Raw genomic sequence first — 72,089 nt, forward strand, 5'->3', positions numbered from 1 at the left:
TCAAGCGTTCCATTCTTTATAATGTGCATTGCTTTATTTCATAGCCTGCGTTAGAGACATTAAATAAGCTTCGCTTAGAGTATCGGCACTTTGTTCCCCGACACTGTTGTGAGCGCCGCCCTTTTGGTTCGTATGCAGACCAGACGCAACTGCCGACAGTCATTATTCAAATGTGCGACTTCCTCAGCATTAGATTTTGTGCTAGGAAGCTCATGTAATATTGCTTTGCTCTGTCGCGAACTGTTTAAACATTTCTAGAAGGCAGAAAAGTGCTTCCTGTGATTTCAGATAAAGCTTCAAATAACTGGCAACCATGATCTTAAGTCACAATATGGGAAAGTGTCGTTACTCTGAAGCGTAGCTCATTTAGTGGCCCTAGCCTGCGTGAAAAAGTATACTCCACTTTATTTTGATAGCGAAGCCGAAGCTACAAGCAGAAGCATGTTACTCGCACTGCACGATCGATCTCACCTGCTTGGCAGGGACACCAGAAGAATAAAGCACTCAATTTTTCAATTTCACGAGCTAGGGGAACAGCAATCATCATCATGATTCCCCTAACGGCAAGTGGCTAATTTAGTTTATAGGGTTCTTGCACGACACCATTATGGTGTACTAGAACGGGAGGTGTGCCAGGGCTGCTCGTTTCCGCGGCCTCCGCAGGACGCTGTCGCTTCGTGGCGCTGTAAGGCAAAGTGGGGTAGATTATTTTGATTAATAATATTAATAATAATAATCTTTATTGGCTTTTTTTCAGATAGATGGAATAGAATAGAATAGCTCGCTTCTTTTTAGAATAGATAGATTGCAGCGCGCCACTGTACTTTATCTATTCTATCGTGGCGTTGCTAGGCAAAGCGGCGTAGATAAGTGCGCGCTGTAATATATGTAGCAGCACCGAAGCGGCGAAATCCTACAAAAGGTCCCCTCTCTCCCAATGCAGTGACGGGGCGTTTGGCACAGCTCCCCTTCTAGTACACCACAGCATCATGATGCAACGCTACTACCGGTTTGTAGATCTCACCGAAACTCTCCGGAATCCATGCTCGAGGCATTCCTCGCTGTCATGCTGTGTGTTGTGTGCTTTGGGGCCATGTTCGCTCCGTTGTTTGTCCGTTCACTGGAAGCTTAAAATAGTCAATTTCGCCTTAATTAATTGTTCTAGCCGTAAAAGTGGGCGACAACGGAGCTGCGGCCAGCAGTATTGTTTTTTGTTTTTTTTTCTAATTCCGGCAGTCAAGAACCAGGACAAGTCGACGCTCGAGCAATCACTTCGCCAGCGTTATGAATGGCTCTGACGGACAGGCCGGTGCGACCTCGACCAGGCGGGTAAAAACGGCAGCAGAACACGGCAAATCTTTGGCACTAACTTCTCCGGTCCCGAGAGATAGAACAAGAAAGAAAGCGACAAAAGAGCAGAAGAAGAAAGCAGACGAAGGTTCAGGCGTGCTTGTTTTGCCGCGACACGTTGAAGTTGCTCGAGCGTTTGTCAACTTTATTTCATTTGGCCAATGCGCAATTCCGGCGCTTTCTTGCAAAGTAAGGGAGAAAACAACAAGGTACAGACCTTGCAGGGTATGTTTTGCTACTTCTTAGTGCATATTATGGCGTCACCAGAGATACGGGCTCATTGGGACCGCCAACTGGGGCCGCCGATGTCGGCGACTATGACCCGCCGTTCCAAAGCGGCCAAATGCGTGGGACCTTTCGCTCTAGATTGGTATATTAAATCCATGATCTCGACAGGAAAGTTTCGTAGCCCAACTAAAGGTTTTCGAACTGCACTTCGTGTCAGATGAGGAACCTCTTTACTCTTTACGATTGACTAGGACAAGAAGATATTCTGAAATGTGCTTATACAACGACGGCTCTACGACTCTACAGTCCCCTTACTCCCGCAATAAGTCGCGTTATGCCTCCGACATGGCGCCAAGACACTGATAGCAGACGGTAATGTTCGTTTCGATTTCGAGCCTAACCGGTAGTGACTTTAGGTGCAAGAAGCTTATTGTAAACAAATATGGTTCAAATATGTTATGATTTGTAATAAAGATAGAGATATATTGAAGCTATGACTGAACTAAGGAATTGCTCATGAAAAGTATGTTTTCTTCAGTTTCTTCTTTCTCTCTTTCTTTTCTGGCTCATCGTGCTCCTTGGAGCCGTCTTGTGGGCGCCAGAGCGCCCGGAACTTGGATGATCATTTGAACCACTGTGTTTTGAACCGCCCGCGGGCGGTTTACGTAGGCTAGTCTGATGTGAAGGGCACCCTTCGTGATCGGCCAATTTCTCGGCGTTTCGATCCCTGTACGAAATCCGTTATGTATGAAAGAACTCTTTAAATTTAAATACTTGTCGGTGCCCCAGCGTCTGCTGTGCCAAGCTGCGCGGTAATTTGGGAAGTTTTGGATATCCGAATAAAAGGTAAGTCTCGGCTCGCTTCTTTGACTTTCTGTTTTCGGTACAAAAGTATTAGAAATATGAAATATCAAAGAACGTTCATTGTTCCTGATCTATAAGAGCAGCTAATTTCTATCAACGTGATATAAAGTAGTCTCATATGTTAGCTAAAAAAAAAACGGTTATGCCCTCTTACGCTTTCGTTCAAACCGATCACTTAACGGTATATTGTTACGATGACGGTATATCGCGATATTTATTTTTACTATCTGAATATAGAGGGGGTAAAATTAACGCGATCGTTGACTCGTCGCAATGTGAGACGTATAATTCGGTTTTATTTACAAATTCCCTTCGTTCTATTTTAACCATGCCTCTGTTTGGGTAGTAGAAAACGCAAGAAACACTTGAAAACCTCGCTTTCCACAGTTATAGCTTGATGTCTTAATGTTCCATGTTGCGCTTGTAAAACGTGTGACAGTTTTATAGTGAGCACTGCAGTCAGCCGTGAAATTAATTTAACTGCTAGAAGCAATCGATGCGAAAGCGTGGGACACATAGTAAGCTATAGCTGCCTGTGTCAGCTGCTGATTTATTAGCTAAGTGAGATATGAAATGAGTGGCGATCATGTCTTTGTTTTACTTTTGATATCAGGGGCATTTACCATAAAAAATTAAAATGTAAGTTTAATAGAATTGAATTAGAATATAATATCGAGTCTTTTCTGTAAAACTTTTATGAAACTGTTCAGAATGACAGCCGGCTGATACCGACTAAATTTAAAGATTCCGCTTTGCCTGCAAAGGGACAATCAGATGAACGCAAGTGATTTGCGTCCTGGGCAAGTCTGTGAAGACTGCGACAGCTCAATCAAGTCTGCGAAGAGAGTGACTCCTATTAACACACGCTAAAGCGCACTACTGCAAAAGTGTACTCACTCTTTAAACTCTAAAAAGAAAGACAAAATTCAAACAAACCGCGATGACTGACAACTCGTTTTTATATACTTTGTCTTCTACGTCTGGAACTACCGAATTTACCGAATCACGCCCACCAATCTCCTAGATACTTACAAAATATTTATCTTTTTCTGTCAGGTTCAAAGATGGTGTACTGATACAGTTTTCGTAATTCCTGACGATCTGTTCGGCTTCAATAATGTATCTCGTTAATTGATTTCAGCGCCTACCTAAAGTTGTACAAGATGGCAGGTGAATCTCGCACCCGCAATCGCGGCAATGTATGCCCGGGTGGCCAAAGTTAGATCTGGTGCTATTTTTTTTTCTTTTTTGTTCACGGAGCCTATCATTAAGGCATCGTCCAGTCTGCCCTATGTAAATTTCTCCCATGAAAGGGCAAATGAATACACCACTTCCTCTGTGCACTCCAAGAAGCTGTTTTGATGTTTCTTGGCACAGCTGTACCAAGAAACATCAAAACAGCTTCGTTGCCTGCTATGTCAAGAAAGAAAAATTTAACACAACGTTAAAATCACATACACAGTGGATAGTACGCGTGCAGAGTCTAAAATCCCTCTAAGTTCTCCAGTACATCCAGAGTTGGCATCCAGTCAGGCAGGCACTCTAAAAAGAAATCGACATATTTTAGTTTCCAGACTGATTCTATAAAATAAAACCTTACTGGGCGCACGTCCACATAGGCATGTCTAACCGCCATTCTGCTTCGCCATATTGCATGCAGGCCCAGGAGCGTAACAAGATCCGCAGGAATTTTATTTTTCTCCACGGGAAGGAACCTTATACCATGTGGCGTTAACGGAGATTCTTTTTTAATAGTCCTCTGGAGGACGTCCCAGAACAGTAAAGCGTCCCAGCAGTCTAGGAATACGTGTTCAATGGTTTCCGGCTTTTTACACAAAAACACTCAATACCGAATGGTACAAAAATATTTCTTTGGCCAAGCCACGTTTTCACAGAAGTCAGTTTGTGTGTAACTTAAAGAAAAATGTTTTTATGCACAGTGCGATTGACATCTTTTTCACTCTATACAAAACGTCTTGCCCTGGACCTGCATGAAACAGAGCGCGGTACACAGGCGCAGGAAAGGCACTCTCAATAATAAACAACAAGCACTCAACAAATACTCCTGGGAGAAACGTACGGTTAGAAAACGGTACGCATCAATGACCGCACGAAGGGAACTACCAGTCTTGCGTTGCTCGCGACCACACGAAGGAACAGCATACATAGGTAGGTGCTTTGGCAGTCTGTTGTGAGCTACAGCGAGAAGAAATGCGTTGGTTTTCTCTTTAAGAAAACGGCACAGCGGCTCCACAGTTCTGGCTAACTAAAGGTGCGCCTACTGCGTACATTTATACACGTCAGGTTGCAGCCATCGGGCTGACTACAGCTATGGCCCAGTGCGTGCACCTCACCACACTGAGAGGAACATGAATCGACTTCGCCTTCCACAAGAATAAATCTGTGAAAGACCTGAAATACTTCTCAATGTACTTCACCGACCTCAAAGCAATGATCCTCTCAATCCACCGCATCCCACCACCGCCGACACCTCCGCAACCGTTACGACGTGAAGATTACGCGCCAGACATATATCCCTCTGATGACGAAGACATTGCCGCAGGAGAAGATTACATAATTTGACAGACCTACCCTTAGAGAGGTTCTCATAGCTGGAAATGACGTTCATCGTTTTCCAGCGAGATGGTCCGAATATTTCCGGTCGGTGGCCAGCATATACGCAGGCACGCACACCGAATCACAAGAGAGAACTTTAATGCATGCCAAAAACATCAATCGAAAACATTTCACCAAAGCGACCATAATGCTTTCGCATTCCCACACGTAAGAAGTCTGAAGTGTCTCTACCGATATTTTTTTTAACCGTAGCGAGGATACAGACAAGTTGTTAAAGAAAAACATTTTCACCTTAAAAAGCGAGGACAGAAGTTTCAGCACAGAACAAATACACCGGGTGATTCAAGGAGACGGCAGGCTCTTTAGATCGACCGGAAAATTCGGTTTCCTAACCTATCGCGCTACGGCTTTGTGCGGCGTTGCCCACAAATGGTGGTTTTCTTTTTGTAAAAATTGCAAAGAGCGAACTTACCTGAGGAAAAGTAAAGAAAAAAAAAGGCTTAGCTCCTATGGAAACGCAGCGACGCCACCGGTCTGCAAACAACACGGCGCCGTTTCGCACGGGACACAAGAGATGGCGCAACGAACGCCGCCAACGAAGGAGCATACGGCGCCAAGAGCCAGCGTCTTTAGTAGACAATCTTTTCGACTCAAAAGCGGAGCGCGTTCCGCGGGCGGCGACAGTCGCAGAAACAAAAACAGGCGCGGTAACAACAAGGAACTGCAGTTCCTTGTCTGCTAAATTGGTCGGCTCTCGGCGTCGTCTGCTCGTTCGTTGGCGGCAGTTGGCGTCGCGACCACTTGCGCCATCTCTTGTCTCCCGTGAGAAACGGCGCCGTGTTCTTTGCTGACCGGTGGCGTCGCTACGTTTACATAGGAGCTAAGCTTTTTCTTTCTTTACTTTTTCCTCAGTCAGGTAAGTTCGCTCTTCGCAAATGTTACACAAAAATGCACCATCTGTGGGCAACGCTGCACAAAGTCGTAGCGCGATAGGTTAAGAAACTGAATTTTCCGGTCAATTTAAAGAGCCTGCCGTCTCATTGAATCACCCGGTAGAAACAAAACATGAATCTGTGTCTGGAGATTTGTTTGATATTTGCCCTTATAACATCCTTCCGGCTTATACGCACTAAATCCTGCTTCTGAACAAGCTTAAACCGTTTTGTGTAGCCTCGGACCCTGGGTATTGAAACCTTTAATCAAACAACAAGCGGAGAGTTCGCAAACATCGCGGTTCAAACAAAATAACGCTCTCTCGTGTCGTATTATTCCTGCAATGGTCGTGTAAATGAGCAGAACATAATTTACAAGCCGTCGAAAATTCCAAGAAACAAAAACTAACAGGGGCGATCTGGCAGCACAAATTTCCTGACCCGCAGAATGATTAGAAAAATGGGGCTGTACGATTCTATAGAGCGCACGACGCAAGATCGCCGACGACAGAGTGCGCGGCACGAGAGCGGCACCGTACGAGAGGGCGCGTTACGGGAGCGGATGTACACGGCGTGAAACATTTCGAGGAAGGTATCCGGAACTATACAATAAAGAAGGCAGCACCCAAGAGGTCGTGTTTTGCCGGCTCAAGGCAATCAGGAAAGCAATTTTGCGCGTTTTTGTTTTAGAACATATTTACAGAAACGAGGATTATGATAGTATTTTGTATGTTCAAAATAAAATCTCTCTTTATGTTTTTACCACGCAAAATGTATTTGGGGGTATTTGGTACTATTTCGAGCAACAACAGTTATAAATTCCGCAAAAGGTATGGCCACCACCATATGTTGATGGAAATTACAAAAAATACCTTTGCAATTAGTAACCCAATCGACTAACACTCTCACAAGACGGGCAAGCGGAGGTAAAACAAAATGCTGGACAGAATTATCCAGTGCAAAATGGTCCTGGACAGAATGGCGCACCGCGATGTATCTTAGCTAAATGGTTGGACTCATTCATCTTCCCAAAGCGTGGTTTTCGTCCTGCATGTGGTAACTATTGCCAGCTAAAAAAAAAAAAAAACATTCATTGTGATTATGCAACTTGTCCATCGGCCCCGATAGTACTTTCGTTGCGCGCGCTAAACTCTTCCGCACGCTCCAAGTTACTATCTCACGTTGTTAGATAGTGCGTAACACAATAAACTAGGCTTCAAAATTAAGTAAAATTCAAAGGCAAGCTGAACCATCTTCATTGAGCATCGCTCGCTATATCGTCGAGTGCAAGCTGTCATTCGTGAAACCGTTTTCGCGAACGAATGAAACCGTCTCTCAAAAGACCTCTGGGAAAATAAAACCGCCCTTTCGTGAGCACGGTCGTGATTGATTGCCGCATACGAAGCCTGCACCCTGTCGACGAGAAGGATCAACTGCCGCCACGAGACCATCGTTCCGTGTCTCATCAAAATCAAGATTATCTCTCGAAGATGTTACGCCGAGCCGAGAGTAATGAACTCGGCTCTGTGCGGCATCCGCGTGGGCGCGTTTGTTCCGAACGCACGCGTGTGCGCCGCCGTGCCGTCTCCCTCTCGAAACACCGTGACAGTAATCCTCCGCTCGTCGGATCGGGATCCCCGGAAACCGGGCAGGGAGCGTAACGGTCGTCCTGACGCTGTAGGCTCGGAGCACGCTGGAGAGGCGAGATCCCAGATGCCGGTGGAAAGCTCATATTTCTTCAGTAGGTTTAGACGCAAAATTGAAGGGTACCCTTTTAGTGATGACCGTCTAGGCTTTTTTGTTCTAATAAGCGGATGTTTGCGTATATATAGTGGTGCCCCGTTGATGTGAACAACCCTGCTTTCCCAGAGAAGCGTTCATAAGCCCAGTTGTCCAAAATAACGCGACAAACATGCATGTATTTAGTCAAAATCAAAATAGGGACACCGACTTGACATAATGTAAAAATTGGCTGCATAAACAACTATTGTTGGTTGTCTATCAATAGCTATAGCATTTGTCAGGAGACTCACGACACAGCTCAGTGAGGATACGGCGACGCAAATTTGAAGTAAACACTTTATTTTATTAATGGATTACGACGCAGTAGTTAAGGTCAGCGCGGCTGTAGAGCGCCACTTCAAAATTGAGTGATTGCTTCGACTCTGTGTAATCGTTTAATCTTCGATCTCTGTGTAATCGTTTCATGTTTAAACTGTTCCCCCATCACTGCAGCTTCGTGTGTATGTACTGTCCCTGTGTTATCATTTAATGTTCAAGCTGTTTTACCACCATAATTGACCGTGTACCAAGTAGCTCAAGTCAAACCGATCATTGCTTCGTAGCTTGGAAGCAAATCTGAATCTGTGTGTACTGCCGCACCGTGTACCCGCGGAGCGGTTTATCTGTTTGCGCCGTAGCCATGAGTGATTGCTTCGTAGCTTGGGCGCAAATATGAATGCGTGCATACTGCCACTCCTTGTATGCGCGGCGCGGGTTTATCTGCTTGCTAGGACGACGTCCTAGAGGACGACGTGAAATATAATGTCAAGGACGACCTCTAGGATGGCCTCAAGAAATACCTCAAGAACGACGTCTCCGACGATGTCTAGAACGACGTCGAGAAGGACGTCCTAAAGGACGACGTCAGAAACGACGTCTAGAATGAACATTAAGGCAATCTCAAGGAAGGCATAAAGGACGACCTCTGGGACCACCTCAAGAACAAAGTCTAGGTCGACGTCTAGGACGACCTCCTACAAAATGACGTTAAAGACAACGTCTAGAACGACCTCTAGGACGGCATCAAGGACGACCTCTAGAACGACCTCAAGAATGACGCCAAAAGCGGCGTCTCAGAGGACGTCATCCTAGAGAACGACGTCAAAAGCGACGCCTGGGATGACCTCGAGGACGACCCCTAGGATGACCTTTGGGACGACGTCTGCATACGCGCGTCGCCTGCGTATGTGGACGCCGTGCTTATGCGGACGCCGTGCTTATGCGGACGTCTTGCATATGCGGAGGCGCCGCGCCGCCGCGCGATACCTCCGCATACGCGCGCGCGCGTACGAAAGGCGCTTTCGAGGCCGGTCACCGTATCGCAAAAACCAAATGGATAAAAGTTTCGCCTCCCATGCAAGATGCATTTTCAGTAAGTACAGCGGTTCTGTTCATTGGAAAGTTCAGTGTACGCTTCGGGGAGAGAGCAGCTGTTTTTGTGGCACCATTGTGTGTCCCTTAAGATGAACCACGATTCTAGCAGTTTTCGGTGAGCCTGTCTGTCTTCCATCACCAAGGTCGCTGAAGCCGCGAAGTCTAAATAATGACTCATTGTCTAAGCATGTTCCACCAATTTATTTTTGGCGAGTCACGTGCGATACGTAGGTGAGTCACGCTGGTGTTGTTTTGGTAGATCCTCTCTCCTGCGTGCGGTTTTACTAATGTATGAAGCACTACAGTCACACACGGGATCTTGCAGACTACGCCTATCTGGACGTCTGTCGGGGTGGGATATTTCAGCTTGGACAGAGTATTCGCGATTGTTCGGTAGGGCTCGAACAGTGTACGAATACCAAGAGAGCGTAAAACGCGGCTTAGCGGTTCAGAGGCAGACTTTACGTACGAGATAGACCCTTCAGAGTTGCAAGTATCTTACAAGTTACTGTATACTCGTAACCCATTACATTTGATTGTAACTTTTAACGCTTCAATTACTTTTTTGTTCGGTAACGTTCGCTGCTTCAATTATTGTTTTCTTCTCTAATCAATTACACATAATGAAATATGTTTCCAAAAAAGGTAACATTATTGAGTCGATTAGTTAAATATAAAATAGCGAAAAGAAAGACGCATCACATTGTCTTTATTAAACGCACATCATCTGTATTGAACGCGTTGAATCATAAAAACTTCAGCCATAATTGTCCACTTGATGGCTTCATGCTTATATCATTTGCCTTATAAAATGTTTTGCTTTATATAGAAACGTTTTTTGTAGACTAATGAAAAGCGAGATACACCTATGTACATAACATTAAGGAGGGAAGTTATTAGTTTACTGTGTTATATATAGTAAGTGCTGTACGCGAACTGCCATCCTGGAGCTGGGGCCTTGTCAAGCTACATTTGTTACAGATTTTCGATCCAGCAAACATCGTTCTCTGAGAGATGAGACGAAATTGCTTGCTTGCTTGATTGATTAATTGATTGATTGACAGATTGATTGATTGATCGATGTAAACGAGAGAGCGCTTGTTTTTTTTGTTTTGTTTTTTTTTTGTTTTTTTTACTTTGTGTCCCTCTTTCTAAGAAGGGATACCTGGCCTTAACGACCTATGAAGGGAGCGTTCGTTTTTCACCACGCGCAATAGCAGTTGCAGAAAAAGTTTAAATGAGCAGCGCTCACCCCCTCAGCCAGCAGCAAGAACAAGCGCCGACGTGATCTGGAGCCGGTTTTTTGCCGCCAATGTTGATCATAGCCACGCGCTGGGGTTGGCTAAGCACAGGACTCGCGCTGATTTCCAGACATTGTTAGGGTTTGGCTATTTTCGTCATTGCCGCAATTGTACAGGAGCCGCAACCCGAACGCTTGTCGAGTTATCAATTATCACGAGCCCAAAGCCAGTGCTCACGCAGTGCTTGAGTCCAATCTATGAGTCGCATTCAAATATCGTCCCTGGGGGATACTGGACCCCCATCTACGTCAGCAAGTTCTGCGAAGGAGAGATTCAAAGAATACGCTCGCTTTTGTCCTTGAGAGCACACCGCAACAAAGGAGTTTTTTGGTCAGCGGCGTTGCGTGAAAGTATATTTGAGTCCCATTAGTGCAAGCAAGCTCGTGTATATGAAAAACATTCCAAGTGAATATCCTTGCACGGCTCCTTTCAAGCTGCGGTGCAATGATATTCATTTCAAATGTTATTCACTTTACACGAGTTTATAGTCACCAGTGGGACCCAAGTATACACGCACGCAACGCCATTGACCAAGGAGCCTCTCTGTTGTGTAATGTTAAGGATAAGGCGAGCGTTTTCTTTCAATCTCTCCTTCGCAAAACTTGATGACGTAGCGTTGAAGCAGACTCTTGAGTCTTAGTGGATACAACAGAGGAAGGTCGACTATGCCGTGCTGTTGTGCGGTGCGCTGTTCAATTCGCCCCGATCGCGAAAAGATAACAACTTAGCATCCCTAAGTATTCAGCGTTTTGTGGCTATCCTGGCGCGCAGGGATACGTTCGATTAAAAATATTTATTTGCTCCCAAGGATTCCACGAAGTCGCCCCGCGACTCTTGAGCGGTGGGTGTAAAACATCGGCAGGCTGAACTGGAAGCCTTCAGAGACGAGCGTGGTCTGCTCGGACCATTTTGAAACAGAATGGTTTGACAGGACGGTGAAAATTTTGCACCTAAGGGAAGGTGCAATTACGACTATCTTGAATCTGCCTAGAGACCTCGTCAAGGTAATGTAATAGCCCTGGTTCAAAACATATAATCTGTATTTCCCAAGAAGTTAATTTCTGGTAGTTTCAGAACAAAAAAAGAAAGACGTTTACGACTTCATGTAATCCGAACTTAGAGCGCAGCTCTTGAGGGGGAGGAGGGGAGGGAACAAAGGGGGGGCGCCTTTCCTTCCCCTCCGTACCCTCCCCTCCTTCTCTCCTCCTCGCTTCCCACATAGCGCGATATTTTCGCTAAATCTCCCGCTAAATTTAGCGGGATATTTAGCGAAGCTTTTCCCGCTGAATTTAGCCGGAAATTTATAGAAAATCTTCTGCTATATTTAGCAGGAAATTTATCCAACATTTCCCACCTAAATTTAGGAGATTGAGTTTTCCTGCTAGGTTTGTCGGGAAATTTAGCGAAAATTTCCCCGTAAACTTGGCGTGTTAATTTTCGCCACTAAATATAGCGGGAAATTGTTCCCCTAAATTTAGCGGGAAAATTTCCCCGCTAAATATAGTTCAAAAGTTTCCCCGCTAACCTTAGCGAGTAAACGTCCCATAATGCAACACGCGTGGTAATGCCGACGCCGCTCAACCCGGAAACGGGCGCCTAAAAGGTGTGCTCTAAAATATTCGTTTATTTGTTAAAATTTACTATTTAGTATATCATGTTATTGTTATCGGCAATCTGGTGTATGCCAGAGTCGAAAACTGGAAGGATTCTTTCAACACCATCACATGCGTATTTCACAGTAGTTTATAAGTCCCACAGTGGTGGGATCTTGCAGCCACCATACTACTATGGTGTGGATAGAGCACGGTGGAAGAAACACATTTAGGTGATGGCTCTCTGTCCAACGAAGCGGCCATATTATGAGTGAGAATACGTTTATTTCAGAAAGGGGACACCGGATACCTTGACGAAAGTCACCTAATCCGGTGGGGGATGTAGAGGGTAGGGGTTGGGATGTTGGGAAAAAGGGAAGTGGTTATATATATTGGGCTAGGCCGGCCTTCTTGACGAAGTCAAGAAGGGTGTCGACGATTAGCTTCCTGTCTGGAGGACCTCTGTTGGGTGTAACCCAGTCTTCGTAGTTTTGTGGTGTGAGTTCGGCGGCAACTCTTGAGATCGCTTCCTGTCGTTTTCTTGCTGTCGCTTGACAGTCCCAGATAAGGTGTCTGCAGGTAGCCGGTACATGGCATTCTGTGCAGTTAGGGTCAGGGCCCGGGTCGTTTTCTGATGTTGGTTTGTAAAAACGCTTTCGTAGAACTGGTGTAATGGCCGTGTTGGTAGCGAGACGCCGGAGGCACACCCGCTCCCACCGTGAGTATTTTGATGGGAGCGGGTGTTCCTCTGTTGGCAGTAGAGCAGTCAACCTCGCTTTCCGCTCTTGTCTTGTGAGTGTCTTTATTTCATCGGGATCCGGGTCCTCGGTGGGTATTGTGGCGGAGGAGTCCAGGAGGCCTTGTGCGGAGCAGGTTGCCTGTAGCGTGCTCCGCGCGGCCTCATGGGCTTCTTCGTTTCCCGGGATATCTTGGTGTCCCGGAATCCATGAAATTTTGAGGGTGATTCCTTTAGTTCGGAGATAGCGCGCTGCGGCTTTGATGTCATTCACAGTCTTGTTACGGCTGCTGGCTTTCCTGCATTCTCTAACAGCCTCTTGGGAGTCAGTGTAGATGAAGATTTCTGTGGGGTGCTCATCCTCTTAGGCATTTTCTAGTGTCCAAAAGATTGCTTGGAGTTCAGCGGTTTTGGCACTGGGGGTATAAGAGAGGATTTTAGCGCTTGTTTCGCCGGAGCGAAAGGAGTACCAAGCAATGGCTGTCCTGCCGTCCTCGTTTCGCGACGCGTCTGTGTAAATGACTTTATTGGTCTTGCATTGAAGGAGATGTTCTATCTCTTTTATGTGTCTTTTAGCAACATTGTTTCTTCTATTACAGTGCTCTTTGCTCTGATTTTGGGGTATAGGCTTGATCTCTGTTATGCACTCGTCTTCCCATGGAGGAGGAGAAGTGGTTATAGCTGGAATTTCAAAGTCCGTTACTCCGAGGTGCTTAAGGATGATTCTTCCCGGTTCGGTTCTTTTGAGGCGGTCTCTCTGACTATTTTGTGCTTCTTTTGCTAGTTCTTTGATTGTGTTTATTTGAGCCGCGTTGTGTAGGTCGGGAATGCGGGTTATCTTGGGCAAGCCCGTGATAACTCTCATAGCTGCCTTGTTAAGGGTTTCAACTTGATCTTGCCGGGTCTTGGTAAGACGAAGGTAGTTATAACCGTAAATGGCTTTGGAGACGAGCAGTGATCGTACCAATAGTTTTAAAGGTTTTTCTTCTGCCCCCCAAGCTTTGGTTGTTGTTCTCTTGATAAGGTTAAGGCCGCGTCTCCATTGTATCTTAATCTGGTTCAGCCAGCTCCGTGCTCCCCCATCCTCGTCGATTGTGAGACCGAGGATCTTTACACTTGGTTGTCTTTGAATTTTGGTGCCATCAACGTACAAATTAATGGTGTCTCCGATGTTTTTCTTTCTAGCTCTCTTTGAAGCGACGACTGCGTAGGTGGTCTTTTCGGCTGAGATTATCATATTTGTTTAATGCATAAAGTTCATGGTAACATCCAGGGCTTCTTGAAGTCGCCTTTCTTGAATGTTGGGTGTGCCTTTGTTGATCCATAAGGTGACGTCGTCAGCGTATATAGTGTAACGTACATCTAGAATTGCCTCCAGGTGAAATGCTAGGTCAGCCATGGCCATGTTAAATAGTACTGGGGAGATGACCGCTCCTTGGGGAACTCCTACCGTGTTTCTTGTGAGGGGGCTTGTGGTGCCTCCAATGTGAACTTGAAATTTGCGTCGATGAAGGGAGGATTTGATGAAGTTTAGTATTCGTCCTCGTAGGCCTCGATTTTTTGCTCCTTGAATGACTGTTTCATGTGGGATGGAGTCGAAAGCTTTTTTGATGTCGATCGCCACTATTGTACGAGGCTGTACTGTAGGTTGAAATTTGGTTATGTCATTGTGAATCATGGCTAGACTGTCTTGTGTGGACAGGTGTGGACGGAATCCAGTTTGCATGGGGTGTAGCCTATTGTGTGACTCTGGGATCCAGGTTATTCTGGCCAGGACCATATATTCCATTACTTTACATAAGTTGGAGGTTAGCGAGATGGGTCGGAGGTTCTGGATGTCATTGTTGGGTTTGCCCGATTTCGGAATGGGAATTACGGTGGATATCTTCCAGTCATCGGGAAGTTGACCGGATTCCCATATCTCGTTGTATTTGTCTAGGAGCTCACGCATTTCTTCATCCGGAAGGTTTCGGAGTGCTGTGATGGTAATGTGGTCTGGGCCTGGAGCTGTGTTGCTTTTTGCTTTTGCTAGAGCGTCCAAGAGCTCACCCATCGTGAAGGGGGAGTCTTCTGGCATTAATGCGTTTATGGGTTCCGGCGCATAGCAAGTATCCGGTGGTTCCTTGGCTGGTTGAGGGAAGAAACTCTCTCCCGCTGCTTTTGCTAGCTCTTCTTCTGTTATGTTTAGCCGTATTGCGAGGTTGGAACCGGTGTTTTTGCTTTTGGTTTTGCAGTTCATTCCTCGACATGTGTTCCATACCTTCTTTAGTCTAGTCTTTTCACCGAAGGAGCTGCAGTGTGCCCACCATCTGTTTCGTCTAAGTTCGAGAGTGTATCTTTTGGCCCTTGCCGTGGCTAAGTTAAGTTTGGTCCGAAGTGCTCGATTTTGTTTATTTTTTCGGTATCTCTGGAGCGCTTGGAGGCGACTAGCCCAGAGATTGAGGAGATGAAGGTCGGTTATAGGAGAATCTTCTTTAATCTGGTATATTGTCTTTGCGACCTTAAGGGCCCGCTGGATACGGGTGGCAAGGTGTCCTTCCTTGCTTGCGGCTATGGCAGTGCGGAAGACATCCCATTTAATGAATTTCGCCTGATGTTTGGCTGGAGTGGTTGTTTTAAGTCGAATTACTATGGGCAGATGGTCGCTGCCCATCGGATCTGGCAACGTATGCCACGAGGCTTTGAAGTTCTTCGTGGCCCAGGTGAGGTCTGGGGTTGTGTCGTTGTGCCTGGTGCTTGTTGCGATCCTTGTAGGGGTGTCGGGCTCGTTAAGAAGGACCATCCTCAGTTGCTTGCATTTGCTGGTTATATTCCGTCCTCGTTAGTTAGCTTTTTTGTACCCCCACTGTGGGTGTTGGGCGTTCATATCCCCAGCGATGAGTGTGGGTGTGGTGCCTTGCACTGTGGCATAGAACCAGGCTGCGTCGTTTCCTTCTTTCTGTCTCGGTCTAATGTAGACGTTGTAGATGTCGAATTGTTGATTGCCTATGCGTAACTTAACTCCCACAACTTCTCTGGCTCCGTTACATATTTGCGAGGTATCTATTTGTGATTGTGTTGTACTGTTCAAGACGAGGGTGGTTGCTTGGCCATAGGTTGTACCAGTGAATTGTTGGCCTTGGTAGTTGCGGGATCGTCGGACGATGGTGGGATGAATATATGTAGTGTACCCTCGAATATTGACGTTTTCGACGTTTGCTTCCTGTAGGAGGATGACGTGTGGCTTGTTTTCCCTCATTTTCACTAATCTTTCTTTAAGTTCCGCTGCCTTGTTATTAAATACCCTGCAGTTCTATTGTAGAACCCAAGGAAATATCGCCTAACGTTTTGGTTTGTTTTCTTTGTTGTGTTTGGGCAAGTTAATCATTTAGTCGTTTTAGGATATCTCGTAGGGTTTGCGAGATGTTCTCGAGGGATTTTTCGGCTCTGTCAATGCGTTGTTCCATTGCCGTTAGACGTTGCTCGCAGCTGGTGTGATTATGTTGTTGTTGCCAGTTTGAGTTTCCGCAATTTGTGGTTGGAGAAATTTGCAGGTTTTGCACGGTTGATGTGGTGACATCTGAAACTTTTCCGAATACCATGGGTGGAACGTATGGATTGACATTGCAAGGTGTTGCCCATGCTCCTTGCGGGGGTGGGTTAGTCCATGATTGTGAAGAGTTCGATCCGGCGGGTGCTAGGTCCATTTCTGTCTTATTGAGAAGGGTTCTTTTTCCCTGGAGTGTCAGAGCCGGGAATCTTTTTGGAGGAATTTTCCGCTTGGGGCAGTCGTTACTTGTGGCGATGTGGGGACCACCGCAGTTTATGCATTTAGGCTGTAGTTCACATCCGGACTCGCTATCATGAGTGTGTCCGCATCGGTCACAGCGCTTGATGCCGCTAGGGCAGACGTCCAATTTGTGGCCTATTTCATGGCATGAGTAAGAGACGAGAGGTCTTGGTCGATAGTCGGTTACTCTGAAAATTTCGCAGAGGAAACGAACGTGCTTTGGAATAGATTTCTCATCGATAGTGATCAAGATGGTCCTGCCCGACCGCCCAATGGGACGAGCTGCGACGATCGTGTGTGTTCTGCAGTCAAGAGTTTCCATGAGGGTTTCTGGAGTTTCTTGCACGTCGTGTCCGGAAAGGTAGATAACTCCGCGGATTTGATCATTTGAAACCGCCATGTAGGGTTTCATCTCGAAGCTTTGTTCGCCCTTGACGGTTCGGTAGATGTTGAGTAGTTTATTCGTAAGGAGGGGGTTCTTTGTTGTGATCGCAATAGTGTTAGATTTCTGGTTGCGGTTGACGGAGAAGTCATCTTTGTTTTGAACTCCTGCCTTTTCCATCGCCCCAACAATGCCTCTGCCGGTGAAGTTGTCTACGCGCTCTTTGCACGTTGGTTTCAGAACGACCGTGTGCCTGGGTGTTCTCTGTGCTGCTTTCGTGACTTTCTGCTGATGGTAAGTAAAGTTGGCACGTTGTCTTTCTTGTCTTTCTTGTGAACCTTGAAATTGAAATCTATCATCATCCATATTCTCGACTTCTCTCAATGAATTCTCATTCGAGTTGGTTGATGTGGAAGGCCTGTTATGCCTTGCCGTCATGGTGGACCGAGTCAGCGATTCTTTCTCAACCGTTTCGCCTTGTTGGGGTGCTGTCTGGGAATTTCGCTGAGCTCGGAAAGTCTCGAATTCGTTCTTGTGCGTGAAGTACTCTTGAAAAGCGACACCATTCGTGATCATTTCTTCGTAGGCTCCACTGTTGGAGCGGAGCGACTCAATAAGTTCTTTATTCCTTATGTAGAACTCGATAGATACTCGATTCTGCATAAATTCTTCGATCGCTTGGCGTTCTTGGGTACATGCCACTAAAAACTGGCTGTCCTGTGGTGAGAGTGTTGAAAAATCCAACTGACCTTGTTGAGTAGGGTGTCCTGTGGTGTTGCTTGGAGCCGGGTAGGGGCTCGCGTTCGTCTGCTCCATGGAAAGGGCCTTCGTGCCAGAGCGTCTTTTGCCAGCTGGCGTCGTCAAAACGGCCTCCGAAAAGACATGGTTTGGCGTCCGGGTCCGCGGGCAGTGCGGGTTGGCTTTCCGGTGTCTTCTACAGGGTGTCAAGTCCTGGAAGGGCCCCTCGGGGCAAGGAGTGCCTGTAAAACTGACCTGTAAGGCCGAATTGTTAGGCTTATCAGAGCGCTGAGAAAACACGTCCTTCATGGACGATCTTCGTCGTCGTCTCCGGCCATATTACGTTCGGCTCACCGAGCGTGCTTCACTCGCACGGCGATAGATGGCGCCCATGTTTGCGGCCCCTCCCAAATCGACCGGTCTGGTTGTTTCTCCCGACGGCGGTTCCGCATTACCTCGCTCACCGCTTCTTTTTGTACCTCACCGCCGCCACCAAGTCGCCACAGTCTGTAGGTCTGTCTTCTCTTCCTTCGTCAGCTTCTTCTTCGGGTTGAAGCTCACCTTCGTGCACGATGGCGCACCTGTGATCGACACGGCACCAAACCAAAACACGAGGCCAGCCACCCCTTAGCGAAAAACCGGGGCTCTTAGAGTATACTTTATTTGCACTTCCAGAAGTATGCTTGTTGCTCTAAATTGGCCGGTTTTTAGTATACTTCTGACGCACTTCAAAGTAGCATTTCGCCATACTTTTAGTATACTTCTAAGCATACCTGTAAGAGGCATTTTAGTATACTTCTTACGCACTTCAAAAGTAACATTTCGCTATACTTTTAGGATACTTCTAAGCATGCCTGTAAGAGGCATTTTAGTACACTTCTTACGCACTTCAGAAGTAACATTTCGCCATCCTTTTAGGATACTTCTTCTAGTACACTTCTGAGCAGAATTTTAGAATGCTTTTATGCAGGCCTTTAGTACTATAAATTGTACCCCGGATTAAATTTGGAAGCAGGCTTTCAAATATAATCGGGGGTACACTTAATAGAACTTTTAAAGCATTTCACCAATTTATTCCTGACCAATTCCAGATAAGAAAAGTAGAAAATTATATTGATTTAGCAATTGCAGTGGTTTGCAGTTATCGAAACTGAAATGCATTATGTTACAGGCTTTAATGTAGACGAGTTCAAAGTGATGACAAATTAAAGTAAGAACTTTTTATTAAACAAATATTTTTTTCAATATAATGAACACATGTTGCCTAAAACAAACACTTACGATGGAACAAAAAACGTAATACTTTTAGTGGCTTACAAATATCACAGATGCACTTAAAGCTTTATAAACAAGCTCTTATTAGAAGAAAAAAATAATTACAAACTATCATGATGAAGAAAAACGAGCAAAAATAGTATTGCACCTGTTAATATAAAACCTACAATATTTATCATCTACCATGACTGAAGTAACATCACCTACATGACTGAAGTAAAATGAATGAAAAAAGTTAATGCACTTGTTAAATAAAATCTAAATTAATCGCTAATCAGATTTAAGAGAAAAAAAAAGCCAATGCGCAGAATAAATGAAAATGAAAGCTAATTTTTTTTTTTTTTCATTCTGCAGTTTTCTTTTGTGTGTTGGAGGCTTTGTTTTGAGTGTAGGAAGCATTGCTGCACTTCCTTTACAGGTATTCTTTCACGGACTTCCGAGTTTCTCCAGGGAATTGGCAGTAACAAAAGCTGAAAAGAGAAGACAATAGACAATTAAGGAACTTAAGACTCCATATTTACTTAATAGTACTTAAAATTATACTTCAGGTCCACATAATTTTAGAAAATTTCACAAAAAGAAACCAACAACAAAAAGTTAATCATCTAAATATATTGAGCACGGGGACCAATGACTATGTTTATTGGCAACTGTGAAATATTGCTGCTGTGAAATAATGTAAAACAAGGCATTTCGTCAATTTGCAATGCATTAAAGGGATCATGAAACAAGTTTACTGTGGAAACAGTCTGGAGCTCGTTACTTTTATTTCTTTTACCTTATCACAAGTACGAGAAAACACACCGTGATCCCTCAAAATGTCGCGAGTGCACTGCGCAATCAGAAAGGAAAAAAGGGTCCATTTTTCATCATGCAGCTTATGGTGGCCACAGGAACTACTGGCTTGGCGCCAATAGTGGTTGAGTTTGCGGGTTGAGCAGGTATCTGCCCAATTTGAAGCTAAGGTTTTTATAAAAGTTGTCATTCACTCATTTGGCCCCCAATTCATGTCACACGCACGTGACCTGGAAAGGACTCTAAAGGTTGAGGGGCCCCCCAAGCTTAAGTCTATTTTTTTTAAAATAAAACTAGTGCACCTTGGAAAAAATTGTTTTCTGATCTTTACTGCACATGCGATGGTGAGATACTGCCACACTTACTTGGCCGAAGTCTGAGGACTATTTCATAACCCCTTTAAAAGCCTGCAAACATAACATTCTTTGTGACAGGGACTCTCAAACTTTCTGACATCAGCGAACAAAAATTTACTAATGTTATTGTTAGCCGAGGAGCCCCTTCCACTCTAGGCATTGTTGCAATTGAGTGTATGACAATGGTATAGGAACGATTGAGGAAGTTCAGGTGCTGAAAGAACCCTCAGTATACTGTACTAGGAACCCTGTTCGAGAACCAGTGCCTCAGGATATTTGGCTAGAAAGTCAGAGATAGCGTAGCTAGACAATAATTTTAAACACACAGATGACCACATTTTTTAAATTTTGATTCTGACATCTATTTTATATTATAATTCAGGGTTTACTGATATAAAACCAACTGAGGCCATACTGTACCAAACAATTACTTTAAAAACAACTGAACAAGCTGAAAGTTTTTGAAAGATTCAGCAGCCTAAAGCTGGGGTAAACAGTCAGCTATCTTCAGAAAATTGTACACAAAAGTAAACAATACTGAAGTTTCGTTAAGTTTAATCGCTGATATAAATCGACGATCAAAATTAAGCAGAAGGAACATCAGAGTGAATTATAATCTAGGCAAAAATTAAAGTATGCTAGAACTGGGGCACATTATTGCAAACCAGAGGTGTAGCGCAAGACGTAATGACACAAAAAGACAAATACCTCCCCCAACATAAGCCAAAAAGAAACAACCATCCATGAGTACCGAGACACAAGTCCAATGGTGACCAGACAAAAGCTCACCGGACAGAAGCTCACCCGTTTTTTTCTTAGACCCACACAATAGCTCACCCCCTTTTTTTTGGCTACCCGGTGAGTCACGAGCTGGGCCAAAGTGCGGACGCAATGGACATTGCACTATTTTTAGAAGTGGTACCCCATCTCATGCAACGGTGTCGACAGGTAAGCCATAACAGGCACAGAAGCAACGATTTGGGACAAAAATTTAGGTCACCAAAGTGAGTGGAGCTGAAGCTGATAAGATCAATCTGGGTTAACTCAAGGTATGCCACAACCGTCTGGAAAATATTTGCAAGGGGCTCCAGGTACACCAAGATCTACCAAGACTGCTGGAAACGGCCTGTACGGGACTGCATTTCCTTCTAACCAATCGAAAAACTTGTTTCCAGTCTAATCAACAAACCATGTGCCTATCAGATTTAATTCATTGTTGTGTTTTAGTGTCGCACGCATGCACCTAAGTTGTCTGCACTCGTGTTAAGACCAACATGAAATTTTCACGTGGTGAGCTTTTGACCGGTGAGCTTCTGTCTGGTGAGCTTTTGTCCAAGATTTAAGTCCAATATATGTCAAGAGTAAACTTAGTATTTGTTCCTGTTAAGTTTGATTGCAATAGTGCCTTGCCATTTCCTCTTTATGGCAATTTACTCACCTATCAAGTCCTTAACTCCCTTCTTAGGAAGCTTTCCCTTCATTGCCGACCCCGTAAGGCAGCAGTTTGTCAGGGCCTCAGTTTCAAATACCATGACCGCGAGTTCCTGAACGTAAATGGATGGCTGCTTCGTGTCGACATGCTTCAACTGCGCTTCAGGAAGCGCAATGTCTCCAAAGGTTATCTGAAACATAAAAATAGAACCAAATACGGTCATTACATCCATATGAATGCCTTTTAGATGAGCGCATGTGCACGAATGGCCGTGACATGCTGGTGGTAAGGAAGTGTTTGATGAAGAGAGCTAGCTAATAGTAAAGAGGGTAATAAGGCTAGTTTGAACATTTACTATATAAAGTCCACTGGTCAGGCTAGTCACCATCACATTGGCGCAAAGCATTTTTGTTTAATAGGGCGATTGATGCCTCACTCACACGCTTTTTTCCTTTTTCCCAAATTTCATATGCTTCATGCAGTTCTCTGCTTGTTCTGTCATTGTATTTGCGAGAATCTTAACATAATGCAATACCGGGGAACAGAGGCATCTGCTGCAGTGAATGGCGAGGTGGCCAGACAGGCTGGCTGGCGTGGCAGCCACATGCTCACGGGCAGGGTCATTCCCACATCTGGCCCATATACACTGCCCCTCACAATATTGGTATCTGATACACAACGCCCAAAACACACCCAGCAATTTTATCCTTGTGTTTTATGCTGCAAGGCTAAGACGGCGGGGCTTGGGCCTGTTGATTCTGTGGCAGAGCCAAGCCATCCTATTGTGTGCCGAAGACATCACAGTAGTGCGGTACCGCTGACCGACTTCCTTGAATTGTGTGACACTGAGTGTACATACCTGCCAACCTGTGGAATTTCAAATTCATAAAAGTCGCGCGGCTGCGGCCGGGGGGGGGGGGGGGGGGGGGGGGGGGGGGGGTTACGCGAAGCGATGTGCAGCTTAATGTCAGCCTGGCCAGCGTGCGAAACGCTTACATCACACGTGTACGTGCTACACAATCCAAACTTCTCTTGCTTTTTGGGCGGCATGAAGCACGGAAATTTCGACGTGTAGGACTTCAGGAACACCTGAAAGTACCTCTTTTGAGGTTTCGAGTTCGGCATTGCGCCGCGAAGCCACAGTGACAAGAAGAATGCTACAGTTACACGCGCAACAAACACAGACGCCATACTTTTTGCCTCGAAACTGGCCGAAACAACGAGGCCCCAGCAACGTCTGAACACGCCGAACCAACTTGCACCTCTGCACCGCCGAACACACGAACAAAGGCTTTGAGCTTTGGATTGGTTTTCGATTCGTGGCCACCGGATAGACGGATAGTAAAAACCACGACGCTGCTGTGGACGGTACCTATCGCCCTCTTGTGGCAATACAAGATACCACCAACAACGGAGTTACAAAAACAACAACAAAAAAATAAAAAAAAAATTTTTTGTAAGATTTGAAGCAAGATTCGTAAAATCGTAAAATTAGTCCCAATTTGTACATTTTACGAAAAATTCGGAAGAGTTGGCAGGTATGAGTGTAAGTATGGTACCACATCTGGTCTCACATTTCGTTTATTTCATTTCATTTATTGTTCTCTCAGGGCCCGAAGGCATTACAGAGAGGAGTGGGTTTTTTTAACGGAAACATATGAGTATAACGATACATAAGGCAAGACATAAAACAAAGTTATTGAACATCAAAAAGCTTAGTAATGGCAATTTTAAAATCAGTAGCATCAGTTATCGAGACTATGGGTGCAGGAAGGCGATTCCAATCTATTGAGGTCTGAGGGAGAAAAGAGGAATTGAAAGATGAGGTGTTACACTCGGGGACGCCCACTTTTAGATGGTGATTAGTTCGTAGCGAAATGTAAGATGGTTCTAAGAATAATGTTTGACGAAGTGTTGGATTAGAGTGAAAAATCTTCTGAAAAAGACAAAGCCGGGATATTTTCCTGCGAAGCCTCTCACGAGCAGGCTTGTTTATGCCTCAACTTTATTTAACAAGCTTTTGGCGACCTGAATTATACACATCTGCAGGTAGCTTGCTTCTGGATAAACAAACCCACTCGTGAGAGGTCCAATGTAAGACCAGCTGTGATACCATACCCTCAGTTTCACACAATTAAGGAAAGTCGGTCAGCGCCACCGCATTCCCGTGGTGTCCTTGGCATCCAATAAGATGGCTCGGCTCTGCCACAGAATCAACATCATAGAGCAGCCGTCTGAGCCTTGCAGCATAAAACACAATAATAAATTTGTGGATGCATGAATGAACGTGCCCATGAGCACGTGGCTGCCACGTGAGCTAGCCTGTCTGGCCACCTCGCCATTCACTGCAGCAAATGCCCCTGTTCCTTGGTGTTGCACGATGTTAAGATTCTTGGCAGATACAATGCCAAAACAAGCAGAGAACTGCATGAGGAATATGATATTTAGGAAAAAGGAAAAGAGTGTGTAAGTGGGGCATCAATTGCACTATTAAACAAAAATGCTTCGCGCGAAGTGATGATCACTAGGCTGGCCGAAGAGGCCTACATAGTAAATTGTCTTTCCAAATAAACAACAGTTGCGAGTGTGCCAAGGCTAATAGTAATCAATATTATTGATTATTATTAGCTATATTCCTAACAGCCATGCAAGTGTCCCTTTAAGAGAACATGCACATGGACTGTAGTAAGTGCCTCCAACTATAATTACGCTTCACTCTGTGATTGCAGCCTCCGGAAGTTCTGAATTGGCAATCTTGCAGCATGCAGCAGTCGACTGGGGAAGTGTTATCGAAGCTGAAGAAAACATCCGCTGTCGAGCACATTCCAGGCTTGATCTGCGTCGTTTATTAAAGCAGTTTTCTGATTGTTTTTTTTTATTTTGAAAATGCTAGTCCTTAAAGGCAACGCCCAGAAATTTTTAAGAAACTTCTACACATTATGCGATCGAGAATGAAATGTGTCCCACAGTGGATACAGTAAAACCCCAATTATGCGTCCCCGGTTTACGCACAACTGGACGAGTCAGCAGAAACTCACTGATTTCTTTTGAAGTTCCAATGTGATAATAAAGATTGATTGGCACCTCTATTACACAATTTCTAGGTTACATTCATAGTTGCATGAGGGTTCTAGCTTCTTCAGATTCCAGCAGATTATCAGCTTAAAGGCTTAAAGGCTGTTTGGAAGTTCTGCATGTCTTTGACCCGTAACTGTTGTTTTTTGGATTATCCAATGTTGTCGCGCAGTCTCCTGAAAGTCACATAATCGAGGCACCACTATATCCTCCAGCTTTGAAAACGCCTCAACCGATTGAATGCTCCGCGCCCTCCAGTGGCTGAATGAGAACTTCCGCTGGCCGCATTCGTGGAGTGTGGCAGCATCACTCGGAAAATCATCGAAGATAGTGGTGAACCTAATACACTATTTCCATCCAGTTCCCAGAATTTAGAAGGCGTGCGTAGAGGCAATGAGGGATATATCTGTTGCAAAAATTGTTCCCTGGGTTCTAACTGAATTATATTTAGGTTATGAAAATGATCAGCAGAAAGCAGTCCTGACATTGTTGGGATGGCCTAAGCCTGCATAAACAGACACCCCATATACAGCATCTAATTAAAAAAAAGAACCTTTTAAAAAAGAGGACGGGTCTGCTGAAACCTTGCAAACCACGAACAAAGCAAATCGCTGAGATTTAAGGACACGACAGAAACAGAGACAACACAAAACAATTCAGAAATGAAACCAACAATACGGTTAGCACTGTTTGAAGAACCATTACGTTTCTATGCCTCAACATTGCTAAGCTTCTTCCATAGATTCCAATGCTTACCTCTTCGCACATTCTGGTGGAATGTGGAAACTTAGGCCTCACATTAAAAGGTCAGTAAGTATAGCTATGGTTCTAATAGTTGAACCTCTCTAAAAGGCACATTTATTTGCTAGAACATATGGTTCGTTCACACTTTTAAGAAGCAGTCTTGCTGCCGACCGAACTTTGTCACCAAAAAAAGACCGAACTGTTCAGGCTTAGCAGAATGGACAATTGGGCGAGTTTACGGTAGAGATCATTATAACTTACAGTGCGACTAGGACAAAGAGAGACAGAGGAGAAAACACAGGCCAAGCGCTTAACGAGCAACTGATTCGATTGAAAAGGAAATACATATTATGATGCTGCTGCTCGTCCAGGCATGCCCCTCCGTGGTCCTGGCGCTTTTTCTTTCACTTAACACGATACCAGCCGAATTATCCGAGAGACAAAAAGCCGATCTCGCTCTTCATCAAAGTCACTGTGGGCTGGCTCACACACAAGGATCCGTTTTGTGTTATGTAGTACGTCTGCATCATTTCTCGGGGTAGTTTCTGGTTGTGTCGGAACATCACTGTCGTGTTGTTCAAAAGGGGTTGGCATCCGCAATCCCGGCAATGCATTGTGAGATGTGTGTGAGCGGTTCCTTTCATAGAACTGTGGTGTTTTCGTAGTCTTATGTTGAGGCAACTCCCAGTTTGTCCTATGTAGGCACGCCCGCAGGAAAACGGGATCTTGTAGACCACACCTTTTATGCAGGCGACAAACTGCATTCCGTGTTTGATGCTGCAGCGGCTGTGAGATGTAGGATCGTCATTTCTCGCACGTTTGTTGACTGTGGAGCACACAGATCTAAGCTTGTGGCGGGCGGAAAAAACAACATTCACATTGTATCTCGTGGCAGCTTTCTTGAGTCCGTGGGAAAGACGGTGGATGTACGGTATGACTGAAGTTTTCCTTTTCTCTTTCTGCTCGAGGTCACATTGCTCGATCTCTGGATCTGTTTTAAGGTATTTCATGATTTTTTCGCAAGCTGAAGTAATGACCGAATTAGGATACCCCGAATCTTTGAACCGTTGAATTTGGGACATGAAGCTGGAACTCAATTAGTGGATGCATGTGCTTGTTAAATCTGTCCTCAGACAGGAAAATGCGATGCCTTGTGTGACGAGTTTGGAGTGGGCTGAAGTCCACATTCATCGGATGGCAGGACAAGGTGTACCTACAGAAGTCCGGAGTATGCATAGGGTCGAGGGTAGCCTCTGTGCTCAGTAACGTCTTCCTAGGCAAGATCCATCGGGATCTGGAACCTTGCTTGGAGAAAAACACCAAAAAAGTGTTTAGGTACGTAGACGATTATTTGGTCTTCGTTGAGAGGGCTAATTTCCATCAGAAGCTTGACGATGTGCTGAAGATCTGCACGAAAAAAAGGCAAGGACTTCGATTCACCTATGAAGCCCCAAAAAAGAACCTTATTGAGTTCCTGGATCTCCGCATCAAAGAGGGGGATGATCATGTTTGCTGGTGTTACAGTCCCAGAACAGCAAAGGCTCTTCTAAACTTTCAGTCAGCCCACTCTAAACTCGTCAAACAAGGCATCGCATTTCCCTGTCTGAGGACAGCTTTAACAAGCACATGCATCCACAAATTGAGTTCCCACTTCATTTCCAAAATTCAACGGCTCAAGGATTTGGGGTATCTTAATTCGGTCATTACTTCAACTTGCGAAAAAATCGTGAAATACCTTAAAACAGATCCAGAGATCGAGCAATGTGACCTCGAGCAGAAAGAGAAAAGGAAAACTTCAGTCATACCATACATCCACCGCCTTTCCCACGGACTCAAGAAAGCTGCCTCGAGATACAATGTGAATGTTGATTTTTCCGCCTGTCACAATCTCGGCTCTGTGTGCTCCGCAGTCAACAAACGTGAGAGAAATGACGATCCGACATCTCAGCCGCAGCAGCATCAAACACGGAATGCAGTTTGTCGCCTGCATAAAAGGTGTGGTCTATAAGATCCCGTTTTCCTGCGGGCGTGCCTACATAGGACAAACTGGGCGTTGCCTCAAGATAAGACTACAAGAACACCACAGTTCTACAAAAGGAACCGCTCACACACATCTCGCGATGCATTGCCGGGATTGCGGATGCCAACCCTTTTTTAACAACACGACAGTGATGTTCCGACACAACCAAAAACTACCCCGAGAAATGATGGAGACATACTACATAACACAAAACGGATCTCTGTGTGTGAGCCAGCCCACGGTGACTTTGATGAAGAGCGAGATCGGCTTTTCGGATCTCCGATAACTCGGCTGGTATCGTGTTGAGTAAAAGAAGAAGCGCCAGGGCCACGGAGGGGCATGCCTGCCTGAGCAGCAGCAGCATCATATGTATTTTCTTTTCAATAGAATCAGTTGCCAGTTCAGCGCTTGTCCTGTGTTTTCTCCTCTGTCTGTCTTTGTCCTAGTCGCACTGTAAGTTATAATGTTGAGGCTTACTACTCCCTGCCGTTCCCATATGATGTATCTGGGAAATCAGTTTCCTTAGTACAACCCTGCCGTGCCAGTGTGCGTCGGCGGAGGAAGTTAGGAGGTCAACTTTTGACAAACACCATGCATTACTTTGAGTAGGTTACCTATGCTCATTGCTCAGTGACAACCAAGAAATATGTGAGCACCGAACGAAAGCTGTCCACAGCACGGGGTCTGATTTTCGTCTTGGCGAGAGTGAAGGAGCTAAAAGACTGTTTGCAAATATGTTGCCTGTCAGTGCGAGAAAAAGAAGAGTTTGGGAAGTCAACGCACTGGATTTTCTGTGACCAAAAGGGGGACCGAGCAGAGCACAGATTTAAGATTAATAATTAGTGAAGCATCATCAATCAGGTGCGACTCGTGTTCTCACCGAATGGGCAGTCAAGGCTGACATGACACTCGTGTTAAATCCGCGCTTCACACTGACTCCTTTTAGGTAACATGGAAAATCGGTGCTAAAACCTCAAGCTCGTCTAAATTGTGTTGGTTTCGCCTGCCATGAAGTGTCAATCACCGACGAAAACAGAACAAAAAAGACATTGATGTATCGTCTGCTAAACGAGATTTAAAATGATTTGAGAACGTCTGCTATATCACAAAGGATGCAATAGACCTTTTTTAAAAGCTGCATCTACCTACCCTGGCACCAAAAGGCAGTGTGCTGTCGCAAACCAACTGTAGCTGAGGACAGAAAAGTCCGAGCAAGACAAGGAAGGCAAGCGGCAAGGCCATTGCAAGCTGAGGAGGCATGTGACAGAGCCTTGCACGAGACATCCTCGCGCCGCCGAAATTCATTTTCTTGCTGCACATAAGCTGACATTCCCTGGTGTGACATATGGCAATAGAATTCCTGCCTTTTGTTCTAATTAAAAAGTTTTCTCCAGCAAAACAGAAAAAAAAAGATCAAAAAGGTCTTTGATCGATCCGCTTGCCACAGGATATTCCACAGAGTTCTGACACCCAGCGTCAAAAGTCTGCGATTGTGGTTCGAGCATCAAAATAATCTGATCAAATTTTGACGCCCAGCGTCAAAATTTCGTGTGAATGAGCCATTACGGTTAGGAAAAAGACAAGATAAAAGATTCACACCTTTAACTGCGATGTGAAGAAAAAAAATTGTTACATACCATATTCTACACAATATCCTCTTGAACCACAGGGCCTGCCACTCCACGAGTCTCCATAGCCGCAACAAGGGGTGGCACACCTGCCGGTAGGAAGCATCAAATTATAAGAAAATTACTGGTTCAACAGTCAACACTGAAATCACAGGCGCTTTGAAGTTACACACATGTGACACCTGGTTTAACATTAAGGAAAATTAAAAGTGCACACGATTAAAGCAAACACTGCACCAAACTTGCTCCTAGACTTCAAACTTTTAATATGAATGGTGGGAAAGCATGAAGCTGTGAAATCCAAGCCTGAAATCCCATGCTGGACATGTGTATACTCACCATAAAGAAACTATTTGTGAAATTATCCGAGCCCTTTAACTTGCACTAGAAATATTGCTCTCCCTTCAGACTGCTTCGCCACCCCAATACCCCTCAAATCTCATTCCCTGATCTTAGTCAGCTCAGTTCAGTGGCTGTCACTTTTATTTTCAAAATTTCTCTCCTAGTGCACATTCAGTATTTTTGTGCATATTTCACTCCTTTCGACACGGGCACTCACTGTCAACACGCCGCTTCACAAACCGCTCCCAAATCGAGTAAGAATGCTGCTGCCACTCTATATCATACTATGAGTGGCGCCATTTCACCTATGTACAGCTGCAACTTTAAAGAGAAATGCACAAGTTATTCCTGTAAGGAGAACAGCAAATTGAGGCATGAAAATTGACACTGTGTGTAAACATAGAGACAGTCAAACTCCAAACCCAAGCAGGGTCAGCTCTCGCATCACGATTCAGTGCTTTACCATCACAGATATTGCCTACCCTGATTTTGAAAAAGTCTCTCCTGTATCAGCATTCAGTTTAACGAAAAAAACTTACAGAATCACAAAGAATGGTAGCAGCAGTAGTACTCATTTTGGGATATGAAGAAGCTTGTTGACCATTTAACGCAGGGAATTAAAGCAAAGTGTAGATAAGAAAAATGTTTTACTATGGGCGCCGCCATCTTGCTTACTGGGGGGTACTTAGGTACACTGTGGGCCGCGCCATAATCTGACTACGTCTTCTTCTCAAGGCATCGTAATTAGGTTATGGCGCAGCTCACGCGCTCTCCAGCTAGGAAGATGGCGGCGCCCAGGGGACGTACCTGCAAATGTGTATATGTAATCGATCACTAAAGTTATTTTTGGTGCAAATGAACTTCTAAGCAAAAAATCTTTTAGGTTGCAAATTTGCGACATCGAGCAGTTAGGCCTGGACAAATAGGTTATACTGTTTCACCTTACATCCGGATGCAGAGGACGCTACGTTACAACCTCGACCTCCTGTGCTCTGGCCTCGGCCGCCCTAGCCTCAGCGTCCCCCAGTCAGGTCGGTCCTGGTCTCAACCTGCTCCATGCTGGCTTCAGCCTCGGTGGCCCTGCCCTGGCTTCGGCCTCGTTGGCCCAGGCTTTGACCTTATTAGCCCTGGCTTCGGCCCCGGTCTGAGGCTCACTGGCCCTGGTCTCGACATTGTTGGCCCAGGTCTCGCCCTCCTTTATCCGGGCCTCCTTGGACCTAGCAGAGGCCTCTTCAGCAGAGGCCAGGGCAGGTACAGCGAAGACAGGTCCTCGAGCTTGTGATGCAACGTCCTCAGGATCCCCAGAAGATGCACGGAGCTATAAACAGAAAATATAAGCAGTAATGATAGATTATCAGAGTTGTACAACAAAGTATAACATTGGAAGTCCTAAGCAACTGCTTCCCAGAAGTGACCTCTGACTGACCCGCAAAGCTGCATTCCCGTTGCCACCAACTTTTTCTAATGCTGAGGAAAATAACATCATATGTCATCTGCCCTCACAGTGCAAAGGTTACTGAAACAGTATATCTAGTCTCCAATTACTTCAGCATTCTGAACAGCTTGCAGTTTGCATGAATGAATAATTGATAAGTACGCTTGAAAAAGCAATAATGACATTGATTAAAATATATCTAACCAAGCACCAAAATGGCAACATTATATAAATCTGATGCGCTCTCCATAAAGCTAATACTTTCTAACAAAAATGTTGTTATACATACCCTGTGACCTTTCAGCTCCTGGCGAAGCTTTTTGAGAAGCTTGTCCTCCACAGTGTCTTTTTTTTTTCTTGTGGGCTGCTTGTTCTGCAACGAGTGATTTCAAGAAAAAAAGATCAGCAAGTTTTTGCAAAATTTCGAAAGACGTTGCGAACGTCGCTGTTGAAGCCGCAGGATCACAGCGTGGTTCATGTTCCGAAGTTCCGCGATTATAAGCTGCGCCATTGTAAACTCATTTCCTTGACGTCACACTTCGAGCAGAAGAAGCTCTTGTCGAAAAAATAATCAGCGACGGACTCACCCGGTCTGTGTCCGCCGGAGCATCATCTCGTAGAGTGCGAATCGTCATCATCGGGGAACACCATCTGCAGTTCTTCAGCCCATTTCGACCAAGTTTCCAGTCGCTGGATGCCACTCAAGCCGTCCCGCTCACCTTCGATGAAGCAACAGCGAGCGTTATTTCATCGCTCCACCCGGACTGCGTTGCGCCGCCACCGTGTTGATATGCGCCTCCCAGTACCGCGCACTTCATGGCGCTCGCTGCCGACGACGAGTCAGAGAAGGCGGGAATGGACGCCGTCAAGTCTGGCATCGCGGTCACCGATGCGAAGCCCGGTTGCGACGCCAGGGTCCGTACGAGCTCACGGTCCGCGGCCATGGCTGTGCTTTCTCGTCGAGTCAACGGGAACACTGAACGGCCTCTCGTCGGTGGCGGAAACAATGGACGCGCACCACCGCCCGCGAAGAAGACTCACGTTCGTCGGCGTGAACGTGGCTGTCGCAGCCACCACTGTTCTGGGGAGGCTCAGCGGTAATCCCACTTCGGAATGCTAAAGTTTTCGAAGTAACATCATCGAACGTTCATAAAAAAAACTGGTTTATTTAAAGACAACAAAACTGACGGCTGAACAATCCGGCACCATCTGGATGATTGTATGGGTATGGATACTACTGCGGCACCTTGCAACGCACTTTGTAACGGGCGGTAGCTTGCGCCACCTAGCTTAAGTCTAAAAAGCGACGTATTTGCAAACGTGGTCGGTCACGCTCGCGACTGATAGAAATACCAAGAACTCAAACGCGTCACGACAGCAACAGACCCCATATCATTCGAATTTTAACACTGCAATGAAACCACGCGGAGCTCTCAGACGCAGACACGATGAAGCTTGTTTTTTCTGCGTCGACGAAACTCAGGAGCATCGATTTCGCGACCCGGTGCACCACTACACAAACTGCACTGCTTTATAATCCGACTGAGAACTATCGACGACAGAAGATTGCTCGTCGATGTTGGTGGGGCAAATAACACGTAGCACTGATGATTAAACGATGGAATCACAGACGTAGTCGGTCATGCTCGCATATTTGTTGATTGTCACCAAGCAATCACTTTCTTTGTACGCGGTGTTCGGATTCATCCGCCAAGCGCCTGACTTTTGCGGGTTGCGATGTGATATCAGCCTCCCGAAGCTGGTGGATCAAACGGTAATAGCGTATCTCACTCGCTGTTGCAGGCTGCTCACCGCGTCCGTGTAACCAGAACGAACTGGAAACGACAACAACTACGCTGAGACTGCAGCGGCTACCTTTCATATTCCTGAAGATATCAACTAAACGTACCTTTCACAGTTTTTCTTGCGCTCTTGTGAGGGGTAACCACTGCGTCAACGCAACTATTGTTGTCGTTTCCAGGCGGCTCATTTCTTGATCGCCACGCCGGGAAGCTACGCGTCCACAGCGTGTGCGCAACTTATAATGGTCACTACACTCATTCTGGGACGGTGCAATCGCAGACGTAGTCGGTCACGCCTGCCACCGGAACGCTGAGAACTTGATCAGGGGGCTCACGTACAGCACTGAAACGCCACAGCGCTCGAAACAACGCGAGCTGCTGACGCCATTTCATGACACAGACACAGCGACGAAGCACAATGTTGTCCTCATTTCATGGTGAGCGCAGCTAAGCATACTCGGTGCATGCTCTGATTATCCTTTCAGCGCACTTCCATAGTAAACTTTTCGTTCACTAAAAGAAACCTTAGAGAGGCAACTGATAAGTCACTGCACGAATACTTACAAGATCCTTCCAGCTTACTTCCATAACGTTCTTCTAGTGCACTAAAAGATACCCAGGACAGGCTACTAGTAAGACGCTTCGCATGAACTTAGAAGCTACTTAGGTCTTAGCTAGTTTACTAAAAGTATACTATTACAGTACTTACTTCAAGCATACTAAGAAAGGACACTAATAGTACAAGCCTACTTCTGGCTAGCATCCTTTAAGGACAATTTTAGTATACTTCTTGAGAATGAGTATCTTAAAAGACCGTAAAGTATACTTAAAGTAACCTAGTTTTCGCTAAGGGACTGGCCGCACACCACCACCACACCACCACACCGCGAAAAAGGCGAGCACGCTACGCCACCGACACCGTGGCCGCCGAAGAGGGGCCTTATACCTTAGCTTCCTTCGCGGCGGCGCGGAACTAACTACTCCTGGTTCGAGGCTATAGTTCCGAACACGATTTGTTCGCTCGCTACCCGCGGGAGGAGCGGCCAGAGGCATCACCCAAATCTGTTTCTTCCACCGTGGGCTAGAGATATAACTCTACGAAAAAGATGGCCTCCCGTGACCCCATTTACGGAGCGGGCAAACACGATCCAGCAAATAGTCATAAAGATCAGTTGCATATATATTCGTACGCGAGTTCCCGTGACGTCCGTGCTTCGAATGCCGTATAGCAATGAGTTCAGAGAGAAAACTTGGCACGCGGCATTCTAACCACAGATATTGCGGCGACTCGTGTTTGCAGACTGACGTTTGTACGATCATAGCCTCCTCTATACTCGCAAAGCCTGGCAGTTCGATGACAGAGCCATAGTTGCCCAGTTGCAGATTTGGAGCGCGAGGATCTGGTAGCACAGATCAATTCTCGGGGAGTATGATATTCAGCGTAGAGCGTTTTCCGCGGCGAGGACCCTAAACACGGTTTTCAAATTCGAGGAGAAAAGCAGCGGTAGCCCGAGGAACGCGAGAAGCACGTCTGGACATTCCATCGCTCGGAACAAGTATGTTTCGGCGTCTCGCCGCAGCGGAGGGCTCGTTACATGACACACTTCCTTTGTTGTAATTTCGAGTGGCCATTAGTTGTCTCCAATACGAGCAATGAACCGCCATACGATACGCATTCACTCCAGCATAACTTAGGGTAGGAAGGTTTAGCGATCAGTTCCTATAATATCAACCCTAACAAAACGAGGAAGTGTAATTTAACAAATAAGTGATACTACAACGCTTTTGCGCAGTAAAAAAAAAATATATCTAGGTGTGCACAGCAATTTCGTTCAATTCTGTCTGCATCGTTGAATACGGTATCCACATAAAATAACTAATGGCGTTAAAGTTAGTGAACTATTTATCTGGGCACCATTGATTGACCAATTGGAGACAAAAAGAGGGTTGGAGAAACCGTCCGTGGTATTTTTGCATAAACTATGCTGACGAAGCATGAAGATTGCAGTAATTAATTATTACCACTTTTCTTGTAGTCACGATTATGGGAAAGTAGCATAAACAATCTACCGATCAAATTACCAAAAGGCAATCACAACTGGAAAGTAAAGGAACCACGGCGCGAGGAGCGTTAGTGTATGGAAGTTGCACAGTCCTACACGAATCAGAAACAGCTTCCAGCGTACTTGAAGCTTGCTCGGTATTGACGACCAATTTGTTTGTAAAATACGTACACGTGAAAAAATTAACGGAAATAGTTTTTATATGACTATGTTCAGAACTTCATCTTACTGCAAAGAGTGAAAAAAAAAAAAACACTGAATTATGCAAGGCGGTTACATCAGGATAGGTTAACGCGCTGAAGAAATAAAACAATAAAGATTTATTTCAATTGCATACTTTTACCGGCGACCGCTGATCTCAATGGACAGTAGCTTCTTATTTTACAAGGTCGAATTGGCGTGGTTCCTTTGGTGCTGAGTTTACTATATTTAGAAACATTATCATTCCGCTTAGAAACTTAATATAATTGTAGAATTACCCGAGACTGCGGTGACGACAGAAAAACGACAGGAAGAAGGAAAAAAGATTCAAGACTTGATACTTCTTTCCTTCTTCCGGTATTTTTTTGACGTTATTGCAGTCTCATGTAATTATACAATTATGAACTTACACCAGCTCACTTGTGCCTTTACATTTTGTTCGTTATACCTTACAGGGTTCTTTTAAATAAGTGCAAATATTGGTTCCTGCTAGATCAAATGTAAAAAAATAAGCGGCTTTGTCGCATTTCTGACGCCTGGCGAAACATTTTTCCAAACTTCCCAATGTAATACATTTTCAGTTTTAGTACAGGTAACCCAAAACGACAGAGATTTATTCTAAAATTGACCACACGTAGGCGATACACCTGTTTTTAGTAAAAATTTGTTTATATTAAGTTGCGCAAAAGGAGGTTTAGCATCCGCCAGATTTAATAACGACATTACTTCAGTGAACATTGAGTGAAAAATATTGCATGTGAATATTAGTATGCAGATTAGGAACTCTAATTAGCATCTTCTGAACAAACAAAAAAACGACTTTTTTATAGCGGAAAAACATTGCTGCAACTTTTGCTGAGATAAACTATATTTGAAATGTAATTTAACGGCATTCACATGTATACTCTTTTGAAATGGTAGCTAATTCAGAAAAGAATTAGTACCTTGCAAGAATATTTATTACGAATACGCATCATTTTTATATTATAACAGAACTGCTCGATGCATACTTTTTTTTTTTTTTTTTTACTAACGACTGGATTTTCTTGATCTTGATTTGGAAACGTCTTTCTGCAATGGTAAATTTGTCTTGATCCTACCCCGACGTCAAACTTGATTCTGGTAAACTCGTACCTACGCCACACCTTGCAACTTGGTTTATAAAATGTGGGCACAAAACTCGAGCACCTTTGCACTTCAGGTGTCAAGTGTTTCTAAACGTTAGAACTTCCCATGACTGATAAGAGCTTTTTGGTACCTGCAATGCAAATTTAGAGGATACATATAACAAAATAATATGCTTAGAGAAATCTGGCTCCTAGATTGGTAGGATTGTTGCTTTCAGAATTAGAACCGCATGTAAGAACCGCGAAATTAGTAATAAAAAAAAATTCAACAATACAATACAATCTTTAAATGAATGAATGAAGTGCGTTTTATTCGCAGTTTTACCTTTTCAAGGCGAAGATAAAATATATGTGCTATCGATTTTTTTAATTAAAAGACGCAGTTACAAAACGAAAACGCTTGGACGAGTCAGGAAGTCTATATATTGAGACGAATGCCATTGATGACGAAACGAAGAAACAAACAGAAACCAAACGTTTAATGTGGCGAACTCGTGCCAAGAAAACAAAGCAAGAGGATGAAGGAGGGTAACAGTACAGCGTCCCGGGCGTCGAGTGTCTACGTGAACGCAGAGTCGAGCGCTGGCGAGAGACTGATTGCGTACGGAGCGGCGACGCTTCTTTTGCGCCTTCCATAAGAGCCTAAAACAATTTACCTCGTTCGGTCCGGAAGTATACATTCTAAACATGAACCGGCTACACGGCTCTCCAACATTATAGAATCCTCTACTTAAACAAAGAAATAAAAATTACAAGATCCTTTGGTAGATACTTAGGGAATGCGTTAACATGACCCTTGGAAACGCCGCATCCGTCGCCCTTTGGGAATCGCTAACACTGATTCCTTCCCCTTTCTCTTTTGGCTTTCTAGTTTGTTTCCTCTATTTTTCTGCCTTTTTTGTCCTCGTTACGGGATCAGTATTAAAGTTTTCTAACAGGGGACCTATACGGCGTTTCCGAGGGATCATGCTAACGGATTCCCTAAGACTTGACCAATCGATCTTCCTGTCATCGCTTACCCCTTTTCCGTACTCTGCCTGTCAGAGCACGTCGACGCCCTTAGGTACGGTCATCCATACCACTCGTCGAAATAACCACATTCATAGTACTCGTGGAAGGAACCCCATCCATATCAATCATGAAGGGAACCGCATCCATCGTTTTCACTAAACACACACATCACAGCCCACGAACTGCTACTACGGAGACCCAGAGCGAAGAACAACCGGCGACTGCAGAGCAGCAACTGAGCACGTCCCAAATCTACCCCTACTGAAAACAAAAAAACAAAAAAAAAAAAACACATTTTGCGTTTGTATGAAAGTAAACGGGTTCATACCGGTAACACTTTAGCCATACCGGTCACCCGTTTGTCAAACGGGTCGGCAGTATGGCTCAAAGCGGACAGCCGCATCAGCCTTAACGGTCACCTATTTGGGAAAACCAGTCACGCTATTGGACAAACGCGTCACTCGTATAGGCAAATAGGTCACTCGTTTGGGCAAACTTGTCGCACGTTTGTTCAAACGTGTGACCATGTTGAAGAAACGGGTGACCGGTGATTGGCAAACTGCACCGATTTAATTGAACGGCTCTCTGGATCCCGTTTGCTACTGAAAATATAGAGCGGCGGCATGGGTACGCTTGTTTCAGCAGTGGCAGCCAATCTATCTGAAAGGCCGGGAGTGCCGGTTCATCTATTACAAATCTTTCCCGTAATGCAAGCAGTTTTATTTATATTTCAATTGCGCTGTTGTTTGCTTATACTGCAAATGCAATAAACTAAAATAATTTTATTTTTTGTAAACGCGCGCGCGTGACGATTGCAAGACGATATTTTTGACAGCACATTTAAAAGCTTGATGTTCTTTGTCATCTCTATTTACCTATTCCGGTCATATCTCTCTTGCAGAAGACGCGACCGCGTAATACCCCTGCCAGACGGGCTAGTTTAGTGTCACTACAAGTGAGTGCACTTTGCCCTTAGTGTCATTTCTGTAGTGTGCCACACGCCTCCTTCCTGAGGAACACAATTGGCTTGCAGTGAGTTTGACGAACTCACTTCGCTCGATCGAGTGCGCGTCACCAATAGGTGTTTTTTAACAGTAAAACACAACAACACAGAAACCAAAAGCGTGGCGTAAGTTTTGTTTTATAAAGAAAAAGAAATTCGTGAAAGAGACGACATGTAGAAAAGTGGCATTACAAAAAAATAGTGGGGTGGACTTGGAGTTTAGGCTGATCTGAATCAAGATTAGCGCAGCGGTGAACTGATAAAAAACGACGACAAAGTCAGTCATTCATTAGCAGAGAATGAAAGAGCCTACTTTTGTTTCAGCGTGTAACTATTCGAGACAACACGATAATTATGATCTGATTAGGCAGTGTCAGGGCCTCCTCGTAGACTTCTGTGGAACGAAGCGGAATGCCAAAGTTGGATAGGCTTCGTTCTTTACCTTGGCTTGCGATGATCGGTCAGAATAATCCAATTGGCGTAAAAATCGTTCATTAATGTAACGTTGTTTTAGAGCACAGCTCCTAGGCACCCGTTTCTGAGTTTAGCGGCGTCGGCGTAACCTCGCGTTGCATTAAGGGCTGTTTGCCAAAATGACGTCACACATGACGTCACGTCTGTCGTCACGTGTGACGTCACGAGGGCAAAAGTTTTCCCGCTAAATTCTGCGGTAAATTTTTTGCTAAGTTTGGCGGAAAAGTTTTCCGCTAAATTTAGAGGAAAAATTTTCCCGCGCGACGTCACGTGACGTCACAATTAAAATTTCAGATGACGTGTCATGTTACGTCACACGTCAACTCAGCGGGAAAATTTTCCGGCGAAATTTAACGGGAAATTTAGCGAAATTATTACGCTAAGTGGGATGGGAACAGGAGAGGAGGATGGAAGGGTACGGAGGGGGAGCAGCTGGCATACCCTCCCCTTCGTACCCTTCCTCCCTCGTCCTCAAGAGCTGCGCTCCAATTCGGCATTACAAAGAATTGTAAACGGCTAACTTTTTTAACGTGTCTGTATTAAGGGGTGTCAGTGGCCGAGAGGGCTAGCGCCCAGCAGATCGGAGTACGTGAAGAGAAAGCTCGCGCTGGAGAACCCAGTGATCCTGAGCTCAATGCCCAGCCTGCCCGAAGAACACACTTCCAAGGCAGTGAGTTCGGGGAGCACTGTACGCTCGCTCCGGTGGACCGAGTGTGTAATCTCGATAGCAGTGTTCAAAGAGTAAAAATAATTGAAGAAATTAACGCTGTGTAAAATTAGTATTATTTCGATAAAAGCAATATTAGATGCGTACTTGTTTTCTGTTGGCAGGAAAGTAGTGCATTGTAGAAAAACAAGCGGTTAGTCTAGTTTCCAGCCTTGGTCCCTGCGCGACGGCCAGCGACGGCCAGGAGGCACCTGCAAGACGCCACCAGGAATCTGAAGGTGGCAGGAACCTTGCTTGAAATGGAAGTCGCCCAAATGGGGCAAGGTGTCTTCGAACCACCGTTCGTTCCTCTGGAAGGTCCACCGTTCTCGACTGATCACGGGTAGGTTGTCGGTCATGAGAGCGGCTATGGTGAAGGCTCTGGCCTGCAGCTGCTGATCGATGTCACTTGAAATTCTTGCCTGTGCGTCGGCATCCAGGTCCAGCTGCCTCTCATCTGAAAGGCGTCGGGCTCTCACGGAGAAAAGTGCTCCAACCACGCGTTTCCACTGTCGAACATCGCGGATATCGCCCTCCAGCTCGTCCTCCACACACCCCATGATGTTTCGTTGTGGCGAGCGGCGAGTGGCCGAGTGGGCTCGCGCACACTAGCTCGGAGCACGCGGAGTGAAAGCTCGAGCTGCAGAGCCCAGGAATCCTGGGTTCAATCCCTACTTCTGCTCGTTTCGATCTATACTTCGTTTCACCTTATGTTGTACCGCAGACAAAGCTAGAAGCGCGAGCTCATAGCGTTGGGAGCAGTTTCCAACGCACGAGAGCTTGTGCCGCCTTGATGTGCCCTAGAGCAAGGAGCTCGCGCGTGTAGCCTTTTCTGCGGTACATCATAAGGTGAAACAGAGTATAGATGAGCATCGTACCGGCGTGCGGACGTGTATCACTGGCGTGTAATGGCTGATCGTAATAATCAAATTGGATTTAAATTCGGATTAAAGCTCTTGACTTAGCGCAACAATGTGTGGTAACGTCTTTCTAATAAGACGACAAAGTTATTTATGAAAAAATGCGTATGCACTGTAATATTTTGCGTGCCCATTACTTACCCATCGTTATTGCCATCATTTTGGAGTGACACTAAGTTTTCCCGTGTAGCACCAGCACACTTGGAGTGTGTTTCGACGGGTTGAAGTGCACTCGCTTGTAGTGACACTAAACTAGCCCGTCTGACAGGGGTATTAAAGAGTATACTTGTAGACTCCGTTTCACTTCGGGTCAAGACGCAGCGAGTGTGGCGCGTGAACACGTGACTGCGAAAACATCGAGCATTGCGAGAGCACGAGCGCCGTTGCAGCAGTCAAACTACGAGCTCGCGCTGAGTACTTTCTTCGCTCGGGCCAACGAATTAGAGGGGCTTAAGACCGGTTCAGACACTTGCGTTTGAGTGCGGTTGACTGCGTTGTGCCGACATCCAAAAGCGAGTCACCGACGCATCTGTGCTACGTATGAAGCTTGGATTCCGATTCAAGAAATCATATTGGCACGCGATATCAGCAGCAGGGATGTCTTGGTTTCTCGCAGCCGCAACGCAGTCAAACGCAGTCAAACGCAACTGTCTCAACCGGGCTTTAGAGTGATAAACCGGGGTTCCGGTCTGCAGTCGAAAGTGACCCACTACGGGCCGCAGCCACTGTACGCAAAAGTAACTACTAGTCACGTGATCAAAACAAGTATGTGACGTGACAGAAAAGGTGGAAGCGGCTGCCCGCAACTGGGCCGGACATCGGCCGCAACTTGTCGGATGCGTTGTTCGTTGTCGTTGCTCTGAGCGAGTTGATTTCAGATGCGGGTGCCATTACGTGAAGCTGGTCGAGAGCGCGGAAGTATAACGTGGAAATACGAAGGAACGGTATGCATCTCGCTGGTGATTGACGGCGATATTGCTCATATTGCTAGGGAAGAGACGATCGGCCCTGCGTTGCTCGCACCTCGGATTGATTCGGATATTGCAAGGACAAATTTCAACGAGACGTTTTTGTACTCTCGTTGACCATCGAAACCTTCGAGGTCTGTAGTGAAGCATGTGAAATGTATTTGAATGCACAGTTTAGCTACGGAAATTGCGTGAGTCGTGCTTGACAGTGTGTAATCGTGGTTCCGCTTTGTTCAAATGACTGAAGGCTCACTTTGGTTGTGCGGCGCACTGGTAGTACCCGTGTCAAGCTAGATGATGCTGTGCGGTTTCCTAAATTGTTCCGGCGGAGGCGTGCACTTTCATGGAGCACAGGTGTGCGGCGCACCGAAGAGCTGTTTTCAAGCTGGTAGTTCTTGTGCCGTACTAGGTGATGCTGTACTGCCTCCTAAATTGTCCGGGCGTAAACGTTTACTTTCACGGGGCGCAGGTGTTGCAGTTGGTATTGAATCCACTGGTCTGCCGCACGTTTCGTCGACATATACGTTTTATCAACACTCGTTACGTTAATCGCAGGCTGTATGAACATTTCATCGCGCGTGTATCACTGGGTCACGTATTACCTACCCAGCCCACCCGATCACGCTGCGACCGCCTGTAGCGGCTTATTTCCAGAAAAATGATCCCACGTACATTTCAGTTCAGCTCATCCACGGGAGCCGTCAAAACCTCGAACGAGTTGACGTATTCGGACAAAATGCCGCTAAAGCGTTGCGAGTTTTTTACTGGTCAGGATAGACACTCTTGTGTCAGTTTTGTTATATTGTCACGGATGCTTAGTCTAGTCATTGTATCAATTCTTACTAGTCCGGAAAATTCCAGGCCATGCTCGGCTATCATCGTATGTTCTGGTGGAGGTGCTTGATATTTTACCTTTAGCCTTTCACTTTGTGTCCACCCTGGCAGCCCCTCAGCCGAGTTGCCCGATAAGAAGACAAGGGTGGCGGGCTGTCCCACGCCTTAAATCCCGGCGAGCAGTGAACCAAGTCCTATCTTGAGCCCGGAAGAAAACCCTCAAGACGAACGGTTACCACAAGAACGAACCTCGGAAATACACCATGAAGAACCTGAAATCCGAGCCAGTCGCTGCTACCAGCAAGAACAACTGTAGTTCGCTCTCCTGCCAAAAAAACCGAAGCGGACTAAGGCAACGATGACAAATTCCTGGCAGCAAACCGGGTCCGCCTCCACCAGTGTTTGCATCACGACCTACTGGTTTGCATGCCCGTCGCACCTCGCACCCCGACGCCCTTTCATAGCAAGGTGTATAAACTCGTCAAGGACTGGATTGAACAATATGACCGTGCCGCCCGCCACAATGGGTGGACAGACGACCAGCACCTGCAGAACCTAGGCTTGTCGTGAAAGAAACTGCCAGGCACGTGTTCGAAAACTACGAATCCTTTTCAGCGACGTGGGAAATTTGCAGGATCGAGCTGAAGTGCACGTTCGTGCGGCAGCATCGACGAGAGAGAACCAAATGCCTAATTCGGTCTAGGACACGACCTCAACGAGAGCATCCTTGCCTTCGTGGAGGACATTTTGCACCTGATCAAGCGCCCGCGCCAACCCTCATGCTACAAAATACATCAAACTGAGAATCCTCATGTCCCTCATTTAAGGGACAACAACTTCGGCAGCCTTGTCTGCAACCCTCCGACAACAGGCGAAGGTTTCATCACCGAAACTTTCAACATTGAACGTGCACTATATGCCCAAGCCCGTCACTATTAACAACTTTCCAGCGTCTCGACACTAGAGTCGTCCAGCTGCAACTTCGAGGCCAGCCTCCCAGGCGTCTGCGACATCATACAGGATGTTGTCCAGTAGGAGGTCAGGTAGATACTTCCTGTCACCAGTCGCCCGGTTTTTATTGGGATTGCCGAGATCGTTCGGGAAGAAGTTAAGAGGCATTTCAACTGGAGACATCAGAGAGCGAAGCGGCATCTGACGAACTGAATGTGACTTACTCCGCAATGGCACAACGACCGCCACCAGCTGCCCATTAGTATGCCAATTCAACGGGACAGCCCAAGGCCGGAGTAATCCTGACTTTGGAAGAACCAGTGTAGCTCCGAATTGAACAAAATACACCGAGGAAGACGGAAGTGTTGCGAACGGCCGACCGATGACCACTCTGCTACCACTACGTGAGGCCGACCATGTCTACCGGGGGTGTCCGTACCATCGAATGGGTCTGCGAGGGTTAATGACGAACGACCCTTGACCACGTATCGAGGAGTGACGGTCGGACATTAAGGATTATCTTCGGCAACCTCTTTCCCTGTTGCCGACGCTACCCCGAAGCTCCCGATTCCTATCACCTTGACAGGAGGGAAACCTGACACAGGCTTCTACACTAAGCACGACAAAGCAGGTGAGCGACAATGCAATGACAGTTGTGTGGATTAGAAGCCAGCCCTGCATATTCAGTGCATCAGATGTCAGTGGCGGCACACGACGCAGGATTACAAGACGGGATCAGTGAGTAAAAATCGCCACTCGACCAAACTGAACACCGACATGCCAGGATCGTCATCCAACAACAAGGAGCACCGGTACTATGACTGACCGCCTGACACGAGACTGTCGGAGAAAGAACGCTTTAAGTAGCCGTTTGATAAGAATCAATAATTATGTAATCAAGTGGAAATAAACATATATGATATACTAACCAAGAAGGCCTTATATTCAGATTCCAGCCTTTACGCCTCCAGAGCCTACACACCAAGAATTCTGTTCACTGCATGCGGGTGGAGCTTCTGAAGACACTCGCATCTCAGACCACCCAATATTAATCAATGGGACAAACCAGGCTGGCAGACTTGCTGCCTGGGGCTGCACTTTGTCCACCTCACCTGAACACTTTGTGCATCCGAAGACAGACTCCAGTGATGTGAAAATGTTATTTAGTCATTTATTCCCTTCGAGGACCACTGTAGGCAGTGCAGAGATAATATTTAAAACTGTACACGCATGATGATACCGTCATAGCATACTGACATTAATGAGCAGAAACTGAAAACTAGTGAAAATAAATGTTACGCTCGTAAGAAATAATTATTGCTGTCCCTTGCTAATTACAAAGACGAACACACCTCTGAGCATCTGGTTTAATAGCATGTGTTGATGCATTGTCGTATAGCCAGGACTTTTGATATACATATAACACAATAGACCTTTTGCAAAACCCCATCGGGCAGAATTGGCTGTCCCTATTTTTTTTTCACCGTAAAGCGCGTGAATGGGCTTCAATTCACGTCAAACGCTATTGCAGCATTCGATTCCAAAAGGACCTGAGCTGAGCTTACAGTGAATGCAGACATAACATCCTGAAGGCCTTGGGTAATTAGCATAGTAGCTACTGGAATTAATTTCATCACAATTTGCCATACGGCGGAGTCTACAGTCCCAGTGAGCAAAATTCATGTTGGAGAGAGGTATGTGACAACACATCATCAGAGCGCCCTCTTTCTGCAGAGATTTGCCGCATACCTTCACTCCGTCTCTCTCATTGGCTCCAGAGGGCTGTAATGGTTGCCCTTTACAAAGTTTCGGTGAAACGAAGTATAGGCGGCCCACACTTTTGAAAAAAAAGTCTATTGAAGAGACTGCAAGAATTGGTAGTCAACATTTTGCAACAAGACTGGTCTTCGGGCAGGAAATGAACATAAATACGAGTCGTCTTCTCCAGGTAATTAGAACTAGTCAATAATTAGCCGACAAATACAATGCACACTTGATGAAACAAAAACATTGCTGCTATAAATGTTACGAAAGAACGAAATGTGCAAATAATCTTCTATTTCCGAGTGGCATTACATTTAACGAATTGAATTTGATTTTTGTGGTGCTGTCTCTAGACATTTAAAGAGTGGGGCTGCACTCGTTTTTAAGATTCTAGATGTTAGAATGATGGATTAGACGACCATCTAAGAGGAGTCTGATTATAAACATTGAGGTTACTGTGGGCGATTGATACCGACCGGCAAGGTTAAGGAGTCTACTAATACTAATTTCTAAGGGACACCGGATGCAACATTTTGCGCCCTGATCACTTGAAAATAGGAAGACTTGCTAACTCTGTTTTGAGTTTCAAGAGCATGAAAGAATTGTTTTGTGAACGTTAGTAGTGACCTTTCCTTTCGTATGGCTGGTTCGAATGCTTCCTAATAGTTCGCGTGCTCGTCACTTAAACAAACGCCACCTTTTCACTTAAAACAGAAAGGTACCGCGATCTAATGCAAGCTAGTGCATTGAAAGCACGTTATACCAAAATCTTGAGAACTGCCAATTTGTAGAATCGTCGATTAGCAAACAAGGTTAAAGATAGCAGGAGCTTGCTCGCTAAAAGCTGCTGCGATTATGCGGTTACCTAGAACTGAAACAACATCCCCTTGGCCCTGCGTCCGACGCATGCATTTCTCATCGATTCTCAGACATTGCAACGTTCAAACAAATGTAAGAAAATTCAAAACTTTCACGCTAAAAGCACTACAAGTTATATCAATCCTCGAACATATCTGGGAATCCGAGCGCCGGTACGGCGGTACGGCTAATGCTATCCCACAGGTGTATCCAGATGATCCAGAACGATCTTGCGCAAAAAATGTATGTCATTCTTTCATATATTTACATTATACCTGCGTCAGGGAGCACTAAGTAGCCCGAAATTGTCGAAAAGCAGCGGCCCATCATGATCGTAACAGCTACAGCGCACCAAACAGGCTCACATCGGCAAGCTCTGGGCGCTGCCATCTTACCCGTGATGTCACGGCTCTTGTGAGGTCGCGTAACGAGTAGTCACTTTTGCGTAAAACATGCGCCAACCGGGGGGGGGGGGGGGTGCCACTTTCGAACTTCCGGTTTATCACTCTAAGCCCCTCTGCCTCGTTGTCTCGGCCGCAAGCTGAGCTTCTGGCTGGCGCCATTTCCAGCGTTGGAGCCCGCGTAAACGCGCGCGATTCGCCTGCTTTCCGAAGCTGCAGACACGTCATACTGGGCTGTGAATTTAAAAAGACTGGAATGGCGTGAGCTCGTTATTGTGAACATCATTTGCTTGTCACCCGTTCCGCGAGGCAGACGTTGTATACCAAGCGGAACTAGTTCACATATTATCCACATGTCTCTTGCATTGGTGGGCTCAACGTTTAAATTTTTTTTGACAATGGTTTACGCACATATTTTATACTTCACGAAATTTAATCGAAAAAAACAGTTTTTCCCCATTCTCAAATATATGATATTAGATAAATAGATAAATGAGCTCATTTGTTGCGTGAATGAATTATTTATAAAAAAAAATATTAAACACCTCATTGGACAAGGGAAATGCGCAAAGAAAAGGTCGAGAGTCTGTGAAAATTTAATATTAAGATGTACTGAGTTGCAAGCACAACAGAATTAACGCACAATGTGCTATGCTTAATATGTAAGTACAGGGGTGCGCTCAGAGCTACTCTGCGCCTCTTAGATCACGGCGGCTCCAAGCACGAGTGTCACGGGTTTGGGCCCTGAATGCCTGAGGAGAGGGTGCGCCGGGTGTCCTGGTGTCTCGACCGCGCCCCGTTCCTCCTCTGTGGTCACCTCTATCACGTGACCACAGAGAAAGGAGAGCACCAGGCGCGAGACTGTTGCGCCTGCTAACGCTACACGCTGATAAGCATGACCTCCGAGATACGAAAACGCGTTCGACGGCAGCCGCTTTTTTTTTTTTTTTTTTTGTCTGCTTGTGATCGTTGCTGTTCAAACTTCGTTCGTTTTCCCCGTTTCGATCTGCCCCTTACCCTGCGGTCTTATTAGAACGTCTCTCGACAAGGTATTTGAAGTGTACCAAAGCTATGAGTGTTCGAAAAGTCCTACACATTAATCGACGAAAAGCGATTTTTCAGTCAGGAATTCTTGCGGTTTGGTTCAATTCGGCGAATGACAGCTTGTGCGCCACATCGTGCTGAAACTTCACAGAGCCGTCCCTTCTCGTTTTTGTTTGTTTGTTTGTTTTGCTTTGTTTGTGTGGTCGTCCTGCAGTGCTTGTGTCGACATATATCTCAGATTACATCTTTCAAATCCGGAATTATTACGGTAAGTGCACTTCAACCTTATAGTTGGCAGCGATTGACCGCTCTTATACGCGTGCTTTTCCAGATTATATATAGAATCAGACAGCGTTTATTTTCTCTGCAGCCCGCAGAATAATTTCCCAGAAATTCTACCTGCACTCGCCTCCCATTAGACGTCTGAAATCACGTGACAACTCCGGTAGAATACTGACTTTCTTGTTCTCCCGGCATTTTGTGGAAACACATTTCATTGATATGTTTTCGTGGATGGACGTTTCATTAAAACGTTTCGTCAAAACTAACATATCACCGACACTCGTTGCGAAAATCGCAGGATTAACGGACATCTCGTCGAACATGTATCACTAGCCGGCGGACCCGTTCAAGCGGTTTCGCGGCTACAGTCTGCGACGGCTCATTACAAAAATGTTATCTTACCTGGCCCACCCGCACACGCCATTTACAGTGACAGTCTGGGGTGATCTATTACAAACAAGCTAAGCATAGCTGTCTATAAAATAATATGTCGATTAATCAGCGTGTCAATCAAGCGATCTGTCGATATAACGTCGTTCTATGAATTGGTTGCCACTGCCAATGAGAGGCGTCTGCCGGTAAAATTTTTGAGAAATTAGCTTTCCAGCTGCCGGGAGAATAAACTCTAGAGCCTAGAATAACCTCGGTTCCTCTTTGCTTTGCAATCTTCTCAGTTGTATGAAAGCTTAGTAGTGCCTATGCATATTTCACAGACCGCTGGAACGTTTGTACTGGTCGACGAAGTAGTTTGTATGTAATAAACTTCTAGGAGAGTCGAAAACTCTATTTTGCGTTATAATTTTGATGCAATTATTTTGCATCATAATTTTGCGTGTTTTCCTGCCTATTTTCAAGCACCTGTACAGGCACAATTTTTTCTACGGGTTTCTCTATGTGATAAATAGGTTTATCAATTTTGGGGCGTCTTAAATAAGTTTGAAATACCCAACCTTCCAGACGATACCCATTTAGGGCTAGGGAATAATTTGCCCGACTATCCGAAGGGCCGCGATCAATTGTGTATTCACGCGGCTGGTCAAAGGTTGATACGGGTGACGCACCCGTTTGAAACGGTGTCCGTTTCGACACCGTTTCAAACGGGTACCCATATCCCATAATCACGTTTGATCAGAACGGGTCTACAAGTTTGCCACCCGTTTGATTCAAACGGTTCGACCAGTTTTCCACCCATTTATATTTAAAATGTTTTTTTTTTTTTTTTTTTTTTTTTTTTACAGCGAAGTTGTATACTTCTATTCGGCAAGGAAATTTTCGTGTCATTGGCGTTGTAAGCAAAAACCTCCTGGAGAACAATTGAAGGCAAAAAAGCATATTCCCTTTGAAATTAGGCATACAGCATCCAGCTCAATATCCGTTTCAATAAAGAAAACCACAAAACAAGCTTCAAAACTACATGATGGATGATAATGCGTGTGTGGACAATAGGAACACCCTCCCACGCGTTCCGGTAAAGATTAGGTTTGCAGCTGCTTCGAAAGGGGTTGACGTCATTAGAAGCCCTCGTGTGAAGTGCAAACCGCATAATGGATGATAACGGCGCGTACGAACAATGCGAAGCACATTCCTTCTCCTCGCGTGGGTTTTCGTGTCGGCGTTCTCACGGGAAAAAAGACTTCAGAGGATTGAAGCGAAAAGTAGAAACACCATGCATACAACATACAGCACAACATTTGTTTCAATAAAAAATAAGCACAAAACAAGCAACCTAACCATATAATTAAAGACAAGGAGCTCCTGAAAACAATGCGAAGCATGTAGCGCTCACCACATACGTTCCCGGTGAAGGTTACTGTTGCCCAAGCGTCCGCGGCGACGGCAGCTTGCGACGAGGCGAGTGGCGTCACTAGCCTTTCATATATAAAAGAGGAACCCGCCTATAGCCCGTTTCACCTTACGTCCGGACGCAGCGGATGCTACGAGCTATCTTAGCCAATCCCGTTCTCTGGACGTGGCCCGTGATACGCTTTCCGCGCGTCGCTGTTCCCCTCTATAAGGTCACGTGACACAAACACGGCCTCCGATTGGCTCCGATGGCTCGTAACATCAACTGCGCTTACACGTAAGATGGAACGGAGTATAGCAACTGATTTCATTGTTTCTGCAGCACCGCGATGAATAGGCCACGCATAATTAGGACTCTCGAGGGCCAGCGTGAATGCCAGGAAGGGCAAAGGGAAAAGAAACGGCAGTACGACCAGCGGCGGTGTGCTGCGACCGGCGGCGGTATTTCGTATAGTGCGGTAGGCAATCGTTGCAGGTGATACCAGAGCTTTGCTGACCAACCAACTTTACAGCGTAGATTGGAACCCCAACTCTTTTTTTCAGTAAGGACGGCGCCGCGGTGCAACACCTCCTAGATAACAAGGTCGCAATACTGAATGAGATGGCGTCATCAGAGAAGGTCAACGCTGGGTACGGATTGGACAGAACGATTGCGTTAACGTTTGGCTCAAACCAGACTCAAAGCCCAGCGCTTTACTTGTTTCCAGTCTGTGTCCACCATTGGTCTTCTCTTATGACGCCATCTCATTCAGCTCTACTAACTTTGTTATCTAAGAGAGGTGTTGCGCGGCACCTCCTTCTCTCTGGCTCTGCGCCAGCTGTGCCTGTTACTTTGACGAAAACGAAAGCGCTCGTTATAAGGAAACTGCAGCTGTGTCTGTTAGTTCGTCAGCGCCGGGAAGAGAGGGAGATTGTTCACGCGTGCTCACGTATGCACTTCAAACAAATGGGACCGTCGCATTTGCCCCCTCTCCCCTCATTCTCCCTCTCTCGACGACGCTGAAAAGGGAAAAACACCGCCCAGTTTTGGTCAAAACGCCCGTTCTAATGCTGGCGTGTTAAAAACGACAGGGAATGGCAAGATTGGAACTCCGGTCACCTGCGTGGAAGTCAAGCGCGCTACCTACTTGGTTAGCTCCGCACGCGGCATTACTCCCCCCTTTAAAAGTGCATCGCACCTATGCAACGCAAAACAAAAAACAACAAAAACGGTAAGCTAAAAAGTCCTCTGAAACGCACTAAAGTTCACATTAAAAACAAATACCTCCGACTTGCATAACAATACCAACAATTTATAAGATGTTTCGTCTCCTATGCGGGAGACATTATCAATGCGGCCTAGGAACATCCGAGTAGCTAGAAGCAATCCGACGCTTGCTTCTTCCACTGCTGGATTGCTTCCATTGTTGGATGCTGGTGGCTAGTCGGGTGTTCCTAGGCCGCACTGATGATGTCTCCCGCAAAGGAGACGAGACGTCTTATAAATTATTGCTATTGATATGCAAGTCCGAGGTATTTATTTTTAATCATAAATCCCGGCTTTTGGAACATTTTAGTAAAGTTCACAGTCCTACCGACCGTAGAACGGTTTGAGTCAACCGATGTGATCTACCTCGGGTCGTGGTCGGCGACGTGATAATGCTTGCACTTCGTCGGGCATCACATGGTACTTGAGTTCCTTGAGGCAACGAAAGTGTCTCTAAATCCCCACCCTGTCTCCGGGTTGGAAATGAACGTGCCGACGACGAAGGTTGTAGCGGCCAGCGTCGACACGTTCCTGGTTTTGAATATGGAGTCCGGTGAGGCTGGCCGCCTTCTTCGCCCCGTTCAGAAATCACCTGCGCGTCGTCACTCCCATCATCAGCTGGCTCTTGCGGCCGCAGCACGTCAAGCAAGGTCGTTACCTTCTGCCAGCGTATCAGCTCGAAAGGTGTAACTCTAGTGGTATCTTGAACAGCCGTGTTGTAGGCAAATGTAATGTAGAGTAACAACTCGTTCCACGTTGTGTGCTCCACGTCGACGTACGTGGAGATAATGTCGGCGATGGTCTTGTTTAGCCGTTCCGTCAGCCCCTTCGTCTGCGGGTGGTAAAACGGGGTGCAACGATGGCTGGCCTGACTTTGACGAAGCATTTCTTTCCTCAATTGCTCCATAAACGGCGACACGCGATCTGTAATTAGGACCTCGGGGGCTACGCCTTTTGACTTCAGCCGGAGTTCCTGACGGAAGGACTTTGGTTTCGGCGTATCGTGCAAGATATTCCATGGTGACGATTATGAACCTGTTCTCTCGCTTCAATGTTGCAAACGGTCCATGCAAGTTCATTCCGATCTGTTAAAAGCGGTAAGTTGGTCTCGGAATCGGCTTAAAAAGTTCAGACGGCTTTGTGGGCGGTTTCTTGCATTATTGCTCACGAAGGGGTGTACAGATGGACGGCCTTCGGAAACTTGCGCCGGTAGTATATTTTTATGAATTCTTGCAAATATCCTGCTGATTCCGAGGTGGCACGCCGTCGAATCGTCATGGAATCCTTGGGAGACATCTTGGCACAGGCTACATGGGACGACACCCAGCCACGTTGTGTTGTTATCGCCGAAGTTCTCCTTGTACAGCATGGCTTTTCGAATGGCAAAGATGGGCAGGATTTGTAAGATAGCGCGGGGAACCGTACTTTCTTGTCTCTCTACGTGCTTTGTGAGTGCTCGCAGTTCAGGATCATCTCGTTAAAGTGCTACCATGTCGCTCACATCCAGAGCGCCGAAGCAGGGCTCATCGTCATCGTCTTCGGCAGGACCGGCCTCGACAGTGATCTTTTACAGACAATCGGCGTCACTGTGCTTCCGGCCGGACTTGTACACTATGGCCATCGAAAACTCGTGCAGCTGTAGACTCCACCGAGCGAGGCGTCCGCAGAAGTCCTGCAGATTTGCGCGCCAGCAGAGCGAATGGTGGTCTCAAACCACGCGGAAAGGTCTCTCATACAAGCACGGACGAAACTTTGTTATTGCCCAGACGACAGAACGCACTCCATTTCAAACGTCTGAGTAGGTCCTCTTCCCCTTACACAACGTCGGACTTCCGTAGGCGAACACTCGCTCAGCGCCCTCCTGCCTCTCGACCAGACATGCGCCAAACCGGTGTTACTTGAACCCGTGTGGATCTCTGTTTCAGCGAAATGGTCGAAATGGCCAAGAATTGTGGGTGGCTGGAGTCTTCGCTTAAGCTCATCGAGTGACCATTGGTGTTCTTCTGTCCACTTATACTTTATGGCTTCCTTTTGTGAGGTGCATCAGCGGTGCGGACCATTTTGTGAAGTGTCGAACAAACCGCCTGTAGTAGGTACAGAGTCCCAGAAATCTTCTTGCAGCCTTCTTGTCAGATGGCGGCGTAAATTCGGCTACGGCGCGTGTTTCCTCGGTGTCAGGGCGAATACATTACTTGCTCACGACGTGACCTAGGGACTTTAGTTTACCATGTGAACCTACACTTTCCAGGCTTGGGTGACAGTCCGACAGTCTTGATGATCTTAACCACTACTCGAAGTCATCTCAGGTGTTCGTCGAAATGCCGTAAAAATACTACAACATCGTTGAGGTAGATGAGGCAGCTCTGCCATTTCAGACCCTCCAGCAGGGTACCCATGACGCGTTGGAAGGTGGCTGACATTGTTCAAAGTTCTAACGGCGTACTTTTAACTCGTACAGTAAGTCGGGCGTGACGAAGGCAGTTTTCTCGCGGTCCCGTTCGTCGACTTCAATCTGCCAGTAGCCACTCTTCAGGTCCATTGACAAACAATATCGGCAGTGGTGCAGCCGGCCTAACGTATTGTTGATGAGGGGGAACAGATAGACGTCCTCCTTAGTCACAGCGATCAATCAACGATAGTCTATGCAGTACCTCAGAGTTCCATCACGCTTTTTAGAAGGACGACTGGGGACGCCCACGGTCTATTTGAAGGTTGAATGATGTAGTCGTCGAGCACTGCCTGGACTTGATCTTGAATCACTTACCTTTCCTTCAAGGAGACTCGGTACGGCGGCTGGGGGACGGGGTGCGCGTCATCGTCAGAAACAATCTGGTGCTTCGATGCCGTCGTTTTTTGAAACTTTGACGTTGTGGCGAAACATTCGTCAGTGTCGCTCGAAAGGTTAAGCGGCCGTCCTCGTTTAGCTGCTGGAAGCTTCGGTTCGATATCGTGTTCCGAAGGTGGCATTTTATTGTGCTGCACTGAAGTCGGCTTTTCGGAAAGTGCATCGATTACGGTTGAGTTTTGGAGTTCGTCGATCTGGCCAACGGCGATACTTTTCGTAAGGTGTTGCGGCTCTTTTCGGAAATTTTAACAAGGACTATGGCACGCCCATCTTGAGGTTCTCGAACAGAGCTTCTCCGCAGAAAGGTTCATCGGTCCCGAAAGCTACGAAAAAAATCAAGTTAAAGCAGGCGAGCTGGTTAAGGATTGGTATAGTAACCATGGCGCAAGGGTACAAAAAGGGATACGACACGACACGTTCCGTTTTTCTGTCCGTCCCCTTTTTGGTCCCCTCGTTCCAGCGTTACCATGTCGAAAAATCTTGACCGCGGCGATATATCCACGTGGTTTGTGAGGACTCGGCTATGGAGGACGTCACTTTGGTTTCCTCCGCGGGTGAGACAGGTTTTCGTAGCGCTAGCTGGTTTGCTCGGAGATGGATTATGGCCCCGTACCTGCATAGAGAATCCATTCCGAGGGTAATGACCCTCCCAGAGTCTTGCAGAATAACGATCTTCATGGGTCAAGTCTTGCTACGGATCTCAACTCGTGCGATGCACTTTCTAGTCAGCGTTAATAGGTGGCCTCCGGCGGTTCGTATTCGGGGGCCATCCCACGGCGTCGTCACTTTTTGATGACGGCGTGAGAGCCTTCTCTCAATCTGCTCCGGTGTACACGAGTGCCGACGCACCGCGCCCGTTGATGGTCACGTTGAGGCTGTTGGGGGCCATCGCAAAGCGTCTCTCCGAAGCATGGCGACGGGCGGGTGGGATACCTCCGGCGTTTTTGGCGGCTGTTTATGTCGACGGTCTACAGCAACTCCACCTTCAGCTGTTGCCGCGCTTAGTTCTCCCGCCGGGATAAGGGGGACAGGCTCTCACGACGGGTTCGGTGAATCGGCGAGGATGTACGTCATGGGGAGGGCGACCGGGAATCATGGCGAGGTGCAGGCGGGAGAGATTGAGGTCGTCGGAGGTACGCTTCGATCTCCCACGATCGCTCACCGTAGCGTGGACGTGAATCGTTCGGGTGGAAGCGCGAAGCCCTATTTGCCGGTAGGGACTACGGCGATAGATATGGTCGGCTCCCCCGCAGTGGAGGCACAACGGGCATCGATCGGCCGTCCTCCACACGTAAGTATTTCTTGGCACAGCTTTCTCTGGGCGTCGGGCATACAGCGGAACTGGTTGTTCACGTTGGGGGGCCGCAATGCACAAACACGGGGCTTGTGGTGGTCGTCAGACCATTGAGGTGTGTCTTAGAGCGGGCTTCTCCAGGTGCTGCTACGGTGACGGGAGCCTCCGGCTGCAGGGCTTGGTGAATCCCTCTCAGACGTCCTCGGCGAGCAAAAAAGAGAACGGCGATCAGAAGCAAGTAGGATCTTGAGGTGCTCTTCCCGGCGATATCCCGGGCGATCTCCCAAATGCTGTCGACACTGGCGTTGTTCAGGACCAGTCGGGAAGTTGCGACGGTTGGAGCAGCAGCCACGTCGGCGAGTCAGTAGTAGTGGGTTGCTTGGGCCGTCAGTGCGCGCTTGATATTAGTGGCCTCGGTTGCAAAACCATCGATAATCGTCGGGGGATTCCACATAAGGCCACCGAAAATTTCACGTTTTATGCCAGGCATGAGGACGCTAAGTTTTTTTCTCCTCGGCGGCTTCCGAATCGGCTCGGGCACATGTGCATACATTTTCAACAGTTTGTCACGCTTTCGTTGGGACTTTGCGTCCTTGTTCAAGGAAGGTCCTCTGGCCGCTTCCGATGGATGTTGTTGATAAATGTCCGCATCAATTCGGTGGCGCGAAATTCCCACGAAGTAAAGCAAGCTTCGTGTTTCTCAAACGTGTGCCTCGCAGTGCCTTCTAGCAAGAAGTAGGTGTTCTGGAGGCGCTGCTCAGTTGTCCATTCGTTGTGGCAGGCTATTCGTTCATGATGTTGCAGCCAATCTCTACACCCTCGTGCGCTTCGTCGTTAAAGACCGTCGGGGTACGGAAAGTGGCGGGCAGGACGACGACGGGTCATTGTCGCGGTATTTCTTGGCTTCTGCGTCGGGGGACCGAATTCTGGAGGTTGATCAATGGCACGGCGGCTAGGCTCGGGCTTCGGCGTCTTCTGCGAAGGGTAACCTTTCGGGGCTGAGCATCTCACTTGGTCGAGGTGTCTTCGGAGGTTTGCGCTTCATGGGCATAAAGATCAGAAAGCCTGCACCTCCACCAGAATGTCACGAATGACAATTGATAAGGCGACAAATCAACAAACACTAACCTAACGTTTAATGGGGTGAGCTTTCGCTGAGAAAACAATAAAGAAGACAATAAAAAAGGTTAACAGGACAGCCTCGCGAGCAACGAGTGTCGGCGCGAAGGCAAAGTCAAGCGCTGGCGAAAGAACGACTTACTCCGTACGGCGTGGCGCGGCTTCTTTTGAGCTTTTCATGGTAGCCTCGAACATTTTACCTTGTTCGTTCTAGAAGTATATATTCCGAGTATGAACAAGCTACACGAATCTCCAACGTTCTAGTACCTTCTACTTACATAAAGAAAGGAAAAAAAGAAAAAGGACAAGGAGTCGCAGGATCTGAACCGCGGTGCTATCCGCGGAAGCCAAAGCCGCTGCCTACTTGGCTAGCGTCTTTTAGCGCGCAGCTCTTAGGTGGCCGTTTCTGGCTTGAGCGGCGTCGAAGTCGCCGTCGGCTAATAGCGCGTTGCATTATTAGACGCTTCCCATAATGACGTCCCACCTGACGTCAAAAGGGTCGCTAGGGTCACGAGTGACGTCATAGAGGTCACTTGTGAAGGCCACGACAAAGGAGACAATGATCAAAGTGACCTTCACAGTGACCTTCAGGAGGGTTAGAAGGTCACAAGGGGAAGGAGGAAAAGAGAAGTAAGGAGGGGGATGGAGGAGTAGGGGAAGAGGAGGAGGCGAAGAAGATGGAAAGGGAGAATGATACGGATAAAGGGCATACCCTCCTCTCCATACCCTCCCCTCCTCCTCCTGAAGAGCTGCGCTCTAATTCGGCATTACAGAGAATTGTAAACGTCTTTCATTTTCTTTTTTTCTTTATTGCCTGATTTTAGCACAAATCACAAAAGTATTTATCGTTATAAGTGGTAAAAGCATTAGCCAGCTTGACTAATGTCAAAAGGTTAAACATTTCTCATCTTGGTCAGTTCTTCAAGAAGTGCGGCCACTCAAGGAGTTGTTGGTGTATCTTGTACCTTTCTTTGACACTCATGTGCTCCCAAAAATACTTATACAACGGGCTAACGTCTATATCTGCGTAGCGTACCGCCATATGGCATAGCCATACACTGTGAAGGCCCAGGAGCATGCTCATGTCATAGGGGACAGCGTCCTCTGGCTCTACAAGCACGAAACTAATTTCATCGGGTGTTAATGGAAGGTTTTTTTTCAAAGGTCTTTGAAGGGTGTTCCAGAAACATACTGAGTCCCAGCCTTCCAGGAATACATGTACGACTGCTTCAAAATATTTACATAACCAGCAGTTTTTTGTCCCCGCCACTGGTATGCCTTTCTCCGATATTAGTAATAATAATAATAATAATAATAATAATAATAATCTTTCCAATACCCAAGTTTTTACAGGGAGTGTAACAATATAAAATTTAAAGAAACACATTTTTTGTGTCTTTAGGTATTACCATCTTTTAACACGTTTTAGAACAACCTGACCTTCGCCTTCAATGTACAGTGCTGGATACAAAGGAGGGCCGAAGAGCGAATAAGATGTCCTGTGAAAGCCTTTTACACAAAACACCAGACAAGTGCTGCAAAGAAAACCAAGTTTCTAAGAATAATACTCCTCCTATGAATTCTCTCAGATAACTTTGAGCAATTAATATTATATCAGCACTCATTCAAACTATAAACTCAGGCAAGGCACTGCTCAGCCACACTTGAATTACTGCGCAAAAAAAGGATTGCTCTTATCTCAAAGGAAGATAAACCTGCTAATCAGAGACCTTATACAGAAATAAGAAGGACCAAGGCCACCGGTCTTGACTTTGTTCATTATCTGCTGGCATAGCTAACCGCCTTTAAGCAAACATCTGAACCCCGCTTGCTTGCGTGATACTGCTCAGGCGTTGCATAAACCGCGCGTCATCTCGAGTTTAATTTACTTTTTTGTTCGATTCATGTTTGCGTTTACTTTTCTGAACACCAACAAAAATGAAAAATACGGTAACGCGAAAAACTGAATGCAACGATGGATTAAACTATATACAGCAGACAATGCCACGAGCCATCAAAGCCCATGCAGTGCTTTCCCCTTGCCACGTGACATACTTTTAGTGATGGACTGGCCAAGATAACTCGTAGCGTCGGCTGCGGTACAACACAAAGTGAAGCGGAGTATAGACAGGGTTTCCGCTTGGTGTTTTGTATTATCAACTGCGTTGTAGCTGTCGTCATCTAGCCTATGTAACCGGGTAGTCAAAGTTTTCTTTGACCAGCGGGCGCGCGCACATTCTTATGCCTCCTTTAAGGCCCATAGAAACACGTGAACGTCTTGTGAGAATGTCGATGGGCGGCATGACGCAAAATGATATAGAAGCAACAGTCGGAGTTACACAGGCTAACGTCAGTAGGATTTTGAACGCATTTCAAGAAGAGGGGCGTATTGGCGATGCACTTCGACATTGCAAGTGCCCTGCCCACCGTTGGTACGGAGTAGGGGTTGTGTGCGGCCAATAGCAGACGACGCTCCCACCAGAAAGGTCTTTGTGCGCACGCGCATAATCTGTCCCGTGACGCGTTACGCCGCATTTTTCCGCGGCACAGCGCTGGCCGTCCCCGCGGTCGACGCTCGCTTGATATTATTAAAAAATTGGGCCGCTGCACGTGTTACTGACTACAAAACATGTAATCGGGTTTTTTTTGGCCCTACTGGAAAACCGCAGTGTTTTTTACTGCGGAGCTGTTAAGGGCAGAAATTCCCCAGGATCGTGTCCCCCGCAAAAAAATGTCGACACGAAACTCGGGTTACCGTCGTCGCTCATAGATGGCGATAGCTGTCCAGAGGGTTGTGTTTGCCGGTTGTCCGCTTGCCGGCGTCGCTGATAGATCGCGGTAACATTTCTACAGAGGAAGAAGAGCGGGAACAGAATGAGCGGCGAAGCGCGCAGCAGCGCGGATGGTTTTGTAAAGCGCGATCCAAACCAACGCTTCTTTTTGCGCCTGTAGGTCGTGCGGCTGCGGATGTGACGCATTTCGCGGCGTCTTTGCTGTTTCCGGGCGCGCTTTCTGAGTCAGAACCGTGCGCTTTGGTTTGGACGGGCGAAACTTCGGGCGAGCGCGCACGCGCGCACGCAGGCACGAGCGCACAAGCAAAGTGCAACTGCGACAGACTGGCCGGCCAGACGGCGAGAGAAAGAGAGAGAGAGAGATCGCGTTGTCATGTTGGAAGAGAATAAAAGGGGGGGAGGAGAGGGCAGCCAGACGGCGAGAAACGCGGAGCCGGAACTAGCTTGCCCTCCACCGATTGGCCGGGACACAGGAGCGCCCTACTACGTCACCGCGCGTTTTTGTGCGCGTTGAGAAAGAAGTTGAAATCAACCAACTTTCTTGTGCGCGCCCGGAAGGAGCGAAGAAGCGGCGCGACGTCACGAAAATACGTCACATCCGCAGCCGCACGACCTACAGGCGCAAAAAGAAGCGTTGGTTTGGATCGCGCTTAACCGTCGCGAGGCCGCAATCGCCTAAAGTTACACTGCGTCGAGCGCTTCAGATTCCCTTGCGAAAGAAGAGCAGATCGCTCGCCCCGAAAGCCACCGCCGAGAACAGAAGCTACAGCTCCGCTGCTCTTCCTTCTTCAACAAAGTAGAAAAGCTGAAAGTCTTTTTTTTTTTTTTCTGTTGTCTTTGATACCTACTTTAGCTGCTTAATGAGGTATAAATCACCTTTCTCAAGCCCTTTGTAAGAGTAGGGGCCGTCTGTTCGACGTCAGCGCGCTGTACGTCGAAATGAAGTTTTGGGGTGTCGTATGTGGGATAAGGGGTGTAAGAATATACCCTTTCTTCTGAGAGTGAACACACTAGTGCCAATTTAATGCGCTAAATGTAAGGTCACACATATTTGTAGTTTCTTCAATCGCTTATCTTACGATTTCTTCGTCAACGCAAAACACAGCTACGTCGTCTGCGTAAGGCAAAATACGCTCTTCACTGGCGCGTAACATAAACCCACGATTAAAGCTTTTACTAATAATGCTTTAAAAAAAAAAAAAAGGCTTAAAAAGCGTGAAAAAGAAACGGCCGAAAGTGCCATACGGACGAAAAAAGGCTAATGCGCTCACTAACGCGCGTGTTCACAATAATGCTAGCTAGCGGCAGAAATGTTGTGTGACATGGCTACACCATAAAATAAAAGTATAAAGCCGGGAACACATTTGCGAAAAAAAGCCGAAGTTTGTGCGAAAACCGTACACGAAAATCGCACGGCAGCTAGGCTCCTCCCCTTTTCCGAAAATCGGGAGCGGTTCGAAAGATCTGCAGCGTCAGATATTTTCGCACGGCGCCTCCAAATTCGGGGCGGAGGAGCTCGGTGAGCGAAAGCCCGGAACAGGACGGAACGAAAAGAGACGATCGGCTCGCAACATGGCGGCTCACGCAGCTTCGAAAGCAGCGCAGGCAACATCGTATGCCATCCCTGCGTTCTCGTCTCAACCTTCGTAGAAAACCCCTTCTGTCTTTATCAAAGGATGGTGGTACAAAGGCTCGCGTGGCATTCAACGAGGTTTTAATAGCTGAAGTTTTTAAGAGGCGCGAAATATGGGACGCCAGTTCGTCAGAGTACCGCGCAGCCTCCTGAAGTCGGAGCACGAAAACCGCAGTGCATTGCGATTTCCGCGCCGCGCATTCCACCTCATGTGGCTCGTCTTCCGAAAATCGCAAGCTACGATTTTCGCAGCCTCCGATTTCTCTCCGATTTTCGGTTCGTTTTTTCGCAAATGTGTTCCCGCCTTAAACTACATGCACGTATTTCAGATTAGCAAAAAGAATTTCGTGGGACACAGGATCAAAAGTCTTTCCAAGGTCAACTTCTAATAGTGCCTCTCTACGATCCATACTGTCACAGCATTTTAAAATACTGCGCGCGACACGAATGTTAGAGTAACAGTCCTTCTACCTTCAATACCGCATGTTTGGTATGAGCCAACGATTGTCTAGATTACACTTTGCAATCTTTCAACGAAACCCTTCATCAAAATATTAAAACCGTTGTTTGCTTGGTGTTTGTCAAAGTTATCGGTCGATAAGAAATTAAAAAAAACAAAAAAAAACAATAAGACGTAGCTTTTTGCGATCATCTCTTTTCGGAATAAAAAGTATGTACGCATGCAAAAAAAAGATAAAGACAAAGCTTTTAAATCATACGCCTTGTTAAATACAGCATCCAACAAATGCGGGATTTCGTCTTTTGAAGGCCTTGCAAATTTCCCCTTTTAAACCATCCGCACTGGGCGATTTGCTTTTGTTTTGTTATAAATTATCATTTTTGCTTTACACAGAATTATCGGTTGCTCTGATTTTGTAGTTAGATAAATTTCTTATTTTAGCATTAAGGGTGAATAAATTATCTGAAAATCTTTATTTTTGAGCGCCCCAAAACTGAAGACTTCTTTGTAGTAGTCTACAAACGCGCATTCAGTTAATATTTTACTGCTAGTTAGGTACAAGCGTTGATCTCATTTTTACTGGGGTACTTCTTTCTCTTTCCAAGAGCTCTTTTCGTAGGTATCTCACCAAGTGATAGCCGTGTGTAACATTCTCGCACCACAGACCCCTTTAAACGTTCGCAACCCAGCACTTCAAATAGTTTTAATGTTTTTTTTTTGTTTTTTTTACTGGCGATGTTATTCGCAACAAAATCTAGTAAAAAATCATTTGTATGAGAACTTTCTTGCGTCGAATAAACATATATGAACCATATAAGATACATAAGAACATATAAGCACCATATAAAACAGTATAAAATCTATACAGGGTGTTTTTTTTAGCTGCACCAAATTTTCAAAAAAGGGAACGTGAGATAGAGTAATTTGAGCCCTCGGGAAGTGTTAGTGGCCATGGCGGCCTCTAGAAAAAAAAGTGAAATTAGGACATTAGTTAACTAATTAACTAATGTCCCAATGTATCAATACTACTAGAAGTTGATTGTGATTTGAGTGTTCCATTAACTTGTACGTAATAATCCCACCCCCTCTGTAATGCCTTCGGGCCCTGAGGGTACCAATAAATGAAATGAAATGAAATGAAACTAAAATGTTTGAATTAACTTTTTAATTTTTCACTTGAGTGCAGATAATGTATTTAGAGGATTGAAGATCGGTCACAGTATGGTCAAGCCGTGTCGTAAAATATGGATAAAACAATTCCCAGCAGGCGCTAGGAATTGTTCCATAAAATTTTCCACCACACCACTTTACGCGGTGAACTGTTAACATCACCTTCATACATGTCGTCACGGATGGATCACCCACATAAAGTAGGAGTCATTTCATGCAACACTAATTCCTTTTTTTATTCCTTCATCCCACGTACGTCTAGTGACTGGAACCACCTTCCCTCTCTGATAGCCACTATTACTAATTATGATTTGTTTCAATCTGCCTTAAAAATATATATCTGATTGATTATTTAACTGTATTAGTAGGCTAGTGGACTATATAGTATCAAAGTGTATTAATCATTTGTAACCATTGTTTTGTTTTAATTTTCTTTCGTGTATGCTTTCCCAATTATTATTCCATTTTACTTATTGTGTTTGCTGTACCACTCCCCTCTATAATGCTTCATGCCTTGAGGGTATTTATAAATAAATAAATAAATTAAAAATGGGGTCGAGAAATGTCACTTTGTTAAATGGCGTCAAACCGAAACAGGAAAGAGTGCCGGTAAAGTTATCGCTCCGCCCTTCCGGGCATTCGATTCGTCATTATCGCGGCCGGATCGCTTAAAGGGGCCCTGCAATGACGTTTTTACTGGTTTTTAATTTGTACCGATCGTGAGCGTACTGAACGTAGTAACTTAATGAAACTGTTGTTTTCTCAAATTTCGCTTTATTTTAAAAGTTATAGGCAAATTAGAATTACAAAAACCAGCAAAAAATAACCTCCTTCATGACGTCGTAGGTCCTGGCTTGAGTGACCGTGAACTAGGGGAGGAGTAGTGAGCTCATAGAGCGCTCACGGCTGCCGTGTCGACGGCTCGAGAGAGCACCACTAAAGCACGTTTTGGATAGGCTGTATGAAGCAGGCGGCCAGGGCGGCTCGCATTGCATTTGCTGCATGATTAAAGACTAATTCGGCATAACACCTCATTGGCCAAAACGACTGCAAACACGGGGTAAATATAAGTTCAGAACGGGAACCTCTTCGCGCTGCCATACCGCCAATTGGCAAAATCGTCAGCCAAGCCCGCACTGAAAGCCTTCAGAATGCTCGGAACCCGTCGGATCCTCGAGCCGGTATACGACCGCAGCGCCGCCGCGTACATCCGGGACCTCTCTACGCTCGCCGTTCGTTGGCGCCTCATTGCACAAGCCCTTTCTAGTATGCGCCGTTTTTTTCGCCGCTTGGTGGCGGGTATGTCGACGGGTAATTTCTTGTTTCCGTACTTCATAAACTGCATTTGTTTCTTTTATGATCTAAAATACTGAACAAAAACTACTTTCATAGATAATTGAAACGATTCGCGACACTTATATTTTGTATCTCGACTAAAAAAAAAAAAGACTTTAGCTGTTCTGACCAGTAGTAGGCCCAGGACCAAAGACGTCACACATCGCGCGCTTTCGGCAACGCGGGTCGCCCTCGTATGTGGAGGAGGTTTCCGCATCGTTGGGTTAAAATATGACGCACTTATATTTAGTTACTCTCTCCGTGCCCGCTGGCTTGCCCGAACCCCAAGAGACTTGGAAACCGCAAAAAAGGTAGACGCTTAAATATGATTGTAGGGTCCCTCTAAGCGAGTGGAACCGGCCGCGATAATGACGAATCGCATGCCCGGAACGGCGGAGTGATAACTCTATCGGCGCTCTTTCCTGCTTAGTTTCGGTTTGACGCCATTTACCAAAGTGACTTTTCTCGACCCCGCAGCGCCTACTAGGAATTTTTGTATCCAAATTGGACGACACGTCTAGACCATACTATGACCGATCTTCAATCCTGTAGATGCATTAGGTGCCCTCAAGTGAAAAATTAAAAAGTTAGTTAAAACATTTGAGTTAATTAGCAAACTAATTACCTAATTTCACCTTTTTGTAGAGGCCGCCATGGCCATTTACACTTCCCCAGGGCTCAAATTACTCAATCTCACGTTTCCTTTTTTTGAAAATTTGGTGCAGCTAAAAAGAGCACCCTGTGTAAGAACTATATGATATAAATAAGAACATAAAAGAACCATATAAGAAACTTATAAGGAACATCTTACAAATTTCTTATATGGTTCTTTAGGTGTTGTTATATATTTTCAATTGTTCTTACATAGTTCTCATATGGTTCTTATATGTTCTTATCTATTTCTCATACAAGTGAGAGTTTTCAATAGGGAGCCGGATGAACGACATTCTTCTTCTAGCTACGTTTTTTAGCAGATAATTTAATTATTGTGTTTCTTTCTTTTCTGCGTTATGTACTTCAGAGGATCGCTCGATTCCTCTGAAGTTTATCTCCTGCTGAAACAATACGCAATTTGCTCCGACACGTCGCATTTTCACATTATGCTGTTTTTTTTTTTTACAGCGACGCTGTATATGACTCGTTGGCCGGGGTTTTTCGTGTCCGTCGGAAGAACAGTGGTCGACAGAAAACCATAGCGCGCTGCTTATCACTCTTCGCGCGCGCCTTATCTCTTATCATCTCGTTTTGACACTTGTTTCAATAAAAAAACCACAAAACAAGTGTCAAAACCACGTGATAGAAGATAAGCATATAGCGCTCCCCGCATGCGTTTCTCAGTAAAGCTGGCGGTTGCATAAGTTGTCACGGCTACGTCAGAGTACGAAGTGTGGAGTGACGTTACTAGCTCCGCTAATAGAGAGTTTCAGTAATACGTATAGGGGCAAACGCAAACCCGTACGTTAGCGTAAACGTTGCGTCGACGGAACGTTACGGAGCGCGTCGAATACGCACTTTTAGTACAGCGGAAGAAGAACGCATACGTAAAGACTCGTAGCGCCATCTAGATGTGCTCCTGTAAACTGCTTCAAACAATCCAAGGCGGGTATTCGGTCAAGCCAATCCAAAGCCCCGATTCTCCTCGCCTTGTTACGGAAGTGCGTGTTTCCGTGTGCCTGTAGTGTACGTGTTTTTTTTTTTTTTTGTACCGACCGCACGGTAAACACTTTTTTCGGTTTGACGGCATCGCCAACGTTCTTGGCTATCGACACCCATCTTTGTGGGTGCTCGAAAGGGTTCGTCGCGTTGACTTCTTTGAGGAGGAAGCGAACCCGTACAATGCGCGTAGCATTTCCGTTGGTTTGCCTCACCGCCGCCATTTTTTCAAACTGGACTAGTCTCGCGCTCTCCCGTGCGCGACGAGAGCAACGAGACGGCACGCAGGGGACCGCTACGTACGTTCGCAAAAATCGATAGCGAGCGTACGTACGCAAGGCTCGCCGCAGTACGTACGTATGGCGCATGCGCAGTGTGGAGGGCGCAACGTTAACGTTAACGTATGGGGTCTGCGTTTGCTCCTATACGTATTACTAAAACTCTCTAATAATGCGAAGCCCGTAGCGCTCCCCTCGTGCGTTTCTTGGTAAAGATTACGGTTGCTTAATCTGCCACGGCAACGGGAGCGTACGAAGTCTTTTATGTATAAAAAACGTTTTGGTGCGGTGCATTTACTTTTCTCTCGTCGATCACTTGGTATTGACCCCTTTTGCTGTTCACAAACATGAACAGCGGCTTGCGTCCCAAACGACTTCCGGTCGCACCGTCTTTGCATCCCTGTTGAGCTTGCTTATGTCACTAGCGCTAAAAACCATACATGCTACACGGAAAACAATGTTGGAGATTTAAAACAGGCCTTCGGCTGTACAATATTACATCTTGAAAGTGGCAAGTGGCTTACAAGAATACTCGAAATATTTTAACAGATGTCGCACTTTTTCTTCCTGTTGGTGTTCGCCTGGAGAATTGGTGGTTAAACGTTTCATCTACATTTCCAGCAGCGGTGTTAAGGTGGCCTTTGTTCATTTTTTTATAAACCTTAAGTTATCTTGGACGTCAAAGACTGAAGCACCACCTTGTGGCGTTTGCCCTAAAAAGTGGTCTATAGTGCAGCGGGCAATCGTTGCAGGTGATACTACAGCTTCGCTGTCCAACACCTTCACAGCGTGGATTGGAGCCTTATTTTTTTTTAATTTTTCCTCGAGTCCGTTTACAAAATGTTTGTCTTCCACAACTCTGTATAATATCTCCACAGATTCGGACTAAGCTTTTTGGAGTTTGTTTTAAAAGGACACAACATAAACGAAACCGTACAATAATCGCTGAAAGACACCTGGTCTACTAAGTAATAATTGCACGGACATATTAAGTTCCAAAAAAACGAAAGCTCTATGCAGGCGTGCATGACTCTCTTTTTTTAAGTGTGTAAATTGCAAAAGATTTGCACTAGAAGCGCAGTGGGCAAGTCACCCATCAAAATGACACAGCGGTCGGTTTAAACAGAGTGTTTGATATTTTCAAAAAACACCAATCTTTTCTTCACCTTTTTAGGATTATAAACACATAATACTCGGAAACTACAATTTGAAAAGATAAAAAAATCCACTGTATTAATCGCTCGGACTCGCAGCACACCTTCTAAAGTCTCTAAAGGGGACGCGAGCTATCGAAAGCGTCGCAGCGGTCGGCGCCTCGCGCCGCACGCGTCGAGCGAGCAACGATAGCGGTGATGGCTTTCAATGTATCATGAGGACCAATGCCAAAGCTTGGAAGGCGCCCAGAGGGGGGCGTATAGAGGCTTTGCGACAGCTGCGCATGGCTGTATTAATCGCCCGGACTCGCAGCACATCTTCTAAAGTCGATAAAGGCGACGCGAACTATCGAAAGCGTCGCAGCGGTCGGCGCCTCGCGCCCCACGCGTCGAGCGAGCAACGATAGCGGTGATAGCTTTCAGCGCATCATGAGGACCAATGCCAAAGCTTGGAAGGCGCCCAGAGGAAAGCGTATAGATGCTTTGCGGCAGCTGTGCATGGGTGCCACTATAAGCGATATTAAGTTTTTGCTTCCTCTTATTCCGTTCGCTTCACCCCATGATTGCCACAGCAGTACAGGTTATTGCCACTTTAAATGCGCACTGCGTCCTTCTCTCCAGTATCGGCGGAGGCTCGTAAACGCCCACTTCAGTGGCTCGACATCTCGGTAAGACAAGATAATGCCGGCTATGGCGGCTCAATCTGACGCGTGTTTAAAGCGTCTATAGGCTACTGTGATGATGTGAACGGGAGACAGAAGAACAGAAAGACAACATCAGAGATGTGACGTCACAGTGGGCCCCAGCAGCCAAGCAATGTCCCGGATATGACGATGGAGAACTCCGTGAGTGGGTTCAGCAAGAACGCATACGGGAACGGGACGAACGATTAAGCTTTACGAGAAGCAGCACGGGAGACAACCGACCTAGATCTCCGCAGATTCCAAAGGGAACAAGGAGTGTTACAACTGCGTCTCCAACTACTTGAGAACCGTGGCTCAGCTCGAGAGGGGGATCAGCGTGGTGTCGGTTCTGAAGAAAACCCAGGAGCACAAGCCAACGCCCGTAGCCAACATAAACTGATTTCGACATGTAATGAATAAAGGAACGACCTCGACGCATGCATACAACGGTTCGAACGAGTCGCGAACAGTCAGAACTGCCCTCGCAAAAAATGGGCGATGTTTTTAAACATATGTCTCACCGGTGAGGCTTTGACGGTTGTCGGCGGGATGGCGCCTTAGGAGTCTCTAGACTATTGCAAGGTCAACCTTAGATTATTGCAACGGTTCCGCTACACTGCGAAAGGCTAGCGCGAAACGTTTCGGGAGAGCAAGCCCGAAGAGTCCGAAACGGGAAGTCAATTTGCGGCTCGACTCCTCTGCTATTTCGACCGTTGGGTCGAAACAGGTAAAACCCGAACTCATTCGAAGGCCTAAGAGATCTGGTAGTGGCAAAGCAGTTCCTTAAGAATTGTGACACCAAACTTGCTATATTCTTGAGAGTAAACAACTGCAAGACTCTCGATAGTTTGGGGGCAACTGCAGACCCCTTCCTGGAGGCGCAGGGGCTGACTAGCTTGGCAAAAATGAAAGACGACGACTGGAAGTACAAGGGTGTACTTCTTAGTAAAGAGAATACTCTACGACAAACTCCTAACAGTCGATGCTTTCTTTCTATGCAATAAATCCGGTCACCGGGCGGCTGACTGCTGAACCAATTCCAAAGCTCAACGTGGCCTTGTCTGCTGGAGATGCGGGAGAGAATAAAATAGGGCAGAGAGGTGTAATTAGAAGCCACAAGAAAAGGATGGCAATGCTTCCCAGGATTCTTACATCATAGCGACAGCTGAAAAAACAGAATTAGTATGAACATATGTCGTTCTAAAAAGTGGTGACAAAATGCCAAAAGCAAATGCGGTGCTCGGAAAGACTCCACGCTTCCTAGTAGATGATACGCTAGTAACGAGAGGAGAAGTAGAAAGCCGAGAGGTCACAGTACTAAGGGACAGTGGCTGCAACACAGTAGTAGGGAGGAACTATCTCATCCCAGATCATAAGCTAACCGGTGTTTTGAGTCCAGTTTTCCTTCTCGATAGAGCAGTGATATACCTGCCGGAGGCCAAGATTGTCGTCAAAACGCCGAATGTTACGGGCAGCATCGTAGCATTATGTATGGGCAATCCACTGTATGATTTGGTACTTGTAAACGTTGCCGGAGTGAGAAGGATCAATAATCCTGTCGGAAAATCGAACGATAAAAAGGGACCAAAACGGTTTAAGGAGAATACAGAAGAAGCGATTTCTGGGGAGACCACACAAGAAGGCGAAACTGCCGAAAGACTTGTGAAGGACGAGAGAAATGACGAACAAGGCTGTGAGGTCTTTGAGAGAAGAAGCGAGTGTGCAGAGTCACTGGAAAGTAGTACCAGACTACCAGTCATGACCATAGAACCAGCAGAAATCAAAAGCGACACGTAAGAAGAGGCGCAATATAATAACAAAATTAAAAAAAAAAAATTCTGCCATCAGGTGAAAGTTTGTCTCAAATAAATCACACGAATTTGAGTTTGTGCTCTGTAACAAAAACCTCTACAGGAGGTACCAGACCCCAGTGCAGACCTTATGGGAACAACTGATTATGCCAAAAGACTTACGAGGAATGATAGCGAAGCTGGCGCATGAACGGATCATGGCGGTTCATCAAGGGGCAAAGAGGACCACCGATCGCATCCAGGAAGGGTTCTACTGGCCGGGGATAACAACGAATGTAAAGCAATTTGTAAGATTATGCTCTATCTGCCAAAGGACCATTCCCAAACACCTGGTAGGCCGAGTGGCCCTTGGAACCATGCCGATCACTGAAACCCCTCTTCAGAGACTTGGAATAGATATAATTGTACCGATCAAGCCAGGCTCAGAGACGGGGAACCGATACATATTGATGATGGTCGACTTTGCGACCAGATATCCCGGTGATATTGCAGGGTCTCGACACACTAGAAGTAGCAGAGGGCTTATTGCAAATCTTTCCCCGTGTTGGCCTGCCACGGGAAAGCCTCAGCGACCTGGGGTCATGATTCACGTCTGGTTTGATGGAGGAGATCAGTCGCCTGTTGTCTCTTGGACTCTTGACAACGACTCCTTATATTTCCATGTGTAATCGACTGGTCGAGCGGTTCAATGGGACGTTGAAGCGAATGATCAGAAGAATGTGCCAAGACAAACCAAGATGCTGGGATCGCTGCTTAATCCCTTTGCTCTTTGCTTACAAAGCGATGCCGCAAAGTGGTATGGGGTTTCCCCATTCGACGTTCTGTACGGATGATATATCTGTGGTCTTATGATGGTTCTCAAGGAATCCCGAGACGAAGACTACATTCGAGTACAGGGTCGATCTTCCCAGAAGGCTAGAAGAGACCAGAGAGGCCGCCCATGAGGAGCTAAGAAAATTCCAAGTGACCCACAAAATACACTACGACAAAAAGTGTCGAGCACGGCAACTTCAAGAGGGAGACAGATTCCTCATCTTTCTGCCATCAGACTCTTGTCTGTCGGCAATAAGTTGATCCTGCATTGAAGGGTCTGTTCCTTCTGGTGGAGAGGAAGAGTGATGTGGATTACGTAGTAAACATCGGGAAGAATACGACATTTCTTATATTAACATGCTTAAAAAATATGAGAAAAGAAAAATCCTTGGGGCTCCAGAGCAAGTTCTGGCTGTCATCGCTATAGAGGAAGAAACAGACGATCAAGAAATCCCGCACGTTTCCCTTCATTAGCTACATGACCACAACAATATACAGATTTCCGAAGGACTGAATCAATGTCAGGTGAGGGAGGCGAAAAACCTGCTGCATACGTTTAAAACGTATTTTCGGACATTCCCGGCCGAACGAATCTCGAGATATGCCAGCTGAAATTGACAACCAACTTATTCATCCAGGTTCGGCCGTACCCAATCCCTTTAGCCCTCCAAGGAGGGGGGAAAGTTAAATAGAGGACATGCTGAAACAGGGCATCATCGAAAGTGACGATTCGACCTACAATGCGCCCATTGTAAGAGTAAGAAAGAAAGATAAAACAACAAGGCTATTTATCGATTTTCGCCAGCTCAATAAGATACTAATGGCCGACTGCGAGCCGATAACTTGATATGATGTTCGATCAAATCAGTACGAAGGAGTACCTCTCCAAATTTGACTTTACAAAGGGCTACTGGGACGTGCCAGTGGCACATGGATCAGAGGATGCGACGGCTTTTTCGACCAGGACGGGATTATACCACTTCAGCGTTATGCCCTTCGGCATAAAGACGGCCCCGGCGGTCTTCACAAGGTAGATGAGGAAAGTACTTGACGGGGTGCCAAATGCGGATCACTATTTTGACGACATCCGGATTTTAGCGGACGGTTGGAACTTGGGAAGAGCACGTGAGAACCCTGACTCGTTTCTTGACCATGATGAGAGAAGCGGGATTAACAATCATGCCAAAGAAGACGGAGGTTGTCTTCTCCAAGATAATGTTTCTAGGTCATAGCGTTGGACAAGGAACGTTCGAACCTTTAACCGAAGCTCTAGAAAAGATTCAAGGCGCTACGTGAGCCCCAAAAAAGACGGAAGTGAGATCTATTTTGGGGTTAACCGGATAGTACTGGGAGTTCATTCCCCGTTACACGGAAACGTCACACCCCCTAACCGAGTTGACAAAGAGAGCACCCAACAAAGTTATCTGAAAAAAAAAAAAAAAAAAAAAAACATGCGAAAACCTTTGAAAAATTGTAACGGCTGCTCTCTGTAAACCGATATTGAAGTCTCCGGACTTGTCGGAGGTAATTATTCTAAGAACAGATACCTCAGAAAAATGTCTGGGTGCCGGGCTATTGGAAGAGCACGCTGAGGTCCTGCACCCTGTTGCCTACGTAAGCCGGAAGCTGCTACGACCAGAAGTTGTGCATGCCACCATTGAGCGCGACTGCTTAGCTCTCGTATGGGCAATACAAACATTTCGTATCTTTTTGTTTGGCAAACACTTTACGATCCAGAGTGACCATCAGTAATTGGAGCTCATTCACTCAGCAAGGCAGCTGAACAGTCGTGTGCTGAGAAAGAGTTTGTTACTCGCAGAGTACGATTTTTATGTGACTTACATTAGGGACAGCCAGAACGCTGGGGCTGACTATTTAAGCCGCCTTGAAACTGCCCAGAAATTTTAAAGGGATAGGCATAACCGGAAATCTGTGTTTCTTTCGTCTTTCGTTTTAACAATTACTTTGGGTGTAAGATCTATAATACGTGCCAGTATCTTTTCGTTCATAATTTTCTATAGTTCTCGTGAACAATCGTGTTGAGAGGGGGGTAATTGTGATGATATGAACGCGACAAAGAAGAAAAGAAAGACAACATCGGAGATGTGACCGCACAGAAAAGCTTGCGCAGTTCAGTTTTTGGGGTTGGACACAAAATTAACGAACGCAGCTCAACGCCGTGAGCCCAAAAAGCCAAGTAATGTCCTGGACGGACGCCTGAGGCCCATGGGGGCACCAACCAGGCTCGCCGGGGAACCACTGCCGGCACGGAACATCGAGTCATCGCCATCCGGATAACGTCTAGGACATTCGACGTTCCGACAGCACCAGAAGTGAGGCGGCGAGTGAGCTGAACACCCCAGAGATGACTTTGTGTATATATTTTTGTGGTCACAATAACATCATTATTTCGATTCCTTTTGAATAATATATTTTTACTCGCTTCCACAGTGTCCGAATCCTGTGTTCATACCTCTTACCGTCGCCCCAAGCTCACTTCCAGGCAGCGCAGCCAATACCGAGAGCCACGCGCTCCTCTGTTCGTATTTCAGTTTTCGCCGATGGTACACACAGAAATATCTCGTTTATATAGTAAATGAAGTAAGTCTTAAGATTCGGTAAAAGAGTGCATTCAAAATTAAAATCTGGATAATAATTTTTTTTATTATTTTCTTCACTTTGACAGTAGAGGGCAATAACGCCCTCGCAAATTATGCGATGCCTCCCATCCCTACGTGTGTCTGTTGTAGATTTCACCGTGGTTCGGCCGTCTCTAGACGGTGGACAGGTACAGGCCGACTTCTCGATTCGAAAGTCAGCCATACGGGTGGAGGAATAGCACATAAAAAATTATCAGCTATTTT

General features: G+C 46.1%; 1 protein-coding gene across 2 annotated transcripts; it reads right to left on the reverse strand.

Moving 5' to 3' along the window:
- Nucleotides 1-18,830: 18,830 nt before the first annotated feature.
- Nucleotides 18,831-31,946, reverse strand: LOC121046592. 2 transcript variants are annotated; one of them, XR_005798233.1, is made up of 6 exons: nt 31,315-31,946; nt 31,017-31,100; nt 28,960-30,610; nt 21,490-21,673; nt 20,061-20,102; nt 18,831-19,370 (listed from the first exon to the last, which is right to left on the reverse strand). XR_005798233.1 is itself a non-coding variant. In XM_040500995.1 (3 exons), the coding sequence occupies exons 1-3, from the start codon at nt 31,363-31,365 to the stop codon at nt 30,320-30,322; spliced, it is 426 nt and encodes a 141-aa protein (XP_040356929.1). In that variant the 5' UTR covers nt 31,366-31,946; the 3' UTR covers nt 30,136-30,319. The 2 variants fall into 2 exon arrangements, 1 of the variants encoding a protein (XP_040356929.1); XM_040500995.1 differs by lacking the exons at nt 18,831-19,370; nt 20,061-20,102; nt 21,490-21,673 and having other exon boundaries at nt 30,136-30,610.
- Between the last annotated feature and the right edge of the window lie 40,143 nt (nt 31,947-72,089).

The sequence above is a fragment of the Ixodes scapularis genome, unplaced genomic scaffold (assembly GCF_016920785.2).
Source record: "Ixodes scapularis isolate PalLabHiFi unplaced genomic scaffold, ASM1692078v2 PGA_scaffold0__279_contigs__length_252992795, whole genome shotgun sequence".
NCBI lineage: Eukaryota > Metazoa > Arthropoda > Arachnida > Ixodida > Ixodidae > Ixodes > Ixodes scapularis.

What these genes read in the sequence shown, in the direction of transcription:
- LOC121046592 (XM_040500995.1), bottom strand. Translation starts at nt 31,365, where the DNA reads ATGATGACGATTCGCACTCTACGAGATGATGCTCCGGCGGACACAGAC. An exon ending in CTCCGGCGGACACAGACCGG is followed by an intron (nt 31,101 to 31,314) that starts GTGAGTCCGTCG and finishes CACTCGTTGCAG; the next exon opens with AACAAGCAGCCCACAAGAAA. An exon ending in AGGAGCTGAAAGGTCACAGG is followed by an intron (nt 30,611 to 31,016) that starts GTATGTATAACA and finishes TTCTGTTTATAG; the next exon opens with CTCCGTGCATCTTCTGGGGA.